Source organism: Cyprinodon variegatus, unplaced genomic scaffold (genome assembly GCF_000732505.1).
Source record: "Cyprinodon variegatus isolate N-32 unplaced genomic scaffold, C_variegatus-1.0 Scaffold6, whole genome shotgun sequence".
In the NCBI taxonomy this organism is placed as follows: domain Eukaryota; kingdom Metazoa; phylum Chordata; class Actinopteri; order Cyprinodontiformes; family Cyprinodontidae; genus Cyprinodon; species Cyprinodon variegatus.
The window spans coordinates 729523-797673 of NW_015150459.1; the positions used below are offsets into that span (position 1 = coordinate 729523).

At 36.4% G+C, this 68151-nt stretch overlaps 1 protein-coding gene across 2 annotated transcripts; it reads left to right on the forward strand.

Annotated features, from left to right (window-relative positions):
* The first annotated feature begins 18037 nt into the window (after positions 1-18037).
* On the forward strand, positions 18038-53939 carry fhl3 (four and a half LIM domains 3). Of its 2 annotated transcripts, none has more exons than XM_015375321.1 (6): positions 18038-18222; positions 45452-45624; positions 47756-47930; positions 50048-50217; positions 50367-50553; positions 52148-53902. In XM_015375321.1, the coding sequence occupies exons 2-6, from the start codon at positions 45469-45471 to the stop codon at positions 52297-52299; spliced, it is 840 nt and encodes a 279-aa protein (XP_015230807.1). In that variant the 5' UTR covers positions 18038-18222; positions 45452-45468; the 3' UTR covers positions 52300-53902. The 2 variants fall into 2 exon arrangements, with proteins under 2 accessions (XP_015230807.1, XP_015230815.1); XM_015375329.1 differs by having other exon boundaries at positions 18202-18222; positions 47756-47936; positions 52148-53939.
* Positions 53940-68151: the final 14212 nt, after the last annotated feature.

The following is a 68151-nucleotide window of genomic DNA, read 5'->3' on the forward strand; positions in this document are numbered from 1 at the left end:
CAAAATAGATAAATGGGAACTTTTATATCGCAGAAACAGAGAAAGCTAACTGTTTCTTTGGACCCGTTCCTTCCTATGTGAGCGAAACACGTGGTTTCCTGTCTGCCGGCGTGTTTCTCATTTCCTGGCAGCAGATTCGACGCTTTATAGCAAAACTTTTCAGAAAAGTAACCGAAAGAATCCTAAGATATCAAATACAAATACAAAAAAATACATATATTTTACTTTGATAAAAAGTCGCCATTGTAATTTTATTTTATTTTTTGTCAAATTCTTGCGACATCTCTTTTGGATTCTGCTGATTGACGTGTGAAAACACTGGAGGGCGCTGTTGCATAGAGAATTATACCCTATGGTGATATGCTGTTGATAAATATTAGATCTGTATTATATGTTGCTTAATATAAAATACTGTTAAATCATAATAGATATCTGTACTGTTCTCTTCAAGTTTAGGTAGAGATTTATTTCATTTTCATCTGTTTAGAAACCAGCAAGATACATATATATATTTATCATTTTATTATAATTATATTCCTTAATAGATGAATATGCAGATAAATGTTCTCCTTGGAAGACGATGGATCAAAACTTTCAAATGAAAAGTTAAATTTTGCAGTTCCAAAACTGATTAACTAATTTTACTTTTTTTGTGAATACTAATTTAAACTTTAAAGGATTTTTCAAGTGCCCTGCCATGGAGTAGTGACCTGTCCAGGGTGTACCTTGCCTCTCGCCCTTAAACAGCTAGAGAAAGGCACCAGCACCCCAGCTGGGATAAAGCGTGATGGAAAATGGATAGATCTTTCAAGCTGATAATGTTAAAGCATAATCAAATTCTGTTTAGGGTCCTGTATGACCTTGGAACAATATATACAGATACAAATACAAATAATAGTGTAAGTCTTACACTAACAGAATTTTCTGCTTAGGCTAAGTTCAAACTAAGTTGTTTAGTTTGATATCATCTGACCAGAACACCTTCTCTCACGTACTTAGGGACCTTCTATAACCTTTTACGGAAACACAAACGTAACTTATTTTAGCTTTCTTTTAGCAATGTTTTGTTCTTTTGGTTTTTTTGGGTTTTTTCCCTCATGTGTTTTGTGGATACATATCTGGAGTACACACTTGGACAAAATTCAAATTTTGATAAACTTGAGGTTTTATTGTACCCTGCAGAGATTCAAGACATCCCATGCAAGATGAAGCAAACCAAATTTGACATGTAATAATTAATTCATTCAAATATTTGTTCATTTTCATGGAATTTGCATTTACTATTACTTTTTTAGAAATATTTATGTTATTTCTATGACCATTGTGGGTTTTTGTTTCATTAAATGACCAGTACAAATTAATTTTGTCCATCTGTTAATATTTAGATTGGTCCTTTTGATTGCATAGTCTTCCATCTGACTTGACAATCTCTGCAGCTTCTGTAAAGTTTGCCTGGGCCTCTTTAGGGCCTCTCTGATTAATGCATTTTTGGCTTTTCATAATATATGCTAACGCTTTTTTTTTTTTCAAACTTTCTGTGTTTTTGTCCTGACATATTGTAGCAGTTTTGTGTTTGTTTCTGTAACATATTCCTCATCTCACAGTAGAATGGGATGAAAACACCAGGAATAGTACACCAGATTTACCAGTTAATGGTTTTGTTTTTTGTTTTTTGGCACCATCTGAACTTTGACCAATAGTAATAGTTCTTTGTAATTAAGAATATTTATGTAATTATATACACTTATGGTGGTTCATGTAGCTCAAATCATGCAAGGCAATAAAAAATGAACATCAGAAAAAAATTTCTAATCATGATAGGATTATCTTGAACTGCTTCCATGGATCTGGTCCCCGATGCCTCCACCTTTGACTGCTGACCAATCTTCTTTCCATTGGTCCCTCACCGTTCCCCCTGCAGGTGGTGTTCCCACAGGGGGATGGCCTCACGGCGCTCCTTCAGACTGGGCCTGGCAATGTCCTAAGAGGAAGAACCTGACCACCAGGCACTCGCCAACCAACCCTAACCCCAGGCCTGGCTCCAGGGTGGGGTACCGGCTCCGGCGTACTGGGCAACGTCACATGATTACTATAAATTATACCAACACTTTTTTACTTATTATGATAAAGTTTAGCTTGGTAACAAGTTAGAATTTTTTTAACATGAGTTTAGTTCTCCAGGGCATCTGCTCAACAGGCATTACGTGAAGTAGGAGAACAAAATGAACTTTCATCTAAACTCAGAGGTATCAAGTAACAAAATACTAGTACTTCGTTATCTTAATTAAAAGTATAGAGGAGGATATTTTATTTCTGGGTGGACCATATTCCTAATTGCCAGTTATCTGTTAATATGTTTAAATAAGGTCGTCCTACAATCTCGTTCCGTTAGCTATCCTTTTCTGCGAATACGCACTTTCAGTTGTATATGTGTGGTTAGCTATGGTTTCAGTCATTGAAGCTCACCTTCCTCACCGCGATTCTTTTGAGTTTACTATAAAGAAAATCCTCCACAATACCTTTAAGTAGAAATTTTGGCTATCTATACTTTACTGGAGTAATTATTTTTTACACAACCTTTAACTTCTCCTTAAATTCTTTTGCAAATATATCTATTTTCTACTCATATTCTAAAAATAGACTCATTAGTTTTGTTTCACTTTTTTTAATTATGGCCTGTTGGTATGTAAAAAAAATTAAAAACATTAGAATTATTTGTTTCATCCACACAATTCCTTTCTTTGTGGTTGGACTTGGTACTGCACCAACTTGTTGTTCTACACATGCCAAAATAAATAGTTTTTCAAGATGATGTAAAGTTAAATTTAATATTGTTGCCATTAGTTAAAAAACTAAGAAAATGGAGTATAAGGAAGTTATCATAAAGAATTGTGGAAAAATGTTCCTTTTATAGGGTAGTGCACTAAAAAGTATAAGGTTTAATGCTTCTGTCCTAAAATTTTTTTCCTGCATTACTTTTACTTTTATACGTTTAGTAGTTTTAAAAATCATACCCTTACACTTTTACTTGAGTAAAAAGCTTAAGTTGATAATCTAACTTCTACAAAAGTGTTTTTAAACAGCAGGATTTGTACTTCTACTTGAGTAATACACATTAATACTTTGACACCTCTGTTTAAACTTAAAGCATTTAATGAAATCAAACCACACAGGATGTGGATTACACACAAGCCGGATTTTACTCTAGAGACAGAAACATGTAAAGTCTCTTTTCTGTTTTCCTCTTCATTTAAAGATTCCTACAGGAACTCAGAAGATTATGGGGTCAGTGCTCTACCCTGGGAGAAACCACTGTCCACTTCCTGAGATGATATAGACATCTGCAACAGGAGACAAAGACGAAGCCACAGTGGCACCAGTCCCCTAATCTTACACAGACTTCAAGCTCTTTGTGGATACAAGAAGAACCCAGTGAGACAAGGAGATATTCCACTGAACAACAGTTTCCCCCCCCCTCTAGGAAGGGTCACTATTCCCCAACAGCCACAAGGAATTTGTTTTATATGTGTGAGATTTGCCTGGCATGCAGAATGTTTTGTGGGTGAGTAGAACTGTGAATGGGATCAGTGTTTCCACATTATGTCACAGGCTTTTTTATCAGTCTGATGGCCATTGAACTCATTTCTTCCAAAGGTTTTAGCCTAAGGTCTGTCTGATCTACTCATCCAACAGCATGTTTCAACGAGGCAAATACACACGGCAGCGATGAGCGATGACTGTAAGTTCTGACTTACTGGGCTCCGTGCTGTTTAATTCATGTGAGTATTTATCATTACAAGTGAAATGCCTGGTGAGCCACAGCGGGGGTAAATACTACTTTAGAAATCAGAGGCTCGTAAGAAGCTGATGCAGGAGCAAGAGCACAAGAGCCTGTGGGTTTGTTCAGGGTCAGCAGTGGAGGAATGCCCTTGTGGAGCAGATGCAGAACCGTTTGGTTTGCTAAAATGACCCTGTAAAAATAACACTGCTGACATATTGTAAGACTTCTGTGCTTAGGCTTAGCTCAGGGCTTTGGTATGTCTCCCCACACCATGGCTGGTCCTGATCTAGAGCAAGCAGCCAAGCAAGCCAAGTGAAGAAAAAAAATGCATGAGCCAGAAGTTCCTCCTGTGTGGTTGTTTAGATGCATCACATTTTATTGGTTGTGGTGAAACATAATGCATTAAGGCTATAATAACTCACTATAGACACACCACACGAACATTATACCCTACATCTGGAAAGATGCTGTAGTTGTTCCACTGTCTCTATGTCTAGCTACCTAAAACTGTTGGTGTTTTCAGAACAGTGGCTCTGAGATCATTTAATTTTTTTTTAATGATCAGATGTGTAATTTAAATAAAAGTCAAGGTATACCTTGGAACCCATTCAGTTTGCATACACTAGATGCAACCGTTCACTTGTCAGACATCTGTGGAGTTGCCTTTTAATGAAAGGATAAATAGAGTGTGAATAAATGGTATTCTTTCTTTAGGTTGTGTGCTGTTTTCCTAACTCATTAACTGTACACAAGTATGCGACAAATCAAACCATCCACCCATCCATCCATTGATTGATTTATTGAGTTTATTGATTACACAGTGGAGAAACGTACTCGTTACAGCAGTTCAAATAGTCAAAGAAGAAGGAGAATGTGCCAAAGGAAGAAAAGGGTGCATGGGATATACCGGTATACAGTATATACAGTGCGTTCACATAAGACAGCTTTATTTTTTACAGAGTTATTGGTTTAAATGGGTATTAATATAGATGGATACTTATATATATAGTTATTGCAATGGGTGTCAAATATAAGGAAACAGGTTATTGCATAGGGTATCAAATAGTAATTGCACATTATACATTGAACAAGTTATTGCTGTTGTAGTGTCACATTGCAGAGCCTGGTTGCAGCAGGGACATGATACTTTTTGTTCAATATAGAGTACAGCAGTTACTCATTTACCACGTTTTACATGATGTAATTTACATTGAATCTGTTTCATTGGATGTCATTTTTCGGCCTTCCATCTTTAAAGAAGAGAAATGCCTTAAGTCAAACAGAACAATCCTCATCTGTACTGACTGGAGAGCTGCAATAATTTCTTCTAACCTTGTACTCCAGGCAGTTACAGCTAATTCTGCAAAAAAAAAGAGACTCCTATTTTTCACTGTGCATGAAGTGTCAGCTTCTTCCCTCCAGATGGAGATTCTTGGTCCCAGAAAGCAGAGGACTTTATAAAAACATCTTTGTTCTAGCAGCTGTGATTAAACTGAATAAGATATAAATACATGTTGCACATTTTATCCACTATGCAACACGCCTGTTTCTGTTAGTTGATTCTTAGTTATATGTATTATTACTATCAATCATTTTTTTTGGATTGGGTGGGGTTTGTGAGTTCAGTTGGGTTTTTCCTCTCCAACATCTTGATTGGTGAGTATTTTCGGAAATATATATTTGTTTTTTTTGTTTTGTTTTTTTCCTCTCATTTTCATTGTGTGTGTGTGTTTGTTGTCATGTGAATAATACCCCGTGGGAACAGTGTAAGACCAATCTATCAGGAATATGTTACACTGCAGTGGACTTACAGGTACTTGTGTGGACCTGGCCCCCATGACCAATTGGGAATATTTGTGTGTAAAATCGATCTTCCTCACTTTAAAGCAAAACTACCTTAAATGTTGATAGAGAAACCTAAATCTAGAGGCTATAGTTACCTGCTTGTTTCTCATTCATCTTATTATTTATAACTCAGTCTATTTTATAATGTTGTATTCTTTCCTAAATCAGGTTCCTCTTATAATTTGCCTTGAAGATTCTATGTTTTGTCAAGCCTTTTCCTTTATTCATTTAATCACATCAAGTCGTAACAGCAAGAAGTGACATTTACTACACTTTTTTTAATTTAAAAAATACTTATACGTATTTTTACTGCATAATACTTTTGACTTCTACTTGCATATTATTATTTTGAAGTTCTCCACTAGAACCTAATCTATCCACCCTCAGTTACTTCTAAGAATGAAGAATAAGCCTGTTTTATTTTGGTCATAATTGCACCCGAGATAAAAACACACCAATGCACTTTATGTTAAAACTAGATTTCCGGTTTATTCACAAACTTAATTGTTAGGTGATTAGGTCATCTGTCAACCCAAGAGCTAAGTCTACCATTTCTAAATAAAGGCAGTATACTAGTATACTATACTATTGTCACTTGAGCTACATTACTCTGTTCTTTTGGAAAATTGGGGCTCAGTGGGTGGAGTATTTCCTCCTTTTCCAAAAGTTTTTAGTTGAAGTCCTGACACATGTCAGTTTGCCCCTGGGTAACGCAGTGTCCCAAGTTGCCTTCCAATTCCAGGTAACACTTGGATTGGCCAGATGCTTTTTGTTGTGAGAATTGTTCATTTTTATTTTCAGTCAAGTAAAAAACATACTTGAGTAATGGCAATATTACTCGAATACATAAAAGCCAACCTTCAGTTTCCATCCATCACCTTCTTCTTACTTGAGATCCAAACACACGGGTAAAAAGTCACAGAGGTGAAACCCAGGAATCCCTCTACCTAGCAGTACTCCCAAGCTCTCTCTGGGGATACAGGGATATACAATTTATTCGACAGAGCTACTAATAATGCTTCAAGAAGTGCTGCAATTCATAGACAAAAAAAAATAATTTTTTTTTAGGGAACTTGATTCATATCTGCATGAAGGTATCACACAGTTGCTTTAAATTTGAATTTTCAGCATTTTCAACATTCTATGCAAGAAATAACACATTCCTGCACCCCTATTTTAGAATCTACCCAAATGATTTTTTTTTTCAGTTAAAACTGTGACTGATCAAATCAGGTACAGTTGTGCAATTGCCATTGTCTGCATACTCGTGCTGTAGCCCACATGCTTCCAGTTTTAACATGTTGTGCATGTAGAGATAATAATTTACATTCCTAGAATTGAGTGATTATTTTAGCTACTCTGGCTTTCTGGTTATCTGCAACCAATCTGTTCCTACTCTGACATCAGCAAGATATTGTGTTCTAAAAGCTGACGTAAATTGTTTTTGCTATGGAATAATCAGACAAGCTTGTCTGGCAATAACCATATTTTGTTCAAAGGGAGCTACATCCTTTATGACCAAAAACAGGTGAATAAACCAATAATATCTTTATCATGACAAGTCTTAATAAGTTAGGGGTACCATACTCCAACACTACAGCTCTGGTGGGGTGTCCCCAGTCATCAGTGACCAGTGTCTATCCCAAATGCTTCAAGAAAGGGACATTATTTGAAGTGGTGGAGGGTATGTAAGGGCTTCAGAAAAGCCATGTAGCCAGCTTGTTTCTCAAGTAAAAGTAGAATTAGTGTATTTTTTTATTTATGTTGAAGCAAAACTTAGTCATAGAAAAATGTATTATTCTAATACTAAGTAAAATGTTTGACCAATACATCATAGTAGATTTGATAAAAATATGTAATTAGACAAAATAAATAAAGTTAGACAAAAATAATAAAGTTATGTGCAAATTCTGGTAATTTAAATATAATATGAAAGCAATAAAAAATGAAATAATGACTAGTAAGTGGCAGTAAAACTTTGCCTAGAACTATATGATTTTGTGGATGTATCCAAATATTACCCACTTTGGGGCTGGCAATGATATGGATGTTAATCTAGCACATACTGTGTTATTCAGCTAAGTATCATACATATGCTTTCAAATGTTTTTTTGTTGCCTTTGTTTTAAAAGGGTGGGGTCACAGGAGGAAACCGTCAGTTCCCCTTCCGACTGCATCAACATCATAGGGTGAGGGAGAAGATGAATGTGATGGATCCTTCCTGCATTCACGACCACAACTAACAAACTTCCTAGCAGACATGACGCTGAATCTGCTGCACCTGCAAACCTTCTTTCTTTTTATTTATTCTCTTTTTTTTGGGTGGACGATAAACAGCAGCCAGGTTAAAACCGCGATCAAAGCAAACTTTTTATGCAGGCTGGGCCCCTCCGGGCTCATTGCTGCCCCACTCAGGAAACTGACTTGTGCATCATTTCATGGGCATCACACTTGCGTTATGCATAAGTTAGGTGCCGTTGGACATACACTCTGGACTTGTTATGAATAAACTATTTATATGCCCAAAATTGAAAAAAAAAAAAAACATAGAAAGTACAGCGTATGCCAGTGTTTTAGGAGAATCTGGGATGTTTGGCATACACTGTCTAAATCGGCAAGGTGTGACAGAACCCTGCCAGGGCAATGATGACAAACAGTGACTGAGCAGGAGGTGTGTATATGGGAGACATAAACAAAGACCAGGCTTATCAGCAGATTGGGAGCAGGCATGGACAGAGGAGTCCAGAAGGGAGTTAAGGGAATGGAGACTGGCACAAGAGGGCAAACAACAAATACCAAAGAACTCAAATACAATCAAATATAACTAGAACCACAAAATGGAAATAAAATCAATGAAAACTCCATGTCTTGCATTGATATCTTTACATGGTGTGTGATTTACAGTTTTTCCATTTGTTTAGTTTTCTCATTCTTAGTTCTCTATTTTATTTTGTTATCTATTACACCACGTTATTTGCTGGGAAACTGCCAGCAAATCCAACATTTACTTCCTCACAGTGATTTCTGTATTTGAAGCTTTGGCTTTTGTGTAAGAAGTTCTTTTATCCAGTTGGATCATCAAAATAAGTGGTCCTCCTAGTTGTCAATCATTCTGGTGATCTGTGATAAGGCTGTCCTACGTGCACGTACCCATTTTCACTTACCAGTGGTGAGTCTGACATAGTTGAAAAATTGCAAATCTTCTTTTGGAAAGTAAGCTTGTATGAGCAATGCAAATTGCACATTGTAAACAGAGTGTGCACAAGGAGAAATGGGCTCGTGTATGCTCTCAGATGTGTTTAATAGGTGTTCCCTCTGTTAAGCAGGTACAGGGTTGTGCATGTGCATTTTTTTTTAAAAAGTGTTTATCAAATATTTGTGAACATCCTCTGCTATACCATTAAGAATGCTACAGTAACAATTGGATATGTATGTTCAGTTTTTGGGTGTATTAAGTCACCTAAAAGATTACAAAACCAAGTTATTAGATTGTCCCTTATGTTTAGAAACTTTTCAAAGTGCCTGATTAGATATACATTTTTATTTACACTCACCCACATTAGTTCGGCAAGTTCTCTTTGTAAGTACTTCAAGAGAAGAGTGGTTCAGTAACCTCAGCCAGTAGGACGCAACAGGATTTTGTCAGTTCATTGTGTCTATGGAAATAACAGAAGCAGCAAAGTGCTAAGCTTCAAATAAAGGGTTAGGGTTAGAATGATGACAAGCTTTAATTAAAGATGTGCTGATATAGCTCACTGGCAGTTATTTTCATTTTGCCTTCTGCTTATGTTCAAGCTGTGTGCTCATGTTTTGCTCCTCAAGCATGTACAATTACTGTTTGTTTTAAATACCATTAATTACATAAACAGTTTTACAATATGTTTGATTGCTGTTTATTTTTTGGGGAACACATGATCCAAATAAATTCTGTGATATTTTTGGCACTAGCATTAGCTAAATTGTCAGCTATGTTGACATCTTACTGATGCTACTGATTCATATTGTGGTAGCAGTTACATTTTAAATTATATCACATATGTAGTTGATGATAAAATTCTATCAGTAACATTAATAAAGGGATTTAAAAAGTTTCTGCATCCCGAGGTAATTGCATCTCTGCTATTAAACTACAAATATGGCCAAACAGGGTGGAGTGGCAAACCCTGCAACCTGGAAGGGGGTTGAAGTCTGAAGAGCCTAATTTGCACGTTAAAAGATTTGTTAAATAGACACTTGAGAATCCAAAGTAATGCAGTTCCACTTTATGTAGCCCACAACTGAATGATTTAAATGAGATAAGGAAGGATTTAAGGCATGGTATCTGTCCTTCAAACCCATTTGATCCGTTTATACCAGAATGAGGGTGCCATAATACTACTCTAAGGGCCGGATTTATCAAGATCCAATTTTGCGTGCAGTAATTTGCGCTCGCAAACTGGAATTTTGCGCGAGGGGCTGAACCATGGTTTGCGGGTGATTTAACAAGAGCGATTGCGTAACTGGTGGCAGGTGCAAAACTGTTGGAGACGCCCTATTTAAATGATGGTTTTGCGCGTTTTGTGGTTTGCGGCAAAGTAGTTTGTGCAAACTAGTGCATTAAGAAATTTTAATCTTACAGTGACACCCCCACCCCCTCCAAAAAAAAATATATATATATATATATATATATAAACTTTGGCAACCTTTATTCCCTAAGGTGGTATGTGGCTGAATTTCTACTTCACTGCAGTAAAAAAAAAAAAAAAACAAAAAAAAAAAACAGGTGTTTTGTATTGGCCTGTAGAAAAATGCACATACCAAATGGCTCATACCCGCAGCATTTGGCAGGTTGCTCCACAGGCGCAGGGGGAGAACCCCGACCCCGTCGGACAGCACTTCTGAAAAAACGAGATTGGGAGATCCCAGCTCTCGCTGCAACCGTACGCTGGAATGACCCAGATGCAAAAAAGTGCAATGTTGCAAGGAGTTTAGTGATATCTGGTATTGCGTGGGTCCTCCTTGTGGCTGGCTCCAAATCCATTCGGAGTTCCCCCAACAGCTCCAAAATGGCAATGCTGGATAAACGATATGTTTTGATGATTTTGTTTTCCTCCTTCATTGCAAAAATATTCACACGGAGTGAAAAAATGCGTTCTCTGCGTCTCCTTGCTTCATTTCGATGTCTCCTTCTTGCGAAAATAACCGCTGCCATGTGTGCGCAATTACGCATACAGACCATTTGCACCTTCTTTTGAAACGTGTTAAATATAGAGTCAGATACCGTTAGCAAAACTGCTTTCAGGTTTAATAAATCACTTTGCGAGTGCTAAATTAATATATTTACATGTTCTCCTCCCACAAGCCGCACTTTTGCGTGTAAACGCCCCATATTGCATATTCATTGCAGAAAAAGTACTAAATGGATAAGAGGCGCTATTTAGCACGTTTTAAAGACCAAATCCTTTTAGCACGCTGTTGATAGATCAGTTTGTACATTTTTTAGCGTACGCAGTGAAATAGCTCACGTTTTTATACACGCAAACCTTTGATAGATCCGGCCCTAAGTCTGAAAAAATGAACTAAAACATCATTATATGTCCCAGTTCATGTTTTTAAACTTTGCTCCTGATCTCAAAGACATTGTCAATTTTTACAAAATGTTTAGACATTTAGGGAATATGATATCAAAATTGTATCATCAAAAACATCCTGGGTTTTTCCGTAGTTTAGACTTAGACCTAGACTTAGACAACTTTCATTGTAATTTTGTATACCCAGAATTTACACAAAAGGAAATTTCATTTGTACAGCTTTTATGACATTTCCATTCCTTAAAGTTTGCGTTGATATGGATGTTTTCTCCATAAAAACTTATTTTCTACACTCCTCAGAGTCAAAGTAAACTCTTAAGAAGCAACAACAGAAGAATGTTTTTTTTTAGAAGATGAAGAGAATATAAATATTAACATTCAGTGGGAGAATTGTTATGTAAAATGCTAGATATTTCTTAGTTAATTTAAAAATAACATCTTGTTACAAATATGGTCAACAATTATTGGTCAAAATAGTAAACAAACTTTAAATCTATTCTATTCTAAGGAATCAAGCTCAATTTTATTCCCGGTCCGATGAGACCAAAAAATGCTACCAAACATAAAATAATAGGTTTCCAATTCAACAGGATTTTATTATTTTGTATTTTTCTTATCAGGAGAAGAATCAAAGGTACTGCTATGAATAGCTTTGAGTTATTTGATAGCTTGCTCTGCCAACATCATGTGTCCACAATCTAATAATGTAAATGATATAATGTGATGCTGATGGAAACTATTTTATTTTTCTGTGCTAAACATTGGCTTGTTATTTAATTCTGTTTGATGCAGAAGTTTTGTGCATTACTTGGAATGTTAATAACACCAAATCTATCAGCTAGTTATGTTTTTTTTTTATTTTTTTGTTGATGGTTTCTGCATTTAAAATGAAACATTTGTCGAAACTGGTCTTTCTGGTGCATAATGAGGATTTACATCAGAATTAGGCAAACCTTTGAACTTCAACTGTCCTTAACAATTCTAAATTAGATAAGAAATCAGATAACATCTTTCGTTCTCTCAGCTAGAGCTTATTGGCCGATGTCATGTGGAAAGGATGAGCAGCTTTAAAAAAGAGATGAAAAACCTGTATTCTCATGCCCGGGGATGGTCATCTAGAGGGATAAATAAGGTCGCCTCACTTCCCACTGTTTTATTTAGTGGGTTGTTTCACCTTCATAAATGGGGCATCTTTTTCCATTCGGCCATGTTGCTCTTCAGCAGTAACCTGAAAAACAGCTTCTTTACAAACAAACCACTGATCATTCCAATCAGGTTTGGATCAATATCAGTACAATACTTTATTTAAGTTAACACCCATATAGTGCATATTGGTGAAGCACCATAACCTATCAGGTTATAATCCTATAATTGGAATGAAACATTTAACTGTATAACTTAGTCTTGTGCTCAAGAGAACTAATCTCATTAGAGGTAATTTCATTCAGGTGTTCCATAAACACAAATGTTCAGAAGCATTTAATGTTAACATTGTGCCACTAAATCAAATCTCACTGTAACTCTGTTAAATTGAGATTAAATTGTGACTTGTTTGTCAGAAAGCGAATCAGAGAGTCATTTAAGATCAGCTACCCTTGACCTTTTGTTTAAAGAAAGATCCAGTGTACAAGTTGTTGTACCCTCTCCACCTCCATGAATTGACTGGCACATATATCCTCTAATTTGTAGCACACAGCCTGATGGGACCACGCCTAGGAGTGTAAAAGTAGAATTTATAATTAATGGGTTGTGGGGAGTAAAGGGGTCAGCGCAGTGCAGATCACATTCCCTTAGATGTCACAGGACCATGAAAAACACAAGTCACAAGCTTTGACTGTCATGTTTTTAGTTAGAAAATTCCAATTATTTAAGTGTTTTTTATGTAACCAAGCAACAAAAAACCTATACAAGCAACATTTATAGATTATCAATCCCAGTTGCATCTAATGAGATTCACCTTCAATAGTATTTAGATTTTGTCACAAAGTTCTACTTTGACTGTAATGAAGACAGGTTTGATTGTATAATTAATTAAAACATGCTTATGTATACCCTTTATAAACTAATATAATATATTATAATCTATACAACACTTAAACCCTTCGGTAGAACAGTAAACCATGTTTCCACTCCATTGATAAGCTTTAAGTTTTTGAGCTTGAAAGGCCTCAATAGGCCTCAATTGAAAAGCCTCAGAGCTGCACAGACACACTTGTACATATTGCCATTCTTATATATTTTGTGCTTATTTTATCCCGTTGAGTGTATCTTCCAAACATCATGGTTTTTGTTTGGACAGTTGATTACAGAATGAACAATGGACAACAAAAAACAATTTCCATGTTTGTGCACACAAATCTGACTGTGATGAATCTGAAAAAATCTTTACGGTATAAATAATTATGAGTTTAACTATATAGATATTACAGAACTCGTGAAGAACATTATAGTCCTAAAATTTTATAATATATTTCCAATCTCATGTTTCTGTTGTTGTGTATGATTGTTGTATGATTCTGTCTTTTACTTTTATAACTGTTGTTGCTGCACTCTTGGCCAAGCCACTTTGAAAAAGAGATTTTAATCTAAATTAGTTTTTCTTTTTTTTACCTGGTTATACAAAGTAGAAAATAATAAATAATACAAATTTAGGGTATTTTGAGTACTGACGAATATCAATATTGACCCCATATGTCAGCACAACTCATACATGCTTTCATAGCATATTTTGTAATAGTCACTGTTAGAATAGGCTTAATCAAGTGATATACTCAAACAGTGCAAAAAAAAAAGGAAAAAAAAATGCACCATTGGGTCTAAGAGCAATTGATCCATTTATCAATAACCAATGGGTTACATAGGAACCCTCTGCAGCTTCTGAAAACAGCACAACTTATAATTTATAGAGATTTCTAAATAAACTTCTAAAGAAAATTAGAAATGAAAAGAAATCTTGAAAACATGTTTATTATGCATGAAGTTTAGATGAACGCTGACCACCCCATTCAGTGTTGTTAGTCGGTACCCAGGAAGTTGGGGGACCCTGCTTTAGATGTTGGTCGGTTCATTTCAATATTTAATTGAAACAAGTTCCAAAATCGGATCAGGACATCCCTAGAGGGCTGAGTGCTGGTTGGTATATATTATTCTCTCCATTCCTCTCCTTATTGCAGGGTGTGACCAGCAGGTGTGTCCTCACAGCTGGAGTTTGTTGAGGCTCACCAGGAGGAGTTTAAAGAGGATTTGTTTGCTCACCTGAGTGATAACAGGCTCCCTTCTTTTGTGTGTCCAGTGTTCCTTAAGTTTTAACACTTACCCTTGCCCACTGTCGTCAACAGAATGTCCATTCCTATTGATGCTTAGTTACTGGACTCTAGTGTCCACTTTCTCATTCCTGCTCCAGTTCTGAGGAGTCACCTTGTGAGCCCTTCCCTAAATCCCCCTCCTCTCCTTTCTGAAGCAATCAGGATATGTCACTGCTAACTCAACTGCCTCTCCGCCCTTTAATGTTTTTCCATTCTACAACTCCACGCCGGGGAAAAAAAGGAAAAAAAAAGACAAAGGAGGCAACCATCCTATTCAATGCCACACAGTTCCCAAACCAACAAACAAAACAATTAAATTTTGAGTTAATTGTCCCATATAAAAGATTTAAACTTTTTTCACATGAATAACTTGGAGCATAAACTTAAACAGATTTACTGTTCTCATCTCTCCTGTTGTTTTGCTTGCTAAATGTAAGCCTGTAATTTTTATTGTGGATTTAAGTCTTTATCTTTTTGGAATGCTGGTGGTAAAATTTGAAACAAAAAAAGGCATTATCTTGCATCTTTAGGCCTATTTTTTTTTTTTTTTTGTATGTGTTTTTTACACACAATAACAAACAAGCCTATCATACAGGATAGGATTTCTTTCAGCAGTAGTATGCTTTAATGTATAACTGAGTAACTAATGACTAAGATGATCAGAGATGAAAATTCTGAGTGACATGCAACAGCCTGCTGCATTGAGGCAAATGTCTCTCCCACTTGTTGAGTCATGAAAAAAAGAAACATCTGGCATGGACACACTAAAAAGGGGAAGTGAAATTCAATAACTGGGCTGGGTTTTTCTGAGTCGGTTCTAGTCTTATTAGGACATACACAGATCAGCAAAGGTCACTGAGTGCAGGTGATATTATGGTTTGGCTGCTGTTCAGTCTGTCCACAAGTATTCACTTGGCTGTAATGTTTCCCAAAATTGTCAGGAGTGCCGGGAGAACGTTTGCAAAGAGATGGTCAGATCAGGGCCAAAAGTGGAAACTTTACAGGCCTTATACAGCTGTCATTCATGGCTGGATGGAGTAAAGCTATTTAAAGCATCATTGTCTGACCAATGAAATAATAGTATTAGCACGGAAAAAACAACAACTTTGAAGCTCAAAGTTTTTAACCAATCAAAATTCAATTAATCACAATTCATATTTATAAAAAGGAAAAAAACAAAATTGTTCATATCTCCAAGGGCAGCATTGTACTGTTTGGTGAAACCAGCATCAGTGCAAAGGGAAATATTAAATATAAACAGTGCTGCTTTTTAAAGAGGTTATGATAAAAAAAAAAAAGTGTTTGATGCTACCTGACAAATAAATAATGATTAATTGTAAACATTCAGCCAGCAGTACTTCAAGACAGTTGCATCTGGTTACTTTATTACTTTTTAATCACATCATCAAGGTATCAGAAAGTGGAAGGCAGGGGATTCAGATTACTTTGAATGTGACATGGCTTTTGGTGCCAGATTCGCCTGTTGTTCTTCTGAGATTTTCAAGCACAACCATCTGTTAAAAATACACAGAAAGCCCCAATTAGGTGGAAGGAAATTCCTTTTTTATGTCAAGGGTCATAGAAACTGGTTATAGATGACAGAAAGGAAACATTAGTCCATCATATCATATCTGAGCACACAATACAATTCAATTTCAACAAGATGAGAGTTGAGGGTTGTGGGTAGGAGAGAAGGATTCAGTTTCAATTCCAGTTTATTTACATAGCGCCATTTCACAACACATGTCATCTCAAGGCTCTTTGCAATTCAACCAGATCATTCAGTCAAACTGATTCAAAGTTTTCTGTCTAAGGAAAACCAGTTGATTGTATCGAATCAATGTCTCAAAGGCAATCCCTCACACTAAGCATGCTTGTAGCGGTAGTGGAGAGGAAAAACTGCCTTTTAACAGGAAGATGCCTCCAGCAGAACCAGGCTTAGTGTGAGCAGCCATCTGCCAAGGCCGACTGGGGTCCAAGGAGAAAGAGGCAGATATAGGATGCAAAATACAAATGGAACACCAACAATCAACAGTTATAGAAAAACACTCTACTGTTAAAATACATATAAAGATTTTCCATATGCTTATTGAGTTAATATAAACTTTTACCAATAGGGCTGAAACAATCAATTAGATCACTCAAAATCAGTTTTTTTTTTTATTATCATCAAGTAATTCACTAATCAGTAATAGGACAAAACTGTGCAGAATATATATACATAGTCCATTTAAGATTAAACTCTTTTTGTTTAAATTATAAATTTTTTGCCATTAGATCTAAAAAAAAAAAGTTAATCTGAACAGTCAAAAAATAAATTGGTCAGCAAAATAACCATTACCTTCTGCCCCACTTTTCACATGCCGCTTTTTGGTTTTAAATAAACACAAAAATATGCCTATTTTACTTTTTTTTTTTCCAAAACTAAATCTCTTTCAACAAAAGTTCATATTTTGAGGGATGATGTATTTCCTTTAAGGAAAACCCTTCACGGTTATTTGAAACTATCTTTTGTCATACCCATTGCTACTTATTTGTACGGAAGAGGATTAGGGCCACTGAAAAAAAGTGAACTGATTTTTCCATTTTATTTCAATTTAATATGGGAAAAAAACAGAATTCTGACTTTCTTCTCAGAATACTGAGACTTTAATCTAAGAATTTTGACTTTTTTTCTCAGAATTCTGACTAATCTTAGAATTCTGACTTTTTTCTTAGAATTCTGACTTTAATCTCAGAATTCTGACTAATCTTAGAATTCTGACTTTTTTCTCAGAATTCTGACTTTAATCTAAGAATTTTGACTTTTTTTCTCAGAATTCTGACTAATCTTAGAATTCTGACTTTTTTCTTAGAATTCTGACTTTAATCTCAGAATTCTGACCCTAATCTCAGAATTCTGAATTTATTCTCAGAATTCTGACCCTAATTCTGAATTTTTCCCTCAGAATTCTGATGTTAATCTCAGAATTCTGACTTTTTTTCTCAGAATTCTGACGTTAATTTCAGAATTCTGAATTTAATCTTAGAATTCTGACTTTTTTCTCAGAATTCTGACTTTAATCTCAGAATTCTGACTTTTTTCTCAGAATTCTGACTTTAATCTCAGAATTCAGACTTTTCCCCTCAGAATTCTGAATTTAAAATCAGAATTCTGACTTTTTTCCTCTGAATTCTGACTTTAATCTCAGAATTCAGACTTTTCCCCTCAGAATTCTGAATTTAAAATCAGAATTCTGACTTTTTTCCTCTGAATTCTGACTTTAATCTGAGAATTCTGACTTTTTTTCCACATTAAACTGAAGCAAATTTTCAGTGGCCCTAATCCTCTTCCGTTTATTTGTCAAAATATATGCAAAGATACTTTCAACACGGACTTAAATAAACTCTGAGTGACACAAAAGACCTTGAAAGAATCTCCCCTCCTGCCTGGTCTTCTCTGTCTGCGCTTGTTTGAAGTCGCTGGGTGGGGAGGGGATGGGAGGAATGTATTTTGGGAGGCGGGATCTTGTGACTCACCAGCAACTTCCTCAGTAGTAGGACAAAATTAACCGGCAAGCCGCATCCATCTTCGCCGCAGAGGTTTGAAGTGAAGTTAGAAGTGGAGAAAGTTTTCCAGCGAGAAGAGCGACGCTCCTAAACCGTCAGAGGAGCGAACTGATCCCAGATCAGATCCTGGCAGCAGACGCGTTGGGAAGCCAGACTCAACACATTGCCCCCGGTAAGACAGACAGACACAACTTTTTCCTCACTCTTTTCCTTTTTCTTTAACCTTTTCCTGAATTTGCCGTTTTTTCCTTGATGAATTTCCCCTTATCCATATTCTACCCACTCACCTTTGGTTTTTTTTATTCACAAAAGTCTCAGACTGACAGCAATAGAAGTGTTGTTTATTTAAACTGATGAAGTATCAATATTAAAATCAATAAAATGATTCCCACCCTTAAGTAATTGCTAAACAGTATCTAAGAGTGCATCATAATTGGGAAGCTTTAAAAATCATTCAGGTCCTTATGATTTTAGAGACATCACAGAGATAAACGTGCTGGAACAGGTGGTAAGCTTTACTGTTATATATGTGATGATTTAGACTCACCAATACTTTGGAAATCATTATAATCATTCTTTTTTCTTTTAGAACGTTTCAGCTTTTAGGTAAATATTATTGTTGGCCGTGTTTGTTACATAAATATTGTGTAGTTTGGAAAAAAAACAAGTTAAAATCAGGTTTTTTAAAAGGGAAATGTATTTACAAACCCTACCCTCACTTCACCTTTGACCTCTGCTCGTGTCCCTCCTCATTATAACAATTAACTTTTCCTTATTGGATTTAGTTACCATTTGAATTTTAAAGGTTATGGAAAAACTGTCGAGGCTCCCAGCTGAGTCGTCAGCGAAAACTTCAGAGAGCAAAATCCCTCAGGCTCAACGTGTCTGTTCTCTGGCAGGAGGAAGTGGAGTATGGCAGTGTGCGTCTGCAAAGGGTGTGTCTCTGCTGCTGCATCTGCGAAGCTGTGCTGGCAGTACATCAATACTCTGCGGCTCATAGAGTGTTGTCATCATTGGGATGACATGTTTTTGCACACTTGTTGCAAGAGTTGGGATTAGTGAATGGAAATGGGAGCAAGATGGTTATGCTGATTTATCAGTTTACATCAAGGGGCCTCTATACGTGTATTTGATTAAGTGGAAGAACTTTGAGGGAATTATGATGAACAAAACGACCCAACATTTAAGGATAAGAGACCCCTGTCAATGTGCTTTCTGTGTAGAATATTCAACAGCAAAATAAGGGATAGATACTTTAAGGGTTTGGGTGTTTTGACCTATGGTTTTGTTAATTATGATGTGCAACAGCTCCTTACCTGTAGTAGACAGGTGTCATACTGTAGTGAATCTGTAGAAAAGTAAAGAAAGCCTCAGAGTAATAGAAGGGAAGCAGCTAATAAGACACGCCCACATTTGTAGTGATTTCAGTAACTTAAACAACTGTTCAGAGATGGAAATTCTTGGACTAAAAGACACCATCAGTGGGTATTTAATGTCTACACTTACACAAAATTTTTTTCCTACCGGTATGTGATGCTGTTTGATTCTCTCTGATGTAATAAGATCAGATAAAATCTCCCCTATTTCTGCCAAAAATAAACAGAATTTTTCATTTTCCTATAGACTGACATTTGTTTATTAAAGATGGTGTGTTCAGCTGTTTGGAAAACATTTGAGCAAATTCTTAATTGGCTGATCTGGCAAATCCACCTAGCTTGCAGCCTCTCCAAAAGTAATTTTGCATGGTAACACAGACTAAGAACCTATGGGTTTTATGTGACCAGTTTTAAGCCAGTTATTGCTCTGCGAATACTTATCTTTTCTACAAACTCACTGTAATGCGATATTTGTCCACTTCAAGTAAGGGTGCCATTATTGATTATCTTGCCAGGAGCCAGCAGATGTGTGAGCCTTGATACAGTTATGTTTCTGACCAATGAAATGCAGTGACCTGTATGATGTCAATGCATCAACCAAAGGCAAAAGACTAAAGCAAAACAAACATGGCTGCACCAGTTGTAGCTGGAATACTTTCTATTTTGAGCAAAAGGACGCCATTTTTGCCTTTGTGGATGATGTTTGGGTGTTCCCCCCTGACCAGATTTGATTTATCAGGTAACCCCGCTAAATGTGAACCACATTAATCTGCTACTGCAGCTGTGATTGGCTAAAAGCTTGACATATGAGGCAGGTAGCCAATAAGCTCGAAGAAATATACTGAATGTCCCTCCTTTTTGAAAACACTTTCTGCATGATGCTTACACGACTGATACATGTAGTTCAATATGTATTCTACACGATATTAATGGCTAGCTTATGCCATGTTACAGTATTGATATTAACTCTATAGAATCTAGTTAAAACACAATGCTACACCTTAAAGTGTAGTAATTGTTGAGATTTAAAGACTGCTGGTATTATTAAGTGTTATGTTAACTGCCCTGATTTAACAGGGTGGGTAATGCTTGCTTTAAACATTTCAGAAATTACGAATTATGTTTCAATAAATCTCTGATTAGTGTAATATTGTCCAAATCCTGCTTGATAAGTCTGAGCATTTTAGATATTGAACTGGAAACCATTAAATGCTCCAGCATCCATTATTAACAACAAAAAAACCTATAGTTAAGCCCCAGTACAAACTCTCGTGATATAATGAATGTTTTTTAGTCCTGTGGTATAACAGAATCCATTCTGTTCCTGAGCTCAGCCTCAAAAATACCAACAATGCAGAACTCCTTCCAGCATCTTTATACTATATCTTTAATCCTGGCTTACACCATGTTGGGATTTGCTTTTTTTTTTTTTTTTTTACACAATCTATTTGTCACAGTAGCAAGCAAAAATGATTCCCTAGTAGCCCAAAGCCAGCTACTCTGCCCCATCTGGGAAGTTTGCCCCAGTATAACCCACAGGCTACATAATGTGTTTGTTTGCCTTTTTTCCTCTTCCTCTCCCTCTCCATCTCACTGACCCTAGCTACATTCTTCAGAGGGCTCAGTGTTTTCCAAAGGTTTGCCCCCGCACGGTGGTTGGACCCCTGCCAGTTCCGAATTGCATTGGGACTGCAGCTTAAACGACCCGGACTGGTTGTGGCTGGTTTTTATGTGTTGGCACCATTTGAAAGCAGGCCAATGATAATGATGGAGAAATCAGCGGTCAAGTGTTTGCAGGTGCTTTGGGAAAACTATTTAGATTTATGTTAAAGTAGTTCTCTTTGACATTGTGAAGCTGACCATTACTAAGTGGTGTTTCTGAGGGCATTGGGTTCCATTTTATTTCTATTTTTAAGTACTGAAGACTTTGTGCTTCTTAGTGCCAGAGATTTTGCTATGTTTAATGCTCACAGCAGGACATTGCTTGGACTTGCTTAATGAAAAGTTAGTACAAGCATTTGTCATCAAATTTCGATGATGCGAGTCTTCCTAATCCGCACTTCCTTCAACAGTGTCCTTATTTAGCACTTCCTTTATGAAGTCCGGTCAACTTTTAAAATGAAAGCCACTCTCAGCAACAATAAATTCCTAGTAAGGACACAGAATTTGGTGTTAGCAGAATAAAACTAGATAAACAACATGTGCATTTCTTTTGTATTGTGTTGGCGAGTTACCTCCTCTGTAGGATGTGGGGGCACGTGGCTGGAAGGAGTAGCATGTCTGCATTCCCTGAAAGGGGGGAAGTGACCTCAGATTTCCTGTGTGGGGATCGCCAGGTGCTGCGATGTCGTTGTGAGGGTCTCGAGACTTCCTTCTTGGAGGCTTTGTTGGTAAACGTCTGAAATTCGATCCCTTGAGTCAGGGCCCCTGTGGGAGGTAATGCCCCCCTCCCGCCATACACACACATGTACACAACCCAGTCATCTCGTCTCACTTGCTTATCCGCCTCCTCCACAGTGCTCGGTCAGTGCCAGATTTGAGAGAAAAAGAGCATAAACTTGATATAGTCTACTAAATAGTGTGAATAGTAACCAACTCCCCTGCTAATGGGGTAATTACATTTCTCTAGGGATACAATTACAGTTGTATACCTAGCACTTACCTGCTACACTCAAAGGAAATTCTGTTTTAGAGGAAATACCAAATTGTGAGACCAAATTGCAGATGCCTCGTAACTACAGTTGTTTAACACTGACTAATTACATGCCATGAAAGAATGAGGCTTTTAGACCCTCACTATGTTGGATTTGTTATATTTCATTCACCATGGGCTGATAAAACATATGCTCTCTGAGACATCTCTCATGTGACAGATGTAGTGTGGGTGCAGAAATGGTGTAGATTCATGGAAGTATCGTCACATTTGGCCGTGCATCGCAGATATGTGTGAGTCAGGCCTGACTGCTCCCCTGCACCCTCGCCTAAAGGGAGGAGGGTAGGGCTGTGCAACAGAAGTCTACAGCGTACACAGAAATTAACGAGACCTGACGAAAGGAATGTTATGCAAACTTGCACCAGTTAACAGTCTTCTCCATCCAACCCTGCCTTGTTTTATTTATTTGAATGAGATCCCAGAAAAACCTGTTCAGATTCACATACGACTCAGTTCACTTCTGCCCTGGGATAAACAAACCTGGTACAAAAAAGTGTGGAAATCGTTTCAGGGTTGTGTTGATGTCATGATTAACTTGATGTTCTGGCACCAGTAAAAGATGTTATCCTGGGAAAATAGTTTGTTTCTAGGAAGGCACAACTGAAAACGCACGAAGAAAAAAAACAGAAACAGACAAACGGCTGTGGTTTTATTCAACATACAGCTTCATACAGCGTGTTTTCCAAATCATAAAAATAATTGTTACGTTAAGATGTCTAAACCATTAAATGGAAAATATAATGATGGAAATTCAAGGTACATCAGGGATAAAGAGAGGGTGTCCTACTCTGCTTTGTCTTTTTTCTGCTTAGAATGATGACAAAGTAAAAAATCAGGCCCTTTAGTTTATGAGGTAATGCCACATTTTCTGTGTGGTATAAAAGATAAATCAGAACTTGGATCATGTTGCTATAAGAGGAATCTCTCCAGCCCTGACCTGTAATTATGCTGGCTGTCAGTAGTATGTCACTATTACACTGCCACATGCTTTCGTCTTTGCCAGTTCACTAAACTTTAAATACGAGCTGAACTGGGATTATTATCATAGTCAAACTGCAAACTAAATATAGAACTGTTGGACAGTTGTGACACAGAAGCTAAAAGATATGAGATGTTTAGAGTGGGATGTCTGTTCAGCAATAAATTGCAGGCTAGCTGCCGAGCAGCTCGAGTAATTAAGAAGCTGATATCAGCTTTGCTTATGCTAATCTCTTAAGAGCTGTAAATAAAACAGGCCAAATTCTGCCCAATAAATGTGTTTATGGTAAAACTACTAAGATTATCTTTAAATACATTTTTTTTACTTAAAGTATATTTCTGAACTCCTAATCATTATAGTAATTAGATTAAACAAAAACGATAATGAATGAATGCATTTTATTTTTTCTAAGAGGGCAGAACTTGTGGAAGATGCATAAAGAAGAATCAGAAACATGTAAAATCATAGTTAAGATGTATATTTTAGTGGTGGGACTTGATTAAATTAATAAAATCAAGTTAATTACAAGGACTGTAATGAATGAATTGAAATAAATATAATTTTAATTGAAAAACATAACTGAAAAGCTTTACTCTCAAGTTGCAGTGTGGTTGCGACGGCGTCACACTAAACAGCAAACGACATCATAACTACAGGTGAATAAGAAGTTTGTTCTTAAATCAGAAAAAAAATCGTGAATTGAATTGGGAAAAAACAAAAAACAAAAAACAATCAGAGATTTTATTTTGAGGCCATATCGCCCAGCCCTAATTGCTTTGAATCCAACTATTTAGGTAAATCTTTGGATTAATTGGTCTAATTTTAGGTTTTTCATTTATTACATTTTTTTTAAACCCCTGATATTTTACACAATTTCTGAGAAAACCATTTCTATAGAAGTATGCAACAGTCCATAAACGTTATAGTCCGATTACTACTACTTCATATGGTTCCAAGCTATATATAGCAACAAGGCATACAATATTGCCTGTAATGATCATAATGACTGAACTATGACTGTTAAGCACTGCACAAAGCATGGCTTTTAGGAGCTTAAAGTGGAAATGATACGGTCAACTAACTTAATTCATGAGATTGTGTCTTACTATTATCAGTATTTATATTACATATGTGAAAAACTATTGTTATGTAAACATAAGAGAAAAAAACGAAGCATTGATTTAGATTTTTTTGGTAAAGGCGCTGCCATGTTGCAGTACTCCAAACGGTGAAGTCACAAATTGGTTGATGCTTCAGCTAGCAATGTAGTGCATTAGATATACCGGCGTTACATCACAACAGTAAAAAATTTAACAATTTGGTAGGATGGAAGACGAAGCTGAAAGGATACCACAGCGTCTAAATCCCATTGCTTATGCTTTTGAGCCCATTCACTGTGCGACTTGAGCCTTAGTAAAGAGAGAAAAGGCTGTTTTGGGTCCGGGTGCTACCGTTTTCTTTCAGGATGTCAAATGAATAGGGAAATATATTATGGTCAAATCTTAGCTATCACCCCTGACAGAAATATCAGTAATGGATAATAACATTGCTTACATCACAGACTAATTAACCAACGAGATGCAGATTTGAGGTAAAACATAACCATACTGTGATGTAAAGCCAATAGGAGATATGTTACTTTTTTATAATTGTTTACTGAAGAGAGCTTTAAAACTTTGAGCAATTATTACATATGAAAATAAAAAATAGGCCACAAGTTCTTATACTTATATAGATTTCAGACATCTAGTTGTCTGATTTTAAATTATTTGAAACTTTCAGTTATGGTCGATTTTCACTCCCCACAGTGAGCAAAAGCTGTATTGCTTTGCCTGAAAGAAGAACCCATTTCTCATAAGGACCACCAAGACCATAGCGTGGTAAAATCCTCATCTCCCGGTCGTCTCCTGTTGGATTAAAATAAAGTTCTGCTTCCAGTGGCTGTGTGAAAGATGGATAGTGATGATGGAAAAACTGAAAACTGTGGTGAAACCATATCATATGACAATGTTGAAAATAAGAAGCGTTTAACTTTGGTTTTGTAATATAAGTTAAATAAGTTTTAAGAAGCATAAATGTGTGTCAGTTTTTAGATTTTTTATGATCACAACACAAGCTCATCGTAACCTTATATGCCCTGTTTGGTGTATGCAAAGCTCTAGACTAAACAAATATGACTAAAGGTTTTTGTTTCTATGGAAGCAACACTATAAGATGAATGAATTATCCAATAACTCAAAGCATCAGTGGTTCAGTCTTTATGTAAGCAGTTACACACCAGGCATCAAATAAAGCAACACTGCCTAAAGCTAAAAATGCCACTTTTTCAGTGTATTGTAACTTTTCTGAATAGGCTGTTAACGAGCTATTTATCCCCATCCACATTTCTGCAGAACTTTCCTCTTACATGCATTAGATAATTAGATAAAGACTTTCATATCCATGCACTGTTTAGTCCATCATATATCCCCACCTGGACCTCCCGCTGTTGGGATTACTCAGTTTTATATGGCTTGTAACTTCAGTTTACCACAACTGCACTGGCACAGACCTGATTCCATAGTACTTAATAGAGCTGGATTCCACATGTGCAAAGAATGAACTCAGACCATGACATTACAGCACAGGAAGCGCTGTTAAGGAGTTTGGTATTAAGCCTGTTTACACTATTATCTCAATCTGCATAAATATGTTGCCTGTTGCACAACTGTCTTCTAGTGAGGCACCACAAGGACCCGACTTATTGGAGCTTGTGAAAAGCTGTTACTTGTTCAGATTATAAGACCATTAGCCTTTCTGTGATAAGTGCAGTAGTGTTTATTTGCAGTGCAGCTGCTGGAGAGAGCATTCCCCTTATTTGAAGTAAACACAGTAAAAATGCCTGCTGTGCATGATGAAACTAGCAAGTGATCAAGAATGTAACTCCTTACCCAGAATGCATTACGCTATCTCTCTCCATCATCTGTCTTTTATGTCTTTTTGCTCACTTGTATTTACAAGCATACACATTTTGCAAGCTGTGGCCTCTCACTTTCGTCTCTTCAGCTCTAAGAGAGAAACAATAGCCTCCACAGCTGAGGCAGGCTCAGGCAAGCCAGAGTTGCTAGATACACCAAGGTGAGGATTTATGCCACTTACTTAATTGAACTGTATATGACAGTTGGGTGCTTTTCAAAACATACACAGGAGACAGCACTTGGCACTACTGAGATACACTTTGGCACTCTTCTTTTTAAAGCTGCCAAAGGTTCAGTGAGAAGGAGTATAAAGTTGACAGGATCTGTCTTGTCCTTCTTTGCCTCTCTGTCTTCTCCCACCTTGGATGCTGACCCGCCCTTGAGTCATGCTTAGAGGAGCCATAAATGGCAAAAAGTGTCTGTCTTGAGTCTATAAAAGGACGTCAGCTCCTGCATGGGAGAGTTGTCAGGCTGAGGTATGACAGGGACTAGTTAGAGATAGTTTATTCTGCCGTGGTGAAGAGAAACTGATATAACACCTCAAACAGTTTACAAGTATACCTGTTTAGTAGTTGAAAAGGTGAATGCCTAAACACATGATGCATACCGGTAAATTCATACAGGTTATATATTCTCTATGTTTGTTGCTATAGATATGCTTAAATCTTACCTACTATGTAGAACTTGCCAACATCCACATGTTGAGGCATCTTATATCAGCCGTGCCATACTCCCCTAAGTAAGATAGGTCTGAAGTAGCAAAGCAGTTTAATTTCTGCCTGACAAAGAGTTTGATGTCAGTCAATCCTACTGAGCTAAGATAAACACGGAACCAGTTTTTCTGATGCAATCCAATATCTGATTTCAAAAGGTTCAAAAACTTTTTTAATTAAAAATGTCCCCCCCGTTGGGTAAAGTTTTATTTAATAGACAAATAGAATAAGATCTCCACGGGCTGACAAAATGTGTAGTCATTTTTCCTGGCCCATTAACTGTTGAACGATTTTAATGGAAACCAAAGGGAAAACGTTAAAGCATGACATAAGGAGAACAGGATATGGAGCATGGGCGGCAAAAAAAGAATCAGACAGGAGAAAGGGAAAAGTCAAGAGCATGGCAGCAAAAGGATCCAACAAAGAATCCTTTTGTGAGTGTTGCTCAGATGACATTATGGAGCAGCTGAGGTGGAAGTTAAGCAGGTAAGGATACTTATAAACATAGAGGAGCCAACTAAAGGTCATTTTACCCTCCCTGACCTATCTTTCTGTCTCTTCTCCATTATCGTTCACACGTGCTGTGCTACAACACTCACACACTTTATTCTGGATGAATCAGTTCTTCCAGTTCTAATGTGGTCATTATCCTTGGTTTGGAAAAGTCATACGCTTTTTTTTTTATACAAATATCTTATTATGTTCCTGAGGTATACCTACAATTGTGCACTTTCCTATCTCTCTGAATGCCTCTCAAGCATGCTTCTCATAAGTCTGACAGATGCATTTAAGCTGTTTCTTCTCACTTTATCCTCAGGTCCAACATGCGTTTGCAATTCTGTCATTTACTCTAATGGGCTTAAACACACTTAAACATGAAAAGAGCAGCATCCATTATTAGCAATAGATGTTAGATGAATGGAAAGCATTGCAGAGGGCAAATGACAAAAGCACTATGACTTCACTTTAAAAATATTTAGCCTCCCTCAACACCCCCTTTCTTATTGTTTTTCATGCTTTCTCAACACCAGTAAATGGAAACTGTTAAAAGTTTAATGATTGCGGAAAAATAATGCAGCAAAAATGTTGTAGCATTAGATCGGATTTGATTCATTATAGTGATGGAAACAGCAGTTGAAAGTAAAGGGAACTGAATCAGTACATTGAAATGATTTGTTCAAATGAGTCACTTACTGAATCGCTCAATTAATGCAACTGCAATTCAGTTTTTTTTAGTTAAAATTATGCGCTAGACTTTTAAAAGACTTTAATGCTCCCTAAAAGCTTAAACAGGTGATACATATCTGATGAACAATTCTGGGTCTCGCCTCACTTCGTTTAGAAATTCTGGCAACTGTAAGTCTGTCAGCCCAGATTAAGAAAAATGACTCTATGATGAGTTTTACATAAACAAAAATTCTGTTTGCTTTTAAACAGATCAATACGTAGCTTCAGGGTGATGTCACACATCCAAATGCAAGCCTAGCAATGATGTCCACAGTCTAAGGTAAACATTTGCCAGACTACATAATTTTTTTTTTTTCTTATTGAACTTTATTGATCTCACATTGGATAAATTTACCTCTCCAATTAACCCATCCCCTTTGGGAGCAGTGTGGGGTTAAGGGTCTTGCTCAGGGACCTAGAGTGGCAGTCTATGGGAGTGGGGTTCAAATTCAGAGCATCAGAATTCAAAGCTCTATGCCCTAAATAAAAAGAAAAAAGAAAAAAAAACAACACCATTATAACCCTGACGGATGAAGCAGTAGAAGATTGATAGAAAAATAAGATAAAATATGATAAAAAAAATACATAATTGGTTGTATTATCTATCTCCTATCTTGTTTGTCCTATTTCGGTTCTTTGGTGTTTTATGTGAATAGCTGAACAAAACCACTCTCAGTGTGATTCGCGCACTACATGAACAAGGGTACGATCCAGTTAGGCCACAGCACAACCTGAAGGTGTGAACAAATCAGCCATTGATTGGTACACTGGTGAATAAGGGAATCATAGTCATGAATTACTCCTGACTCTTAGCCCAGATGAATCCTAGCCTGATTTGTGCTTTAAGTAATTGACCAAACTGCCAACACATCCCGGAATGAATCACCTTGAATTTGATACCAGAGAGGGTGAATCAGCACAAGTAATACTTGGTGAATCCCTTCTTAGAGGCGTTTCTTTATGTGCAAACTTTAGCTGTTAGGTTCAGCTCTATTAGCTTTGACGTATTCCAGGTTAATTCTAGCTCTTAGATTAGATGATCGGATGCTGTTCTTTGAGTCACAGACCACACATCAGGCCTTAGGTTTGTTATAATGGTCCATATACAGGTGGCAGCAGGGTGGGGATAACTGGGTCAGTTGTCTTGGCCTCTCAAACCATCAACTCAAAATATTCAGTTTTTTTCTGTAATACAGTTAGACTATTAATAATACAAAGCAATATATCAAACCTGATATTGATTACCGGAAAAGTTGTTACATTTAAGTTTTGTAAGCTGGCAAGAAAATTAGGTGCAAAGTGGTACGGAAAAATATATTCGGGTTTTATGACCACCAAGAAGGCATTGGTTTAATGACAGATGAAGGAGAGATAGTTTGCGCTTGTAGACATATTTGAACTAAAATAGTAGAATAATATTAGTGGAGAGAAAAAACGTCTGCACAGGCTGGCACAAACAATAAAGCAGGACCGCAGACAATATGTATGCATAAAACCAAAATGAAAAACAAATGACTATATTTATTGGGGCATGTTTAGAAAACAGCCACCTAAGGACATACACCACACCTTAGGTGCCCCCACCTTAAGTTTCGCTTTCAAGTGGATGTTTCTTGATGGGCTGCATCCATGGAACACCAATGTTTTATTAAACCATTATAAACCTACCTTCATTTGGTATGTTTTGGGTATTGTGAGGAGTTGGTGGTAAATCCATCTGTTTAGAGCTAGGCTTGCTGTGCACCTGCATAATGGATTAGTGACTGGAGATAACAATAAAATGGTGATATGTCTGAATATGTGTACCTGCTAATAGAAGGTCCGGCACTTGATATTTGTTGCTAAAATCTAAATTTGTTAGGCAAGGAAAAACATGAGGATTTGAATCATTAATTCAAACAACTCCTTGAAATGACATTTAATGTTGTGAATATTAGAATTTTCTTATGTAATTTAACACGGAAAGCAAGAAAGGAATGGAAATGAACAACTTTAATTTAGCATAATGTACACTTTTAAAAAAACCCATCCCGTTCTTGCATCTTTGGATCTTCTACTTAAGCATATTTAGTTACACCCACCTTGTAGCCTCTGTAAGCTACTCTTTACATTTACTTCTCAGTTTTGTTGGCCATTTTTCCCAAATCTACGCAACACAGAATTCACTCAGATAGGAAAAAGGAAACGGGTTAATGTGAAGGTTGGGAAAGATTTGTAGTTGATAGTTTGGAAGATGTAGACCGGTCTCAAGTAGAAAGCAGGGAAATTCAGCCATGCTATCAGTATTTAGCCAAGCACCTGTTCTCTTTTTGTCTCTCCATTTAACATAGGCAGATGGGACTGCATTTTATCACTGGTAATGAATTAGGTTGGGGAAGATGAATGGTGTTTTGCATGAGTGCATGATAAAGAGATCCCAGGGTGTGACACTAAGATAAGGGCCTAAAGGATTGCCGTTCTCTTTGTGCAAAGTCAAGGAAGTAAGTGCATCATTTATGAACTTGAGGCTTTTCTTAAGACTATCCTAAGCTGCTAAGATATTTATTATGTTACTAAGACACATTATTTTTGTATTAATAATAAACTTTTTTTAATACAATGCATGTAAATTTTCACCTTACTCTTAAATGCAGAGTTCTGTCAGATTTAACATGACATGCTCTCTAAATAACATGGACAACGGAATATCCTTACACAAGCTTTTGTCTTGGCTTCATTGATGGGTACTAAAGCCTAAAACACAAATAATACAAATCAATTTCTCTAAAACTAGAAAAGACAAGGTAGTTTTGGTAATCATATACTGTCAGCAGGCTGAAGTCGGTGCAGCATGATTTATGAACCCCTTTAAAGTGAGCTCACTGCAGCCTGACAGCCCTGATCTAGGCACGCAGTATTTGGCGACGAAACAAACCTTTTTTGGTCGCTATTTTCACTGTTGTACAAAGCACTTGGATTTTTAGGTAATCATTTGAATGCATTTGCTTCCCACTTCACAAAAATGTACTGCTAGATCCAAAGTGAATTTGACTCATATATCAGTAACATTTTTTTTTTTAGGTGAAAACAAACAAGGACCTGGAAGGTGGGAAAAAAAGAGTCCATCTCTTTACCTTGAAATTGGGTGACAAGAGATATGCTCCTTTGTAAAACTACTTTATATGTTTTATCATTCTGTATGCCAAAATCTCAGTGGAGAGTTTAAGTTTGTTTTGTAGAGCATGAATGAAAATGAAATTTAAACACCCAATCATCTTTGAGTAAATTAAAAATGATAGCTACAACTTTTAACTCCTTACAGCAGTAAGTAGCGCACTCCAACCCTCTTCTTAGATGCTGTTTGCCAGCTGGTTGCCGGGTATGCCAGGGCAACCTAAGGTTAAACCAAAGCATTTGTAGACATTTAATTAGCCTGTTCAAAATAAAAGCAGCAGCCTTCACATGGCTTCTGAGCTGCTTTGCTTCCTTAACATAACCAACCAATTCCAAATTCTTCAAGTTACATGACATAAAATCAAAGACTTGCTTAACTTTATTAAATATTCCATCTTTTTGCCTAAATCTCACTCTTTCTCAACTTCTTCGGAATAAACCAAATAAATGTCTTTTATCAGTATCAGTATCTATCAGGATATTTTTATGCGATTAGAAAGGCCGAGGAACTTTGCAATTAAAAGCAATTACATTTTAAGGGAAGTCCCCACAAAAGAGTCAGAGTCTAAATTTATGTTCACAGTTGCTCACTGTATGTCCTTTGCATTATGTTTTGCTGAAGCCCCTTACTTGACAAAGTAATTTCCCTCTGGGATTATTAAAGTATTTCTGATTCTGATTAATTTGGTTGCATTGTATAGTTATAGTTCAATTCCTCGATCCCCTGCTCTCTATATTTTATTAAGTTAGTATGTTCAGGCATCATGTTGGAGATGTTTGTCGACTTGCAGCTCCTGCAGGTGTGTCCGTTTCACACTGATTTAGACCCTGGGCAGGGTTGTGTCTGTGTGTTAAGACATAATAAGGCTGCTTTTCAATGTAACTGTGTACTTGCAAGTGTATGAGCGACCGTCTTTTTGAGTAGTTCCAGAAACAGGACTGTTTGGAGTAACAGGAAGAAGTGCAAAGTGAATTCATAATCTCTTGGACATTGTTTTTAACCTCATATGGATGGACCAGGTCATTGCCCAAAGGAATATGAACCTGCTTTGTTTTACTTTAACAGTTTAAAGAATTACGACTCAAAGTTTTTATCAGGAAAATGGCTTGAAGGATTTTTCTTAGCGGCCTGTCCACAGCCAACCTCTGTATGCTTTTAGTGCTTTTTTTGTTCAAGAAGATTTTTTTAATGTAATTGTTTGTGATATCAGTGATTTCTAGTATTGGTGAAGAAGCATGGAGATATCCATGCTAATCTTGTTCCTGTGTATGGTAGAAATTATCTTATTTACAGTTTATTAATTCAATCCTCCAGAATTTCTAGCATATTAAAAACTCATTTTCCCTATTTGAATTCACATGGTGTAAAAAAAAGTGTCACATATTTCCACAATGGATAAAATCCTAGGCTGGGAAGTTAAGAGCAAGGATCATAAAATTAGAGCTGAGCATCGCTGCCAAAGGTTTAAAGTCCTCCGTGATGTGGCCACTGTTTACTTTTATCCATAGAGACAAGTAAGGGAAGGGAAAATTCAACCTCACATCCTGGAAATTACCTTTTAGTTGGTCCAAAAAGTCTCCCCAAATGTTTTACACAATGTTTTTATATTTACATATGAAAATGTTTAATTTGGCTTATATTGGCTGTACATGGCCAACCCCAATCCATGTATAGCTGTTATTTAATAAAGATATCCATAGATATGTTTAACTGTGCTGCACAGTGGTGCAGTGGTAAGCACGGCTGCCTGCTTTGCAGCACTGTAAAGTACTTTACGTACATTAAGCATCTGTTGACAAGTATTGCTGGGGAGGTATGATATACAAATATATTCAAATGAACAGCTTTTGTTTCCATCCAGTTGGCTGTAGGGTGAATCTAAGAAAATTTTGAGGCCAGTTTGTCTTTTAAAATAGTGTGGAGAGTGTCACATTCTTTAATTATTTTCCATTTGTTCTTAACTTTGGCATCATTGAGACGCTTATACTAACTCAAAACTGCCCCTGGTGGACTTGTTCCTCGTCACAAATGTTGAAATAATTAGCAGGAACACCTGATCATCCAATAAATTCACCAATCCAGTGTGAATAGGGCTTATGACTATAGTTAAGTAAGTAAATGTGTATTTTTACTTCAAAGATAAGATGGTAACAAGGTGTTTTACAGAAAGTACACAAAAATATACGGTAATAACGATACCGATACAGTCATTAAAAATAAAATTAAGTAGAAAAAAATCCTTACTCTAGAGTTTATTCTCATATGAATGCTAATGATAAAACGTTGTAGATTTTTTATTTCAGACATTTCAAATGAATGCTATAATAATTATTATACATTGAAACAGTTTTTGCTTAAGTTTGACATACCATCACAATTTCAAACCAGTCCTTACATAGTTCTGATGCTCAATATACTATAAAAAGAAGCATACATGCTTCCTTTTCTACATCCTGCTTTACTGCTGGCTTTTTTTGAAAGCAGTTATCATGGTGACCACCGACAAACTTCTGCTTCTGCTAAAAAGTCCTTACTGATTTGCTGTATCCAAATAGAGATACTTCCTCACTACTGCAGCACATTTGGTTAATCGGATTCACCTGATGATGCATCTGCGCTGTAAACATTGAAATCTAAATAAGTATTTTTTTCTTGAATTAAAGAGGTAAGTGAGACACTCTGCCAATGAAGCAAGACCGTTTATATTTAAAATAAGAACATACAATTGCATTGTCTTATTTCAAGTGCATATTATCTAATTATCTTATTTAAGACTAAAAATACTAATTCCATTGGCAAATCATCTTATTTACTTACTCAAATGAAGGGTAAATACACTTAATTTCATACATTTTTACTTATTTCTAGATTTTTTTTTGCAGTGCATAAAAGTTCTGTGTGAGGTTTCTGCAGAATTTAGTTTTTTTTGGCACATTTGATTTTTGTATACAATGTCCATCCATCCATCCATTATCTGACACGCTTATCCTGTATACAAAATTGACAGATACATTTAATTTTAAATGTATCATAATCACACCTTGCTATTTTGTCCTAAATTCCCACCTTTCATCTAATATATGTATGAGAATAAACTAATGGGTGGACAGTCCACACCATTCAGCGGCTAAAGTAACAAACTGGGCAAAATGCCATCCACTATATTTGCTACTTAAGCTAAGTTTATTAGACTGAATAAATCAGAGAATTTAAGCTGGGTTAGCTTCATTAGCATAGAACATCAATGGACACAATGTTACATGTATGATTTTATTATTTTATATTAAGTATAAAATAAATGAATATATAAAACTTAATGCTGTCGTCTAATATGTTTAAATGCGTGAACTTCCTTTGTTAATTAATTTGTTGTAGATTGGTTAAGGGGAAAGTTGGCTAATTCCCATTTCTGACCAAATGATTGGGTCATCAGCACAAGAATGATGTAAACATAGCATAATGTGAGAATAAAAGTAACTTTCTTGGAAAGAAATAAATTTCCTCTCATTAAGCATGAAGAGCTAGGTCAAAGCATTCTCCAGCTCTTATGTCTTCAGACTTCTGTGGTCTTAAAAACCCACAGCAGTTTATCAAAGGCACGTGCCTCAAATCCAAGAATGTGTAAATACAGGGAGTTTTCCAAAATTGGCCCTTAAATATTTTGTGGCATCAGAGAGTTTAGTGAACCCAGCTTTATAAGATGTAACAATTGACCTAATGATATATTTGCTGAGTGCGCCTGGCAATAAAGCAAAAGCATTTAGAGAGGAAAAAAAATATGTTTTCCTGTTTTGCCATAGAGGGTATTGCATCAGTATAGAGGGTGGTCTTATAAGCACAGCAGGCTGCCTCATGGCTTGCAAAATAGTTACAAAAATGCCGAGGAAAGTATTCTGACCTCACTTATCATACTTTTCCCTCAGCTAAGATCTCAAAGGAGGCAGGACTTGTTGAGAGGATCTTTTTTAAAAGTTCATATATTTTCACTGTTTTGTCCAAAGAATGGTTTGTAGCAAAACAAAGCAGGTGATGAGAAGGAAGTTGGTGCTCTTGTTAAAATGCATGGCTTCATATTTCAAAAGGATTCCTTCTACTCTGGATGACAGGGCTGGTATAGCTGGGAGGATTTGAAGATAGCAGAAAGGTGACAACAAATCACCAAGGTCTGCCATGGGAAACTTTGCGGTAATAGGGTACTTTAGAATGATGGTTATGTTTAAACAAGAATAATTAATGACTAACTCAACTCAGACTGACAGATTATTATTAAAGTTATCGTTTTCTTAGCCAAGAAGATTTACTTTTTACCAAAATGTATCCTGCCATTTAAACATCAGCTGGCAAATATCAGCACAGGAAAAAAGGACATCCTTCCTTTCATTCTGAAAGCAGTTACTCTCCACTGGCACACAAGAGTTAACTGCATAGTTTCGCCAATGCAAACCAGATGTCAAGCACTAATGTATGGTAGTATTTTTTATTTTTTTTTCCAAAAGGAAAAGAAACATAGGCTAAAAATGTCTTCCAGTCATGATGATATAGAAATAAATATAGTCATTTCAGTTTCAAACTTCCTCTCGACGTGGTTGGGTCAGCACTGTATGATTTGCAGTAATTGCAATGTTATTGTTTGGCAGAGCATTGTGGGACAAGATTTTGGCAAGAGAAAGATGACTTGAGACAGTCACATTTTCTAGTTGAACCAAAGTACCACTTTTTAGCTTTTTTTTGTCAGAAATAAATTTTTAGGTCAAATACTGTTATATTAGACAACCTAAATTTAGTAAAAACAAAAAACTTTCCAGATAATTGTTTTATTTAATATGAAAAACTACCCAAAACACTCTGCACCTATGTGAAAAGTAAGAGCCCCTTATATAACTGGCTGTTTCCTTCCTAGGAAGAGTTCTTTTACCTCACTGGGGGAAGTTTGGTTAAGTCTTTATCGCAGTACTGTTTTATTCAGAAAATTGGGTTTTATTAACACAACACTGTGTAACCATAAGGCACTTGGGGAGCCAGACTTTTAACTCCCAGGTTTAACGCCCAAGACAAACTGTCCCTCTATGTTTTGAAATCTGATAGCAGACCACTTTGGACCAGCAGACTGAGAAGTCATGGAGTTACTGGTAAAGACAAGGTCATATTCACCAATATAGATAAAATCCTACGTCAGAGAACCAACTATCTGTTCAAAAATATCTGTTTTGTTGCCTAACCGCAGTTTTTAGCTTAGTTAACTCATCTTTAAGGGATTTCCGACTGCTGTAAAATAACGCTGGAGGTCACATGACCCATTTAGCTATGGACCTGACCTGTCAAAGTTACATAGGCGAGTTTTTGAGAGGGTCAGCCCAAAGATCTGCAGGGTTTTTAATGGAGGAGAGTGATGCTCACTATGCTTTAGATATTTTACAATCTATGATGAACTGGATAAGCCCTTGATACAAACTTGTAGTAATTTTGTAACAGGGCTTTGTCACCCTTACCATGCCGACGGATGTCGGTGACTTGGACTTTCATTTTATTTTGCTTACTTCATGTTGTCAGACAAGTTCTTTTGAAGTTGGTTTAGTTTTGTTTTTTTAACGTAACCCTTACTGGGTGTAGACAGTGAATCTGAAAACAATGTGACCAATTTATTACTTATCAAGGGGGGTGATTACATATTTTTTCACATAATTAGGTTTGCTTGAACAGCATCCCTTCATATAAAATTAGATCTTAAAGTTACTTAAAATGTCTTTTTGTATTTGCTCAAATTACTGAAACAGTCTGATGTTCTAAAACAGTTACATTTTTGTAAGGAGGTAAATACTTTTATGTGTACTTGTGTGCGTTTTGCACATGCTCTTATTTTCATAAGCAGGTCCTTGGGTCTAAATTTGCTAAAAGGCTGTCAAATATGACAAATATGTGTTTTAAATTTAGCTAAACAAATGTCAGCAATTTATGCAGCAGATTTTTGTTTATCATCCGTAGCTCTTGTCCATTTGATAAATGAGGATAGAAGGTTTCAGACCTCTTTAACCCAGTTGTGGATTAGGTACCATGCAATGAAATCTAATATTAAAAGACATCAAGCCTTGTCTTCACAGTAACATGGTCATTAGATGCTGCCGAGGACGGAATAAATTATAAAGACCACAGTGACATTTTCTGCTACAGGTACTCATTTTCTTCCCTTTTGTTTATGATCCTGGCTTTGAATTGAACCTTTTGTCACCTCCCACATAACACCAGGTGGTGTTTAAGAGCTCAGGGACAATAACAGGTTAGTCTTTCAGTGTCTGGTCCTGCAGCCCTCACCCTGTTGTCAAGTCTGAAGCAGCTAAAACTGTGGAGCAGTCCTGGTGCTCCTGTCTTCCCCACTACCTACATGCATTAGTGATTTATGTTCTTACAAAGATATATCCTTCTGGTAATACACTTTAATAAATATTACAATAAAATATTCAATAATGTATTGAAAATCTTGGAGGACATGATTATTTTTCATACATAAAAATAAGAGAACAATTATTTCAACATGTAGTTATATTGTTTAGTTCCCTATTTCCATTCTCACATGGTAAAGTATGTCTTAAAATAAATTGTTCTTTAATGTAGAAACTAAATATTTTAAATCGCAAAAAAAGAAAAAGAAATATAAAATTTGCAATATGTCAATTTATTTTAGAGGATGAATCACCCAGCTCTGCATTAGCACCCAAATAATGGATTAAACTTTAGGCCTTTTTATTTATGTCAATTCTTAAATTAATCAGATAGTCTAAGCTCTTATAATAAGTATGATGGTATAGTTCATAAGGAAAATATGCTTAGGTCAGTATATTGCTAGAATGGTTAGTATATTATTATTTATTCATGTACATATGATAAAAATCTTATATATAATATCAGTACCTGATTAAAGCTTTTTTTATTAAACAATGTTGCTGCAGTAGGGCCTTTTACATATATTTAGCACATCTTTTAGAAAAATTATTAAGGCTGTTCTATAACTATCCTAACTTTAAGCTGATGTTGTATTGTGATGACCTCTTGATATACAAATAAGGAAATCAATTGACAAAATTCACATTTATCCCTCGTTTATATATATATTTATTCTCAAAGTCAGCCAGCATAAGTATGTTTAAACAAGTACACGTTTGTAAAATGAGTCTGTATGAATGAGAATATCTCCTTCATGAGCAATTTCCTCTTCTTCCTGTGATAAGAGTCATTGCCTCATTGCGTCCTTTCTATTACTGTTCTACATTTATCTGATCCCCTGAATGCCAAAAGTAACAACATGTTAAAACTTTAAGTAATTGGATAATTAAGGAAAATAAATAAATGAAAAATCCACTTGAGTTCAACTCTGTTTTGTCTTACTGTGACCTGAAAAACCCTAACGTCTTTATGTTTTCATCAAACCAATTAGAAATCTTGCAGTGTTTGGTTTTGTGTGACTCGTCTCTGGAAGTATGCGCCTCTTGAAATGAATCCCACTGGTGTTGTGTTGTAATGTTCCTTTTCTAAACCATTTTGAAGTATTTGTTTTATGCTTCATGCTTTAATTTTTAGTCACCAGAGATGAAATTCTTAAACGGTCATGGGCTAGAAAGATCTTTCTGACTTCACTTCTTTAAGGGGCTTCAATGTGTCTTGTTCACTTTTATTTTGAAGCTTTGCTGAAGCTATTCTCTGTTTGAAAGTTGTCCAGAAACCTGCAAATACACAATGTAACGGCATGCTCTGTTTCAAAGATGGCTATTGTTGTCTGAAATTGCCCCGGCTTGAATATTTCCTCATTGATTGTCACCTTACCGGCTTGTGAACCTTTGTGAAAGAGAGCTCTTGTAAATTTAAAGGCATCCTCTTGCAACATCCTCTGGTGTCTGAGTTGATTTGCTGCCAGAAGATCCAGACAGACAAAGGTGATCAAGTGGCCTTTTTAGCTGCTACTTTCAAAGTAGATTAAACATTACTGAGCACTGTAAAATCCCCACTCGCTTAAGCATCCACTTTAACCAAACAGCTCCTTGCTCATAATGGGCCTGTAAAAAGCAAGCCTAACTATTTTGGCATTTACTCTACTGCTGAAATTAGTTCTCTCTAAGTACAGGAGACCTCATCACCCCTTGAAAATGTATTTTTAAGGCCTATACCTTATCAACAACAAAAACAGAGGAGTATTATTTCTTTCCCACGGCTGCAAGAACAAAATGACTTCATTCTCCCCTTGTAAGCCCAGTATGGGCATTCCTGCAACTTGTTCTTGAGACTTCTCAAAGGCAAAGAGTTTAGGTTTGTTCATTATTATGGATTTGATCTTATAGCATGGATATAATACAAATTAGAATATTACATAAAACCAATTAAAAATGAATAATAAAGAAATTTTGAATAAATAAATAAAAGCATGCTCCATACCTTCTCTTATGGCTTAAAATAAAAAATAAAAATACTTTTAGTCTAGCAGAAAAAGCCTAATTTAAATGCATATTCTAATTTATATTAACTGTCTGCATGTTAAAAAAATGATGGTTTTTTTGTAAGTTTTAAGTTCTACAGCAAATGTCAACCAACATATGACCGTAAGAGAAGCAGGATGTGTCTGGTTCATTTGTATGATTGAACAGTGACCTATGCATCAGAACACCCACATTTCAAAGTAAAAGTGTTGCCATTTAAATATTAAAGGTAGAAAAGAAAACAAGTAGTTGGAAAAAAACACAATATATTTTCCAGATGGTTTAAAAAAAAATGAACCTGCTTCATAATAAAAGGGCAATATATAATGAAACTCTCCATTTCCCAAAGGTCATATAATAATAATAATGAATGTAAAATTCTAGTATTGAATACATTAATCTTCATGAAAGACAGAATTGAATTCTAGAAAAAGTAAAAGAAATATATATATATTATTTATAGAAATAGCTAATCAGTGAATTAATAATTATCTTTTCTTCTGGATAATTAGGCAGAAACGTTGTAGCATGTGACCCAGATCAGGTACTACAAAATTCAACCATACGCTGGCTGAGGTCAGGATGAGCTTTCTCTCCATGTTGATTTACTCAGATGTCAAGCATTTTTGAGTGTACTACAGTAAAACAGGTATTTTTTCTATTGTTGGATGGCAGAAAAGTGGGAGACAGGGGAAAGGTCTTTCCAAAATTTGATTTAGTGTAAAATAACTTGGACAACTCCTTAGTAGCATCAGTCTGCTGTTCTGCTGTATTTCACAGTTGGCCCTATATCTGACCTTGGTCTGCCAATCAGGGAGTATTGTGATGACTAGCAGAATGCAGCCTTCGCATTCTTCTCCTATCTCATTTCCGCATGTGTAAAAACAAGCTAAGACTCCACAGCCGGTTTGTAAACGGATATTGGTTAAAGCTCATTTATGTTATATTTAACTTTTTATTTTATTCCATAACACTTAGACTTCAAAATTTGCATGGATGGAAAGTTTTCTTTGATCTTTTGTCAAATGTCATGTAAAATCTTACGTAGGACACATTTAATTGAATTTGGCAATCATTTATACTGAAATTCCATAAAAAAAAGATGAACTATAAAGAAACGGTTATTTTACATTGTAGAAACAAGCAATATTTTTGAGCAGTACTTTTATGTGCAAAACCCATTTGCAGAATTTTTAGAGTGTTGATGTGTTTCAGTACGAGAATAACATGCAACCCATGGTTACATTACTGATTTCAATCTCTTCTTCATCTTGCTTAAATGCTAATTGATGGTGGTTTTAGGGCCAAAAATCAGAGTTGCAAATTTTTTTCAACCATTTTTATTGTTATTTTATATTAATTCACTCCACGGTTTCCTTGTTTTTAATGATATTGGAAGCCTGCGTTATTCAGAGTCCATTGCCGCAGAACTTTGCTCTTACTGTTGTGTGAAAAAAGTGCTTACTTCTAACTCTCAAGCATGGATCTGTGTGTTATCAGCAGCTTTCTGTTGCAGCTAGCATGCCTCCTGTGTGGCAAACAAGATGGTGTTTCAAAATCAGGGTTCGAGGACAACATGCTCTTGGCTTTCCCGGTTGGAACAATCAGCCCACATGAAAAAGCTAAACACCAACACATGAAACCGTTAGATTTATGATCCATTATGATCGTTCAAAGCTGACCTTTATTTTAATTAATGTTGTTTTTTCTTCCTCAATATTTTATTGACATTGTTATATTGCTCTGCACCATAACTTTTTGTGCTAACAAGAACAGGAACTCGAATGAAAAGAAACAGTTTACCTACTTGTCTTTCAGTTTGTGTTTACTGACACTTTCCGTATATATTTACTTTCCATCAGTGCTAAAAAGCAGTAACTATTGTCCTCTGATGGAATGAGGTCAATAGTTACTGCTACTCTGTAAAAAAAAAAAAAATGAAGAAGTGAATGTTGGATTGTCTGTTGCAGTAAACAACTTGTGCAGCTGTGGCTTCTGGTTACCTAAGGACATGATCGTTTTTGCTTCGAATCATTCCTTTGCCTTTAAAGGCTGCTAAGATCAGGTACAGCACTGAGACAGCATGACTATAATAATGTATGATTTGAGGAAGGTTTAAAAACAAATCCAAGATTGCTAAGGACAATAAACAAGCCGCTTTGTTCTTTTTTTGGTACTGCACTGATTTCCTTAAAAAGGCCCACAAGTTTCCCAGGGCGCTGAGTTCAGTCATAGACCTGGCATTTTAAAGCATTATTAGTTCAGCTCTTAGCCTGTAAGCACTGGACATGAAGGAGATGGACCTCTGCTGCGAAGCAACCGGAGTAGAGACTGTAAACAGTGCTGTGAGAAACTGCCTCACGTCTGGAAGCTCTTCTCTTTTGAGTCAGCAACATGTGCATGCACTCACGTCTTGGTCCATCATCCCTGGGGTCAGTGGGCTGACGTCATGCCCTTCTCTGTGAGAGCATGTCATCAGAAGTTCATTACAAGCTTTACTTTGGCTTGGCCCACACTGATACCAGAAGTGAATATCTGTAGTGGAAACAGTAAAAGATACGCCAGGGAAAACAATCATTTCCTCTTATTTATGAGGTAGTATGTGTTTGTGGGCTTTGAAGTCTTTCTTTCTGTTGTTCCCTCATAACCTTGTCGCTGCCTCAGTTCTTTCTCAGAAGACAAAGTGTGAAGGGAAAAGTTTATTTCTGAGCCCTCAAGTGTACACTTAAGGTATGTCCCTTTTTTTTTTTTTTTTACAATTTTGAATGTTGTAGATCAAAAAACTAAATTTTAGATGATACATACATAACCTGAGAAAAAGTATGACAATTATTTTATGTATTTTATTTATTCAATAAAATTCATACAATGTGAACAATGGAAACCAAAGTCCAGTTACTAGCTTTTGCAGCAAACTTGGCAAAGAAAGATTATTCTGATTCTGAATCATGAATTCTGACCCCAACTGAGGAAAATACGGCATGCAGAGTATTAGATGTTTTGCTGTTATTTTGTATTCATTAGTAAACTCTTCTATTAATTGCATTTGGCCAGCTGATGCTGGGAAGGTCTGTAAGTACTCCATATTTTTTCACTTCTGGCTATGGGCCCTAACAGTGATGTTAAGGAGTACCAAAGCCTTAGTAAACATTTCCAGACTGAAAAATTCCAGTGGCTTTGTTTCTCATCTTTTCTTGGATTTCTTTAAGCCACGAACTGCTGCTTTTGACGTACCTCATGTTATCAAATAGTTTCAATTTAACTGGTTTCTTAGTTCTACATGCCTGACAGTTGGTATACATGGGTGTAGTTGCTTGATTTGAACTTATTAAAAGGGGTTAACAGGGGTAAGGGGCCTATAAGAATTTTATATGGGACCATGTTGATTTGGAGCATGTAATCTCTAACATAACACTAGTTAGTAGTAAATCAAATAGCTTTTGTAAGGATGTGAATTGTACCCAGTTTCCACAGAACACTGATATGGGTATGATGCATGCACTTTTGTAGACAGCATTAAATATCTTAGATGTTCCATTTGCTTTGGAAATTAGCTCTGTCTTTGTGTCATTGTGAGTCATGCCTGATCTCGTTCTCTCACCTTGCATGCTAAGACAGCACATTCTGTTCCTCTTTTTTACCTGGCATTATGATTACAGTATGCTTCAAGTTCTCCTTTTTAGGTATATACCTTGTCAATCTTATCTATCTCGATGTGAGCGAACGATTGCAACATTGCTGGAATTTCAGCGATGGATGACTTGTGAAATGCATCGGATGTTAAACACATGCAGCTTACTGTTTTATTACACAGACTGACCACAGCTGTTTCACTCTGATATTTAGCCAAAGCCTCCAGGTGGACATTGTAATGTTTAAAATCAGATATTTGTGATGTATTTATCCCAGTCTCTGAGCGCATGGAGAGATGTTTCAGTAGTAATCTGAGCTATGGTACTATAAACACTGGGCCACAGGGCTGTCGTGAGTTTAGACATCATAATTTATGTTTTAAGGTCATTGAAAGGGCTGAAAGTGCCTCTGGGGAAGATGTGTCAGCTACACCAAAAAAGCCTGTCAAAGGCCTCCATGTGAGTACTGAAAGAAGATAAACTCTGGGACCGTGACTGTCTCACCCCAACTCATTAGGAGCTTTTGTCTTGCAGAGAGTTCAGACAGAAACTTGATTCCTTGTTTGATGATGGATTGTATGCAATTTGTCTCATTTTGTTCTTTTTCCCTTGCCTCCAATGTCTCTGTGTGTTTTTAGGTGGGAGTGTGTTTACATGCCTCTTGTGTGCTTTTTTTTACGTGTGTATTGATCTTGAATGTGTAAGACAGGCAGCACAGGTCTGGTCTGAAGTGTGATTGATTGTTATATCAGTGCTGATTATTATTCCTGGGTGGTTGGAATGGATATCCAGGGGTGTGCTCTGCCAAAGGAACGGATCACTCCTCACCGGGCTGCCCTCCAGCCATGTCGTAACGGTTTGGTAACCGGATATCGTTGCTGTAATACTCTCATAATGTTATTCTATGGCTTTTGTTGTGTGCTCAGTCATGGTCAGAGGACCAACCCCATGAGCCCCCTACTTCTAGAACACCCCTATTTAAATCTTAACTAGATATTTCCATACACTATAAAATGTTTGGCTTCTTTTGTTGTTGTTTTTTTTTTTCTTTAGCTAGGATTTCAAAATACAAAAAAACAGAATCGGGTTTGTAAGAAATAATGCTTTCGATAAGCCAAACAGCTATTTTTGGTATATGTGAACTTTTTCTTCTCCCGTTAACTACATTTCCACTGGTTATGTAATGTACTGCTCTTGTGTTTATCAGGAATATTGTACCAACGTCAGTGTCACTATAAACACCTAAAGTGTTCAGGCTTGCACACTGTCAGCAGAGACCTGTGTGACTCTCCATAAGTGTGACAATGATTAAGCTTTAAGGACTTTTATTCATTATCTCCAGTTTGACTCTCCTTTTTTCACTAGTCTTGTTGTTTTTCTGTACAAACCTTTCTATCCAAAAGAGATCTGTTCTCTGGGATATAGAATGTGTCCTTCCTAGTCTTATTAAAGGTGGGTATTGCCATTTTTTTCAGACATGCATAATTGGTCTGATTGAAATGGGAGGTACTCTAAATGTTTAGAAACTGTATTGAAGGACGAGATATGGATGTCCGCTCCTCTCTTTACGATATCCTAATTGCTTCTGATTTCCTTATGATGTCACACAGGGAAGTGGTGTGTCGAAGGTGTTGCCTTTAAGTACATTCACAGGTGTGCCATTGTCTAGGTTAATGAAAAACAGAAGCATGTTGCCCCACCATGGCAATGTTTCTCTTAAACAAAGGACTACTGAAAAGCATACTGTGGGCTATCATGATTTTCTCTCCTGAGAATTTTTTTTAAATCATTTGAGGGATTTAAGGATTTTTATAAGCCCTAATTTAAAAAGACACATGGAAAAACTCTACCTGCATTCTGTATTTATATTCAGGCAATATAACACATCAATACCTTATGTATTCAGAGGTGTGTAAGACAAGATTGTGATAGCTTTTTCTCCTCCCTCTGTTTGCAGCAGCAATTAAGTCTCCCTATTTGTTCTTTCCAGATGTTCACTTGATTCTGTTTCCTATAAATCTTTTGCTTTAGCTAAGAACAGCAGCTTATTAATGGCTTTATTATTGCTGCTAGAGCCTTTTACTTTCTCTGCTGATGCTGTGACTCTCATACTTCTCTTTATGTAGGGTTAAACTTTTTTTATTTATTTTAACACCATCATCCTGACCCTCCTTTTCCTGTGTCACAGGTTTGCAGAAAACTACAATGGCTGACCGATTTGACTGTGATAACTGCAAAGAATCCCTCTATGGTCGCAAGTACATCCAATCTGATGACAACCCATACTGCATCCCCTGTTATGACAGCCTGTTTTCTAACACCTGTGATGAATGCAAAGAGCTGATTGGCCATGATGCGAGGGTAAGGTATCCATGATGACCAGATGTGTAATTAGCAATGCTACGACTTTAAATGACATTAACAAAAATCCTTTATTTCTTATAAAAAAGAATAGATGCTCTTACTTGATAGAACTTCATGTGTAATATTTCTTTAGCCATGTGCTATTTTAATGTGTGGGTGTGGCTTCAGTTTGCCGAGACAGAACTTATGTCACCCTAATGATGCATAATTCTTCAGAAATGAGGCGTGTCCTATGTATTTTGGCAAGACACTGAAAGCTCATTTAAAATGCAGTTATGCAGGCAATTTCCTCTAAATCCACTAAAGCCAGCTGAGTAATTTAGGTAGCAATTTTAAAAATGCAGGATGAGTATAGGTCTTCCCCTTCTCCGCAGTCAACTTAAAATTAGATATTTCTCAAAAGGGAAACATTAAAATTAGGGGGGTTATTTAGAACCAACATGCACTCCTTGTTGGAGTTTATTGGAGGGTCTACTACAGTGTTTGTGAAGTTATCTTTTTGTTTTTGTTTTTTGTTTTTTAAATTTGAAGCTTAGAGCCGCAACTTTAACACAGTTAATTCCATTTTCTTTTATACATACTAAAATCCCAAGAGGGAACCTTTGTACTTGCGGTGTCTTGTACACCATGAAATCGGATGCATAACTGGCATCTCATAGCGATCTGCATTAGCAGTGCTGTCTGTATCACTACCATCTGGACACAGCGCTGCTGATGCAGATTGCCATGATCAATCCACTGAAACAGTTTATTAAAGCCTATATTAACTTAAAATACCTGCCAGCAAAATGTCTTTGCTTTTATTATTCTGGTGCCTATATTGTTTGCCATATACCTGAAAAACGCTAACATCTATTTCCAACAACCACAAACAGTAGGGGAAATCCCCCAAGAGGCGACCTGGCCTGAGAAAGCTGTTGCTTGGGATTCCCAGTGACGGTGCAACTTTGGTGTGTGGGGGTCTGTGCACATCCAAGAGCGAAATTATATTTTAAGCCAGGATCGTAATCCTAATAAACTGACTGCATAGATAGTTTTGAGGTCGACTTTCTCACTTAAAAACATATTAAAACTACTTTTTACCCACTGATCACAGTAATTATAACAAAGCCACTCCTGCCATTGAACACATGAGCAGCAGAAGCATTAGACGCATCTGGACACCCGTTACTGGACGCGCTTCAGGAGCGTCAAAGATGCACTTGAGGCATGTCTGACCTTAATGTGTACGAGCCTCAAAAATGAAGCAGCAGATGCTTTTTTACTGTTTAAATCATGGTGTGAACCTAGCATAACACCTTCTGATTGTTTGAATTAACCTATGAAACATAATTTTGTACCTGAAAATGATCCCAAGTCTTCCTTATGAAATTTCCACCTCTAGTCAAGAACACATACTTCCCATAATCAGGACAAAAGTAGTGTTGTAACAAACACAAAAAGTTAGTTGCATTTAACCTCAAAATGCAGGAAATAGCATTTCAGAGAGTCTAAATTTGAAAAAATTCCAGTGGGATAAGGGCCCCCCCTTATGCCACACAAAGTCTAAAGAATTGATACACCAAGGTGTCCCTGTTTCTAATTAACACCTGAAGTCGTGATGTGAAATTTAATTGCAGACAGGTACTAAGTAGGTGACTTTTGAATTAATTTGGTTGCACTAGATTATTAAGAGTAAACGGAAACAAATGCATACCACAACTTAAAAGAAAAATAGTAAAAATTTTAATTTACTGAGTTGTCACAGAGTTTTGAAAAATCTTAAACACGGTGGCATGTACTGTTGGTCCATCACATAAAATACTATTGAAAATCATAGCAAAATGTGGTTGTTATCTGAAAAAAAGTGAAAAAAACAACATACAGTAGTAGTATTTAATACTTGATGCATCATAGGTGTGCTTTGTTTTACTTTTTATGCAGAAATGTTGATGTTGGTCTCACACTCTCCTCTGCCCTAGTTATAAATTCCGGTCTATGTTTACTTAAAGCTTTCCTGTCATTCCCTTATTTGGCCTCTTTGGTTACCAAGTCACAGACAGCAGGACTTTATATTTGTGGAGCTTTTACAGCTGCAAAAAAAATGACTTCCAGTCTCCTTATTGTTTCTTCCCCTTTCTGCTGCCAGGAGCTCTTCTACGAGGACAGGCATTATCACGAGCATTGTTTCCGTTGTTTCCGCTGTGACCGCTCACTGGCAGATGAGCCCTTCACCAGCCAGGATGACGCACTGCTCTGCAATGACTGCTACTGTAACGAGTTCTCCTCCAAATGTGTTGCCTGTGATAAGATCGTTATGCCAGGTAAAGGTAAAAGAAGATGCAGCAGGTGTTTTCTCACAAATCTGATAAAAAAGGAGGGATTTAAAACAAGATGCATCAATAAATCCAGAGGCTATTGTCACAAAGCCTCGTTGTTCCTCATTTTATTTCCTATGTAGTATGCAAATTCAAAAGATAATAGGCAAATGATTTTGGTATATACAAGTCAAATTAAACAGATGGTTTAGTAGTGAATGAAAGTGGAAAACTAATAGATGAAAGTGAAAAATTTCAGAGAGAAAAGAAGCGGTGGGAGAGAAATAGGTGTAAAAGACTTAACTCCTTTGAATGTGACAGATTAATTATCTCTCTGCATCACTTGTTGTCTGTAAACCATGGAAGCTTGCCAGCAGAACTGATGGTAACAGGAGATAAAGCTGCCACCACCCGTGCAGATTCTTCCAGTAATGTTGTAACAGCACCTTGGGTAAAGCTGCACGGCTTCCAATGCTTTTCACGTCAGTTTGTCTTATAATCATCACATATTTTCCTTACAAACTGAACTTTAATAAACAGTAAAGACTTAGTTTCAGGTTAATAAAGAATGGGTTTCTTGTTTAAAGTGAAGTTATAAGTCTTCCCTCTCCTGTCTAGATGTTTATGATAATGCTTTACTCTTTTTGTAAGAAAAAAAGCTCATAATAGTGCTATTATTTTTATCTTCTTAACATATTAACAAAATAAAAGCACAAATTTTATTTAAATTGTCATGAAATACGTTCCAAACTATATAGAGCATGATATTAACAACATTTATGTCAATTATTGATGTTTGAAGTTTTCTTTGTTCTTGGACCCAAAAAACGTAAAACTTTAACCGTTAAACAAACACAATATGTATTTATAGCAGTTTTTTTTTTTTTTTAGTTCAAGGGCTATCTATTCAGTTATCTCAAATAATTTGTGGATACCAGTTAAACATAATCCTTTTTGTAAAGAAAAGGTGGGTGAAATTTGTTAAAGACTATCATGCCTTTGTAGTGGAACCAACAGTGTTTCTGCCGCAGCTCGAAAATCTGACAAACATCAATATTTAACAAGCTTACATCAACGTCACATACTCACTTTTAAAAATCGTGTCTAAGCCTGTTAAATAATTTGAATGTTGATTTATTGGGTGTCATGTTGTCTGTTGGTCAAAATGTCTGTTGTTGCAAAAACTTGCAAAAGTATTATAGTGTGATTTAGGTATTTAAGTTTTCAAAAACCACATTAAGAATTTACCCGTCACATTTAAAGTCCTCTTCAGTTGGTCTCCGGCCAGGATTTTCCCTGAACATGAACAGATATAAAACGAGCAGATTCCCACCCACTGCTGACATAAATTAGTGAACTTGTATAAACATATTCAGCTGAAACTTTAAAAAAAAAAGGTGAGTTGTTCAAGGTGCTGAAATGTCAGGAAATTTCTGTTAACCCTGCTAGAGGATCTAAAATCCTCAGACACATTTAGAAGTTTTTTCCTCCCTGATCACTAGGATTTTAAATCTACCGGTAATCAATGAATAATATATTGAAGTTTCTCGTGTTAAAGCTCTAGTGTGATATTTCCAAAGAAGCAAACTGACTGCTTTAAGAACATAATGATTCAACACTTGAAAAACGGTCTTTGTTTGGACCTTTCAACCTCACCCTGTTTTTCATTTGTAGCTGTGCACAACAAAGAGCCATTATTGTCCATCTTGAGCCGCAATGAATCCTGCTTTAGTTTATTTTGTGCAAAGACTTTTTTTTCTTCTTCTTCTTTTTTAGGGCATCTTTTATGTTTTTAATTAGGGAACAGTGCAGCATGGAGACTCTCAAGCACTGAAACATAAGCAATCTGTGGAAATGTCAGCCGTGCATAAACCGCTGGATCACAGCATAATAAACTCAACATCCAGGAGATTTACTGGTAGATCAATGGGTCTGCATCACAGAGGGGAAAACTGTATTACTTCTTTGTGTTTAAAGCTTGCTGCCACTTTGTTGCTGTAGAAAGACGCATGATGAGAGTGAAATGAAAGGATTTTTATATGCTGCTGTGAAATCAAGTATTTTATTGTGACTTCCCCGCCCCTCCTAATGCTTTGGTACTGTTACTTCCCTTTTTTTTACAGGTACAAGAAAACTGGAGTATGCAGGTTCCACATGGCACGAGGGCTGCTTCATCTGTCACAGCTGTGAGCAGCCGATTGGCTCCAAGTCCTTCATTCCTGACAAGGATGAGCACTACTGTGTGCCCTGCTATGAGGAAAAGTTTGCTCCCCGCTGCACACGCTGTAAAAAGGTCTGTGAATCTGTCAAATAACTACAATACAACTTGGTTCCTATTATATTAGGCTCGGTTAAACTTTTAAAAGTAATAGAGTGAAAAGATAATAAGTAGGACTGATTGATTGCAGAAATTCATATGAAAAATAATGTTTTCCTATTTAGGCCCTGGCTAAAGGTGGCGTGACCTATCGGGATGAGCCGTGGCATAAGGAGTGTTTTGTGTGCACAGGCTGTAAGACGCAGCTGGCTGGTCAGCACTTCACCTCTAGAGATGACAGCCCTTATTGCCTCAAGTGCTTCGGCAGCTTGTACGCCAAGAAGTGTGAGGCCTGCAGCAAACCCATTACAGGCGAGATTTATTTACTTGACTTCATCCTCATATTTACATTTCTAAAGCAAAATGACAGCTTTTTAATACTTCAAAAAGCTGCAGCTGTTTTACTTTAGGCTATAGTAACAGTTTTTCAATGATTATCAAGTGAAGGATCCTTTAGAGTATCATTTTACAACATCTGATAAGGTCAACTTTGATTGATTCCTATTAGAAAAATTTGGATGCTAATGTAGTTTAACTTAAGATAAATTACTGATTAAGTAATAAAGTAGCTTACATTAAAATAAAAACAACACCATACATTGAACTATATAAATAAAAATATGTGAACGTATACATTATTGCATGGTGCATGTGTAAAACCTTAATAACTAGATTCTGATTGCTCTAATGATGTAATTTACTGCATTTGTGCCCACCCATGAACACAGTTGATATTTGGTCTTAGCTGACCTTAAAAAACTAAAAGTAAAATTTCTATAAAAGAATAAAAAGACAGGCTACAACATACTTAAAGTGTACTCAATTCTTCTTATCAGAGAGCAAAATAAAAATTATGCATCTTCCAGAGCAGCAGTGGATAGTTTCTGTTTTTTGTATTAGCTAATTACATTATTTTTACTTTTCTCAAAACTTTTTATTTTTTTCACTTTTTTAAAGGAATTGAGGTCGTTTTTTTTTTTTTTTTTTTTTTTTTTTTTTTTTTATTACTGTTCTCCGCAGTTATCACAATTCTTCATTTACTGTAAAATCCCCTAATCATACTTTGAACAATAATATTTTTGTTTGGTTCCATTTTATTTGTGAAATCATGCTTTATCTGAGTCTTTTACAACTTTAAAACTGTACAGACCCATATTTATTGATATGATTGTGCTGCTTTGCCATGTCATCACAATGATCTAATCCTTTACTATCTAATATTGTAATATGCAAAGAGCTCAAAATATGGATTAGCACACTCTTTAACTGAACAGAACCACTGTAACAAATAAACTACAACATTTTTTTTTCAATTCAGCTCCAAAGAGGAACAGATAAATTGTTGTTAGACTCTGACTACATTTTTGGAAGGATCTCTGTATCCTGACCTTTCTGTTTATATTGTGCTTCTTCTGCTCTCAAATGTGTCCAGTTTGTTATTTCCACAGATTACAGCAGGAGAAGCCATTTAGATTCAATCAAATCTGACTGTTTGTTTTAGCGATCCTAACCCCTGACATCGGACAACTGCTTTAGCTATTTCTACAGGCCGGGCCGAAACACACTTCAAATGATTTACATTTAAAGTGACATAAAAGAGGAATACCCTCATTCACCTTCACTTTACTTTTATGTAATACTTTGTGTAAGTCTATCACTTAAAATCCTAATAATAAGCATTAAGTTTATAGGCTTTGAGATACACAAAAGTTTAATAAGGTGCATTAAAAAAGTTACTTTTGCAAATGTATTAAGAAAGTAACGTTTAACATAATTTTTTTGAAAAAGCGTCCACTTTGTTAATATTTTTATTAGTCCCTGACAGGATCTTTGCTTTTTATCTCTATCATCAAGCCTGAACAAATTGCTGTTTAGATTAAACTGACTGCTTGTCCCTTCGTTTTAGGTTTTGGAGGAGGAAAGTATATCTCATTTGAAGAACGTCAATGGCATCAGCCATGCTTCACCTGCTCCAACTGCTCCATCTCACTTGTGGGTGCGGGTTTTTTCCCAGATGGCGACAGGATCCTTTGCCGTGACTGCCACAACAATCTATAAAGCACTTACCCAGATTTCCGTTTATTTTGTTCATCATCAGCTTTTTAAAGCACCCTTGGTTATATAACAACGAGGGTAAAACAGGCTAAAAAAAATCCTGCCTCAGGTTTGTTTTGATGTAAAGACAGTTGTTCTTCAATGGCCTTTTCATATAAGATGAGTTATACTAGAATGCAAAATCATGCTGATTCTGCGTGGTTTGCATAAATCAGCACAAAGATATTCTCTTTGACAAGAGATTTAAAGATTTTGTAAATGGAGTGCCTTATTACCATCATTTTTTTCTTTTTTTTTATGTTTAAATAAGAAACTGCAAATGCTTGCCACTTTGCCAAATATGTCTTAATCAATGTTACTTCAGGGCTCTAAAGAAAAGACAGAACACTGATATATTATACAATGCATATGGTCTATATTTCAGTTGTATGGATGAGTTACTGTTCTAATGCTCTTATTACTGCAGGTTTATGCATTTTGAATGTTGCTTTTTATCACTTACCTATTATTGCTTTATTTTCCTGTTTTTATGCATTTTCAACAAGTTACTGTTTAAAGTGACACAGAAGGAGATGTGACACTTTTTTTAAGTTTCTAAATATTGGACTGTTTTTTTCCTCACATTTAAAGTAAAAAAAAAAAGAGTAGAAAATGTGTTGGTCTTCCTAGTTTTTGGTTTTCAAAACATTTCTTTTGCACTTTGAAAAAGATGTGCTTTTGCTACCATGTTATGTGCACATAAATACAGAGTTAAAACAAGGCGCAAGTGACAGATCTCCTGGCTTCATGTGTGCCTTTTTTTTTTACTCCGCAATGACTCTTGTTTTTACATAAAAGTTCCGTTCCGCCCTCTTTTTTTTTTCTTATTTTATTATGTATAGTTTTAATATTTGTGCACAAAGAGAATCTGTATTTTTAACTTTGAAAAAAAAAGCTAAACTGTTTTCGCATCACGAAAATATGCTTGTCTTCTGCCACGATTTCTCTTTTTACTTGTTTTTAATTTCAGCTTCAATCCTGTATGTGAAAAATCACAGTGCTGCATCAAACAATTTGTAGCGTTACATATTTTTCTTATTTTTACTATTTTTAATCACATTTATGTTTCAGGTCATCCTAAAAAAATCTTAAGTTAGATAAATATTTTAAATGCAGTTTTCACTAAATAATTGTATTCATTAAGGTGGAAACTATCCAAACAAACCTGGTACTATGTAAAAAGAAAATAAAACCAATATCTGGCTGTGCCATTACAGTTTTGCAAAAACTGGCAGTGTGGGTTTTATATTATGTGACAGAGCACTTTCTGGTATATTCCAAAAAGCTGAATTTCTGTAACCCCAATATGCACACCAGGGACACACCTCTCTTGCAGGTACAAGAAAACTGGAGTGCTCCTGTTCCCTTTTCAATTTGAAGGTTATTTTCTGAAATATTTTTGGTCTTGAAGCTTTCCTATGGGTGCTGTCCTTTGTGTCACTTTCTTAGTTTTAAATAATAAAAATTGACCTTGACATAAGCCTTTCGAAGGCGGCACACCTCTTGGATCTCTTGCTCTCTCTCTGTTTTACCGTTGACCTCTCCATCTATGGTTGCCATGACCTGACTCTTCAACTTGGTTACCTCTATTATTTGCTTCAGTTCCATCTGGTCTGGCACTGGGTTCAGCTGTGACACTATCCAGTAGGAGCTGCTGCTATAAATAATACACTAGGTCCAATCCACAAGTGATTAACTCTGTCTCTCTCAATGACTTCTGGCTGTGCTGTCATAGCGACCAACTGTATGCACTCTCCTTATTTTCTCTGGCTCAGAGCTCATCTGCTAAGTTGTGTTTCTGCTACTGCTGCAACCAACCTTTTACTTTTCTCTCACGTGGAAAGTACTCCTCAATTAGTGTTTCTGTGTTCCTTTATGTTTATTTTCTGGCTTCTAAAACCCCCAGTCGGTCATGGCAGAAGGCCGATTGTCATGATTTTATCAAGAGCTCGGACCCACATGCAGAGAAACCAATACAGAGAGACCAGGGGAAAAGGTTTAACAGGTTTATTGAGAAGTTTGTGGAGATTCCAGTGTTGCTCTTAACACTGCTCAACCAGAACTGAAAGGTGAGGAGAAGACATTGCGGTTAGTTCAGGTTCAGTGGGAAATTTAAATCTCAAACTTAAAGAGGAGGAAAGGTAGGCAGACTCACGTTTCCAGAGAAATGGTTGACTCTTTGACTCCAGTAGGTGTGGGATGTGTTCCAGTGTTTGTCTCATTCTGTGGAGGGTGGACAGGGTTTACCCAGAATGCGGTTGCTTTTAGGTGAACGGAGAAACTGACTGCCACTCAGATTTCCTGCGGTACTTGAACGGACTGTGGTGCAGATGAATCCCTTGCTCACTGTGAAACTCAAAAGATCCCTTGAAAGAAAATGGATCCAAAGCTCCAGTTTGTGTCCCCAGCTAAGTTTGAGGCTCAGTTTATCCTTCCAGGGAGAGAAGGTCAGAAACGTCCAGTTTGCAGGAAGACTTCCCAAAACTGGCAAACACTCTGGCGTCGAGGTAGTGGCAGTCAGCAGTTTAAGAGGACTCCGTTAATGAGGTAACTCCTTGCAGGTGTGTGAGGAGGTGAATCAGAGCCAGGCGCCGCCTGGTGGAGGAAGGAAGACAAACACACAAAAACACAAACCACACAGACTGGAGTCCTTACCCTGCTCATATCAAGCCGGGTTCTGATTGAGGTTCCTTTCTGTTAAAGGGGAGTTTTCCCCTCCATTGTCGCTGCATGCATGCTCTGTATGTGTGATCGCATTGTGACGTTGACTAAGCAGCAGTCCCTCATACAGAACATGCATGCATGCTCTGTATGGGGGATTGCTTCTCTAGTCAACGTCACAATGAAAAGGACTGTCCATATTCACTTCATGCTAATCCAGGAGTGTTGATCTTGGCAAGTCAGTGACTCGACGCAATCAGCAGAGTTTAGAAAGAAAGCTTTCATCAAGTCTGTCTTGATGATTTGATTGACATCTCAAGGCACTTGTGATAAAATCTGTTTTGACTTGGTGATATATATAAATAAATGGAAATTATTTTGGTTTGATTTGGTCACTTCTGGGAAATTTCATCATTATTCCATGTTTTTCCATGCCTGGATAACATTTATAGATGTAAGTGCCTTTGGAAAATATCTGAATTTAATTTATTTTCAACAAGTCACAAGGTGTTTCATTCAGAACTCTTTTAGCATACTTCGTGCTGTAAGACAAGCCCTATTTAGTTGAATTCCTCCTCTATCTGCAGATAAAATAGTAATCATATCTTGGGGATAATAAAATTTAAATTGGCCAAAAGATTTTATTGATCATAGTAGAGTTACTTAAAAAAAGGCTGAAATTCATTTTCACATATAAGAGATTTGGTTAGTTTTTCTTTTTTAAATTATATTGTCATTTTTCTTAGGTTATCCTTGTCTAGAATAACTTTTTTTTATGATGATGATGAGGATGATGATCTGAAACTTCTAAGTGTTACAAGTCAGTTGAACCATAGCAAGACCTGTCAGAAGGCAAATACCTTTTCATAGCAGCATAGATATAATATTTGTTTAGCTAATTTCAGCGTTGATGCTGGTGAGTCAGAGTTGGCCAAATAGATGATTTAGGATGGAAAATATGCCATCAAGATGACAACTGTTTCAACTTACTGTAAATCAGTTTGTGACTGTTGTGTAGATGAATTGTTACTTTTATTTTTAAAAGACAATTAAATAAAGTGAGATTGACTGATTTTACTTTATCTTTTTTTAAGATTTTGTGGTTGTACTGAAGATCTATTGCTGAGTTAAGTATGCATGGCTTTTTAGTGACTTTTATTTATGTGCTAAGCCAAAGAAAACCTCTCTGGAGTGTTAGAAATGTCTATTTTAAAAAAGAGAGTGTGTGAGTGCTGCTCCTTAGAGAGCAGGCATGAAGTGTGAGAAAGCTTTAAATACAGCCTTGATGTGTAACGGGAGTAAAAACTGTGCTCATGGATTTAGGATAATAAAATACATAAGTAATTAATACATGAAATAAAGAAAAGCACGTGTCAGTCTGTCCCTGACTGGACATGAACTCCTGTTTATGCTGAGTTGGCTGTTTTCTTGCCTTGATGGAGTGCACACACACCAGATCCCCTCTCCTGTCGGCTGTTGGTGAAATGTCCTCCTCCCTGCCTCTGTTTCAGATTTTTTCACCAAAAAAGGACATGGAAAAGTCATAGCTGTGTGGGGGAAGGCAACAGGGGAGCACGGAGAGAGAAAGGAGTGTGGGAGAAACAGAGGAGAGAGACAGAGAGGGAGGATGTTCACATCTGGAGTTGCTCCATGGCACTTTCATCTGGAGGGGGGTTAGCGAACATGCGGCCCCCTATGGATTTATTAGAAGGGACAGGAGGGGAAATGATGGGCTAACAGGAAGGGTCAGAGGCTGAAGATGTACTGTGTCAGAGTGAGCACACGCTCAAAAACAAACAAAATCCTAACCATGGTTATGAGTATTACTCTTAGAATTTGATCAACTTACAGGAAAATAAATTTTTCCATTTTAGATACCCAACAACACCCTTTGTAGATGCTGTTTCTGCATATGGGTAGCCTAATGTAAAAACTATTTCCATTCAGTTAGGGCAACCACTATAATGTAAACCTACAAATGAGTATAACTTTAAATTAGGATATAAAAAAAAAACATTGTATCTTCATTAAATTTCACAAAAAACGGGTCATGCTTCTGTAATAGAGATGAGTATTTATGCCCTGAGGGGAAAGTCAAAGGTTAAAACTATAACTTATTTTAGGGTTGTGTATTCTATTATTTAAACTTTTATTAAACTTAAACAAAGTTCCAATTGCCAAGGATGGGATTTAAAAAGAATGGACCAAATGTTGTATATCATGAAAAGACCAATAGGGGTTTTAATTTGTGTTGGCAAGATACTGAAACAGCATATATTACAAATTGAATAGGGACCTCCAGCAGGGAAAGCACAGCTACAAGCACCGCATGGAAGGAGCACATTGATGACAGTAACTTGTGCAGAAAGGCATCAGGGATTAGGTAGACACCATGTTAGCTGAGCAGCCATTAGCAGATCTGACACTTGAAACAGCTTCTTCACATGCTTCGAATCTCCCTGACACAAAAGGTTTGAACATCTTCCTAAGCCAGCTCATCCCTCCATTTTTCCCTGTGCCCAAAGAAGCAAAAAATAAAAAATCAACTCAAGAAAGTTCTATGTTTTTGGTTCTATGAAAAGTTTGCAGAGAGACATTGTTACAGGAATGAAGGCATTGATTTAAGTGTCAAGATCAAAATCAAACAACCTTTTACTGCATGTAGAGGTCATGATCTTAACACCTGCAGGTAACAAAACCTACCTTTCAACATTTGAGTGCCGATTCTGCAATAAGTTCATCAATATGTTCAACCAAACTAACAATAGAGACATTTCCAAAAACAATAATCCACCTGATTAGTGTTTTTTTTAAACCGTGACTGTCACCTGGTGGCTTGGGTTTGTTTCCTGAAGCACAAACAATAGTCACATGGCTGAGAAGAGATTACAGTACAGGTAAACTATGCAGCCGTTTGTTTGGGAGGATAATCTACAAAGATAAAATTATTATGCTTGAACATCCGGGAGAAGCTGGATCAAAGCGGTTTTCATCTTTCACTGCATTTCAGACTTCTTGCATGCTGCACAGAAATATATTTCACTTTAGTTAGTAACGCTGCAAAAAATAGAAATAAGTAAAAATGTCTTATATTAAGTGTATTTCCCATTAATTTGAGTAGGAACGAGTATCTGTACTCTTATAATATTTACATAAGATGCACTTGAAATAAGACAATGCAATTGCTTTTTTCTTATTTTAAGTATAAATTGTCTTGTCTTCATTGGCAAAGTGTCTCACCTACCCCCTCAATTCAAGAAAAATGCACTAGTAAGAAAAACTAACTTATTTAGATTTTTAAAAAAAATTAAAAATCCAATGTAGTCCTATATTCTTTACTTAGTTCTGCCTGCCCCTTTTGTCATTTTTTGTCTTATTTGTCATTAGATATTTTTAGTGTTGGCTCAGCTCAGCTGCTTTTGTTAAATGTTAGAAAATTGTTCTATTTTGTTGCTGTTTTGATCTTGAGCTATTTTCCATCCACTTCTTTCTCTGTTTGTTGTGTTATGCCTTTTTGGAAAACCTTTGGAAGTTTCTATCAAGTTAGGGTCATAAACTAATCAACAGAGAAAAATAAAAAAACATTTATTATTGGAGAAGACTGCTCCTCCCAAGGACGTTTAATCTGCTCTGAATAAGATCAGATATCATTGTAATTGACCTTTCAGTCCCTTATAAGCACCAACGTCTTCCAAAACTAATAAGATTAATCTAAATCTCATAATTTTTTGTGTGAATGTTATACTGACTTTTATTCGCTGGAATGAAATTAATTTAGAGGATTACAAAATTAGCTTAAACAGTCTAAAGTTTTATCAAATTATCTGCCATAAATAAGAATTCTTCTGAAAGCTAAATCTGATTTATTGTTTTAGTGTTCAGGAATGGTAGGGATCCCAGCAAGGCTGATATCTTACTGTGGGGAAGATTTTCTGAATCTCTATGACATATAATCTTCATTAAGTTATTAAATATTTGTGATTTTGTGCATTGGGAGATTGGGCCTTTTTCAGCAGTTTGAAAAGTACATCAGATGTGCTCCAGTATCAATGAGAAGATGTCTGGTTCCTTTCTCGAGCCTAAGTGGTTCATTTACCAGGTGGACCAAATTCCCTAAACATTAAGGCTTCTTTAGTATGTTGAGGTGACCCAAATAAAGAAAAATAAAAACAATCCACTGGACTTTTTTTCCCCAATTTTTGAAGACATTTCTCTTCCCATCCAGGAAGCTTTTTTCTATTCAAAAGGAATTGAAACAGTAGCCCATGCAAAATGAAACAGGGTCCACGGCCTTTTCAAACGTTTTAATGGGCTACTGTATAAAACCTCAACTCAACGCTATTCCTGACATTTTGAATTGAAAAAGCTTCCTGCATGGAATGATTGGATGACTGAGAATCTTCACCAGCATATCCCATAGAAGAAATAATAAAACTGACTGCACTATGCTGAAACAGGTGTCCTGTATCTATGATATATATATATATTATTCTTTATTTCTGAACTTTAAAAGAACAACCTTTATTGACTTGTCCAGGATCAGTTGCAACCCAGCATAGATAAGCTAGTTATCAAATTTTGATACAAAGAGTTAAGTTAAGAGTTAAATTTTAGGTATCCTCACACTAAATATTGAAGATTTCAGAATTGCAATGTGTCAAACACTAAAACACAAATCCAGAGTCATCATTACTTGTTGTGTTTTTCTCTTCTTTGCAGGCCTGAATCGTTTGCATCATAATGTTTTGTACATTGCAACCACGTCTGTAGTAGAAAACCTCAGCAGACAATGGTTAACCCAAAATGGCTGCTACTCTTGATGGTAATTTACATTTTTCATTGTCTTGCTAACTGCATGGTAGCTCGTATATGATTGGATAAACAAAATATGGATGTTGAAATTCTATAAAATATGACCCCTTAAAATGAGAATAAGGTTGTATTTTATAAAGCTGAGAGAAAGGAAACTAACATAGTAACCCAATTTCTTTAGACTTCATTTAGACAAACGTCTTCATTTGAGCATTCATCTAATCATTCAATGTGTTTCAATTTTAAATCTCAGCTAAATCTCAATCACATGCTGCCTTTTAAACTGTTAGCATGAGAATATATTATATTTAAAACAGTAGCACAAGAATATAAAATTACCTCCAGCAGCTGAGAAAATGAAAGTTTCTGAGTAGATTGAAGATAAAAAACAAAAGAAAAACAAAATTCTGTGTTCAAAGCTGACGTGGGTCTGGTGACGTTGGCGAGGTTTGAAGCTGGCCTCTGTGGTTTAGCCCTGGCTTTTCTCCTTTTCATTCTCTCCCATCACAGGTCAAGGAGTTGGACTTGCTTGTGGCAAGGTCTTTCAACTCTTATAATGAGTGCTCTCAGCAGGAAAACAAACCCTTGTTTTTCCAGAGCTCAGAGTTGAACGAGTGTGCTGCTCAGATCCGACCAGGGTTCCCGTCCTTAGGCTCTCCAAGTACAGGTTCAACTTCCGATGGCTTTCAGGTCCTTACATGTTTTTATTCTCATTTTAGGTTGAATGGTAATCAGATTTGATTTTCAAAGACAGAAGTGTGAACCTGAGCAATAATTCTTCAGGTGTTCTGAAGTTTTCACTCAGTTTCTTTTGCTATCTTTGGCTTAGCCTTTAAATAGTTACAGATAGAAGGAATTTTGAAAGTTAGCTCTTTTAACAGACTGAATTTTAAAAAAACATTCACTAAAATAAAAAAAAATTAAAAAGTCAACAAGTGATACATTATTTTTTGTGCATTTAGGGATGAATGATGAACTCTAAAGGCTTCAACATTTATTTTACTCGGTGGAAATGGCAATGAATACATCTAAATATATATGCACATAAAAATATGCATTGATTTTCATTAACCTCACAATCATTTTCGTAGCATTTTTCACATAACGTTCTTATAAGGTATTGTAGATGCATTGGGATAAAGGGTGAAGTAATGGGTAGGAATATTTTGCAAGGCATGGACTCTCAGATATCTTTACTGAATATTGTTTAAGGCTTGACAGGTTTCCATTTTTCCTTTTCTAAGGCACAAATTACACTCTATGCCTGCTGTGAAAGGAGACAAAAATAAAACAAAATAGGATTGAAAGAAAAGCCAAAAGCATATAGTAAAACATGAAAAAGCCAAGAAGAGGTTTAGAGACCTTCTGACCAAAGATGCATATCACATGCCTATATATGTACATGGTTGCATGCATTTGTGTTTGGATGCAAATGAAAACTCTGAAAGTTTCCTAAACAAGTAATTACCTCATCATGGCAAATATAAACAAGTCAACAGATGCAGAGTTTGCAGAGTACAAGTATGCACCCTGCTTGAACTCCCATGCATTTTGCACCCATGTTCCAAATCACACATTTGCTGCAAAATGTAGCAGTATGCACAGTTTCTTTGTGTGCATGCCAATAACCATCTCTATGCACTTTTCTGGAGCTGTATGTGGTTTGGGAACTGAGGGTGTACAGTAATGTGGGATCAAAGGAATTTGAATTCTTTTAGAAACCGTCAAGCATGAACATCTTCAGGGCAAAACAAAAATACAACCAAAGTCTATTGTCTGACTGTGGTTTTAAGATTTGCCCTGGTCTGTGTTTGGTCTGTTTAAAAGCAGACGAAATGTAATACCTAAATGTGCAACGAGTTGTATTCATTTTACTCTGGTTCAAGTGGAGACAGTACTCTGTATCGGCAGATTTAATGTTTAAGTTACTTTTCTTAGTTTGGTTAGGACTGAAGGGATATTTATTGAATGAATGTTTGCAAAGAACGTGCAAAAATATAATCTTTTGCGTGAGTAAAGCTAGTTGATACAGCATTTAAAAGACTTACAGCTATCATTACAGCAAAAACAGGTTAACAAGGACCCAATCCAAATCCAACTATCACTTAAGATTTTTGTTTTTAAGAAAACGACCTTATAGGAAAACCACTTCCTTTCGATTTACAACTTAGTGTGTCATGATTACTGTTTAAAATTGTAAGGTGTTGAACATCAGTATGTTTAATGTCAGACCAATTGTGGAAAACTAAAATACCTGCAAAGATTTTTACAAGATATTGAACATGTTAGCTGACTGTGTGACTTATTTTGATATTTTTAGGAGCTTACTTTAAAACATGACACTAAATGCCTTCCTCATTAGGGGAAGATGAGGTTTAATCCGCACTGCAATATGAAGAATGGTGATAATGGTAGTTAGAACTTAACTGTTATTTAGTGTTAGTTTTTAAAACTCCATATCAAGGTTTAATTAGAAAATTTCAAAAATGGTAAAAGTTAAATGGTGAAAGCAGGAAAAGGAAAAAATATCCTTTGCTTATATTTCTGCTTTGGTAGGAATAACTTTAGTCCACTTTTGGGAGGATGTGTTCATATTTGCAAGGGTTATAAAAAAACACCAGTTGAGCGTAAGACAATATAATACTAAAAATTTGACAATGGTACATTGTTACTTTACTTGATTATGTCAGATTTATATTCCCATGGGGTTCAACTCTCCTGGCTCCTGAGCAGCTTAGTTGGACAAATTGTTTGGAAATAAAACTTTTGTTATGCTGAAAGTTTGAAGAATGGAGACAATTCTAACTGGATAGACAGATGCAAGTGAAATGGTAGTCTGGTTCATGTAAGAATGCTGATGCAAACAAACAGAAATTTCAATACAAATGATTTCTTTTAGATAAAAATGAAGGCAAATTAAATTATATGAAATTAAAAGTTTCTGAAATCTGTGAGCAGATTTGTATTTTGTTCCAATAAGCATGATTGTAATTAAATGTACAATAGCTGGCTTAAAGAATGGTATTACCCTTAAAATCTCATCTTTTTGCTTAGTCTTACCCACCTTAAATAAAAGATCATTTTCATACTGTTTTATAAATGTAAAATTGTCTTAGGAGTTTGGAAGACCTGATTTTTGATATTGCAAAATGTCAAGAGCATTTACGTAGCAAGAGAGCGCTCTAGTGGACATTCATTTCAATGCAATAGCAAACACTGACCCAAAAAAATGTAATAAGAAGTTAGTTGCCCCCTCTAACTGAAGGAAGACTTATCACAGATCCCAAATGCTGCCTCCCAGGGAATCCAGACCTGGATGTCTGTTTCCTTGCTGCCACACACCAAATATTTTATCGGCCATCAGAATATTTACAACAAATATTGCAAAGTTTAGTTTGTTCAAGCCTTTTTTTTTTACCCAAACGATGGGAAACACAAAAATTAGACATACTATTGTAATACTGATTATATCCAAAAGGAGGCAGTGCAATTCAAGCTTCACAGCTTTCTAGAAATCTGAAATGTAAAAAAACATCTGCCCTGCATTTCCAGACTAATTCAAATAAGAAAATATCCTTACAATTTCATAAATCAAAGGAAATCAATGCTTCTTCATCAAACAGCTGTAAAATCTAAGTTTTGATTTCAATGTTAATGTTTTTTTTTTTGAGTGTTGTAGTTTTGCTACAGCACCTTTGTTGCTGAAAATATATACCAGCACTGATCCCATTGAATTTTTGCCTTTCGAGGGATTCCTCCTGCTGGGTATGCATCTGTTGATAGTGAAAAAAGATCCACCTTTAAATCAAGATAACAGGTTAAGTGTCTGTGGCAGTGTGTCCTAGACAAAGTGTAAACACACAAATAAATACCAAAGTGCTGGCTGGTTGTTGGGGGGACACACATTTAGACATATATGCTCTGAGCTAGTGGGAAAATTTATGGGTTAGGAAACAAGAGTGCAATTAGCCTCCGTTTACACTTCAATGTTTTTTGAAATAACTGACATTTTTTTGTTATGTTTCTATTTTTTTGTGTTTACCACAAAGCTATGAGTTTCCTTGAAAGCTGTTCGATGTGGAAACCGGTCACAGAGAGACACCCCAGTCTCCCATGTTGTGAACACAGGAAAAACAAGAATGATACTTTATGGCGAATGTGTGGCTTTATTATCAATTATCAAATGCTATACATGAAGGAAGGAACATATATTATATAATATATTATATATATAGTTATAATTAGGATTTAAGGGGATGGGATAAATAAATACTACTGGTAAAGGAGAAATGTGATCTCACTTTCATGAGACATTTTCACTGTTGTTTTGGATAAGTTCGTTTTTGAACTCCTCATATTAAAGAAGTACAATAGTTTAGCTTTGAAGTTCTGAATATTATACTATAATATTTTGTAGGAATAATGTGTAACATCATCTTTAATACATGCTGGTATCATTAACTGCAGCTCTCCAACCCCTCCTTTGTTTGAAAACCCTTCCAGTTGCGAACCTCCAGCTTAGAACAAAGTATATTTATAGAATTTATAGAATGGCACATGTTAAATCCAAACCTAAATTGAATTCAAGATTTGTCAAACATCTTTAAAACTGATATACATCATTCAGTTATTTTCAAAGTAGAATTGTTCAGAGAAAGAAAGAAAGGATAGAAATTGAACTTTATTGATCTCACAATGGAGAAATTAACTCTCTGCATTTAACCCGTCCCCTTGGGGAGCTGCCACTGTGCAGCGCCCAGGGAGCAGTGTGAGGTTAAGGGTCTTGCTCAGGGAGCCAGAGTGCAAGCTGTTCTAACCATTAGGCCATCACTCCCTCAATATAGATGTACTACCACAGATCAGAAAGTATGATGTTGCTAATGACCTTATTTAGAGGTTTTATAGATATGCACATCAGACTTTTTAGATTTAGAAAAGAAACATCCAATTTATCCTGTTTCTTTCAGGTTTTATCACTTATTCTAATAAAATACATCAGGCTTTGTTGTTATAAGGGAAAAACTAAACATTCAATATATTTACAACATTTAGGTGAAATATCCTCAAACATGTAGGTTTGTAAAAAATTTAACTTTCAATACAGTATTTTGGGTTAAATAAGGACAAGAACTTGTTGACCTTAAACAACTATAAAAAAAAAGGTTTCTATGGACTTGGAGGGAAATTGGAAAAAATCATTCAGCATCTGAGGTTTGGTTAAATGAATGGCACCCAGATATTCCAAGAATTTACCTAAATGTTTTGTTTGGAAAACTGTAGAGTGGCAAACAATCAAGCAGAAACTACAGAGAATAAGAGTGGGAGCTGAGAGAGAGGGAGCTCCGTCCAGTGGAGCCAAGGCAAAAATTTATCGTCAGGAAGGTCGATGAACATGTAATTTACGATGTATGCTCTGCCATTTTCCCTGCCCTCCCTTTGGGTAATGAGAAACGGCTGTTTTGTTGTGGGGCCAGTACATGGTACACCCCCTCCCATCTGGCCATGACACACCATTAGTTTTTATTTCTGTCTCTGCTTTTACGACTCCCTGTCCAGGCGCCAGCATTTGGCTGTTGATTCCGAGCATCCTATCACACCATCTGAGCTCTTCCACCTCCCAAGATGGCTTCTTGTACCCAGACAAAAACTAGGACTAAACAAGGCAAGACTTTTGATTGTTATTATTATAATGATGATGGATTTCAAAGTTCAAGAGGATTTAATTTGGGTTCTTAATTGATATGAGGAAATTATGATCCCAGATAGTTAGCGGACAGAACATCACTGTCAAACTTTTTTGGTCTGTCCAATCAAAAAAATATATTGTTTAATATTTGTAACTAAACCAACTTTTAAATTTGATTTTGCCTATCATATCAATTGGTTATGTATAAACATCTTAAGCAAGTGTATTTTTTGCTGGCAAGACAAAAAACATAACAGTTTGCAGAGGAAAAATTGAAAAATATTAAAAATCTACACTACTACTACACAGTACTTTTGTCAGATGAGATGCCATTAAAATGTGAAACCAAAATCCAAATGGAAATCTAATTACTGTGCAATGTGGATACAAAAGAGGATCCATCCATCTTCTCCCGCTTATTCCATCAGGGTCCTGGTGGGGTCGGTGCCCATCTCCAGCAGTCTACGGCCGAAAGGAGGGGTGCATACTGGACAGGTTGCAAGTCTGTCGCAGGGCAACACAGAGACACACAACCATGCACACACACTCTCACACCTAAGGACAATTAAGACATGCCAATTAACCTAAAAGTCATTTTTTCGTACTTTGAGAGGAGTTCCCGGAGAGAACCCAGGCATACACGGGTAGAACATGCAAACTCCATGCAGAAAGACCCTGGGCTGGGAATCAAACACAGGATCTTCTTGCTGCAACAGTGCTACCCCCTGTACCATGGTTATGAGCCACTTAACCAATGGATTCCTTTTAATAAGGAGCCTAAAAATCCTGAAAGAGAATCTATTTGTTAATCTCAAAAATAAGAAAAATAGAAAAGAAATAGAAATTAATATTAATATTTCTGCTATCTAAATAATATTATTTAGCAAGAAATAAGTTTTAGACAAATAAAAAATATTCTTCCGTGTTGTGAAGGCTCCCATAAGTTCCCATTACAAAACCTGCCTTTAGCCATCTGAACAACACTTTAGAGGAAAGCATCTCTGTTATGATTAAAACCAATCAAGCAGCTTATTTATATTACGTATTTATTTGACTCAAACATGTATGTTTGGTCAGGTGTTTTCTCACATGCCTTAAAAACAAACCGCTTATGAAAAAAGAGCAACATGGACAAGCTACTTCTGCAGAACTACAGGCCCATCTCAAACCTCCCCTTCATCAGTAAGATATAACAAAAAAATGTTTCAGACGTTTAAAACCTTCATTATAATAAACCTTCACCAACTGCTTCCACTCTGGCTTTCATGCTCACCACAGTGCAGAGACCACACTTGTCAAATGACATCCATATAAATGCAAACTTTGGAGTGCTGGTATTAAACACTGTTGATCACTTTATTTTATTATTAAAAAACTGGCTCAACTTTCTGTACTGGTCTGGTTTAAATCCTACTTGAAGGGATTTTTTTTTAGTTTCAGTAGGTAAATTAACGTCAGAGAACACAAAAATCATGCGGCGCTCCCCCAGGGTCCATCTTAGGATCCATCCTATTTACTATCTACGGTACATGTTCCTTCTAACTCATAACATTATAAACAACAACATAAGTCACCTTAGCTAAGAAGGCAACACACAATTACATAAGACTACCAAACTTAATTCAGTTGAATCAAAACAAAACTGAAGAAATTATGTTGAACCAAAAGAAGAGCATTTTAAAGTTAACACACAGCTTCAGTAATAGAGCAACAAAATCAGCAGTCTGGGTGTAGTGATGGACTCAGACCTGAACCTTCTGAGGCACATAAACACTGTAACAAGCTTGGCCTTCTACTCTATCACCTTAACATCTCCAGGGTTAAAGGACTGATGTCTTATCAGGATCTTAAAAAAAAAACAAAAAATAATTCAACTAATCTTTTGTAGGACTGATTGCAAAGGTGTCTCCACAGGTCTTCCTAAATAGTAGATCAAGCTGATGCAGTTGATCCAAAATGCTGCTACCCACATTGTCACCAAAAACTAAGATAGTTAAGCACATTACACAGTTCTGAAATCCATACGCTGACTTCCCGCATCAGAGAATAGACTTTAAAATACCTGTAAATCTAAAAATCACAGAATGTCTGAGCAAAGTACATTGCAGACTTGTTTTCAGTGGTTCAGCAGCCCAGACCTCTCAGGTCTTTTTCTGAAGCCCACTCTGCACACCCAGACCCAGAACAAACATGGAAAAGCATCTTTTAGTTCTTATGCTCCTCTAAGCTGGAATAAGCTTCCTGAAAACTGTAAAAGTGCTGAAACCTTAAGTTGCCTTAAATCAAGATAAAATGTAAGTCACCTTTGACTGTCCTTTATAATTTTTGGTTGTTTAAGTTTGTATTCAAACCTTTTTTTATTATGGAGCCTAGGCGGAAGTTAAACTGAAGAAACTCATTGCTCTCCTATATCCACCTTTGAAACAGCCAATCAGCTTTGAACCAAACCTCCACGAAAGCCAATCGGCATCCAAAGTTCATCTTAAAAGGCCTCCGATCAGCACTGTCTGCTCCTGTGCGCAGGCTTCATTTAGATGACACCAATTCAACCCACCTCCAGCCCGTCCTCCACCTTCGTAGCTAAAGCTTCAGCAGAGTGTCATTCCTACCGGACTCTTACTGCGTTCTCTGTCTCATCTCAACCGGTACGGCAGAAG

Bases quoted from the DNA above. Each gene is read 5' to 3' on its own strand.
- fhl3 (XM_015375329.1), top strand. From the start codon at position 45,469: ATGGCTGACCGATTTGACTGTGATAACTGCAAAGAATCCCTCTATGGT. The intron at 47,937-50,047 runs GTAAAAGAAGAT...TTTTTTTTACAG, and splicing joins GATCGTTATGCCAGGTAAAG to GTACAAGAAAACTGGAGTAT. The intron at 50,554-52,147 runs GCGAGATTTATT...CCTTCGTTTTAG, and splicing joins CTGCAGCAAACCCATTACAG to GTTTTGGAGGAGGAAAGTAT.